This window comes from Pinus tabuliformis, chromosome 2_1 (assembly GCF_031772625.1).
Source record: "Pinus tabuliformis cultivar Carrire ecotype Pingquan chromosome 2_1, CPIR1, whole genome shotgun sequence".
Taxonomy (NCBI): domain Eukaryota; kingdom Viridiplantae; phylum Streptophyta; class Pinopsida; order Pinales; family Pinaceae; genus Pinus; species Pinus tabuliformis.
Genome location: NC_142299.1, coordinates 371,254,267 through 371,326,355, shown reverse-complemented (window position 1 = coordinate 371,326,355; position 72,089 = coordinate 371,254,267). Strand labels below are relative to the sequence as shown.

General features: G+C 36.0%; 1 protein-coding gene and 2 pseudogenes across 1 annotated transcript; 2 read left to right on the top strand and 1 right to left on the bottom strand.

The window, feature by feature from the left end:
* Positions 1-26,210: 26,210 nt before the first annotated feature.
* Positions 26,211-27,119, top strand: LOC149200416 (SUMO-activating enzyme subunit 1B-1-like; annotated as a pseudogene).
* Positions 27,120-31,702: 4,583 nt separating this feature from the next.
* On the top strand, positions 31,703-32,601 carry LOC149200415 (SUMO-activating enzyme subunit 1B-1-like; annotated as a pseudogene).
* Positions 32,602-44,848: 12,247 nt separating this feature from the next.
* Positions 44,849-48,222, bottom strand: LOC149200414 (uncharacterized). Its single transcript, XM_089399570.1, has one exon. It carries the CDS (start codon positions 48,023-48,025, stop codon positions 44,891-44,893), a length of 3,135 nt encoding a protein of 1,044 aa, XP_089255696.1. The 5' UTR covers positions 48,026-48,222; the 3' UTR covers positions 44,849-44,890.
* Between the last annotated feature and the right edge of the window lie 23,867 nt (positions 48,223-72,089).

Sequence of the window (72,089 nt, the reverse complement as noted above, 5' to 3'; positions counted from 1 at the left end):
TTGATCTTTAATATAAATTAATTAAACTTAATATTTAAAAAACAATAATAATAATCTAGTTAAAAATGAAATCTCTAATATTTATTCTTATGATAAAATTTAAATATATATATATATATATATATATATATATATATATATATATATATATATATATATATATATATATATATATATATATATATATATATATATATATATATATATATATATCTATATATATATATATTCTCTCACTTATCTAATATATTCATTTCAATAATGGTAATTTAATATGAGTTACTCATAAATATTGATAAAGTTTAATAAAAAGTCCAATTTTCTTTTTATTGAAGAAATTTGGTTCCTATACTTTAATTTTGTCAAATCAACACACTTATTTCTCTCCACTTATGTCAATTTAATGCACTCATTTAATAAACTCAAGTTAACATGAGCAACTCCCTCTCCCTCTCCATTCTAATAAAGTCAAGTAAATATGAGTAATTCACAAGCATTGATATAGTCTAATAAAAACATTAAAGTTGGAGAAAAATATAATTTTCATTTTGTTGAAGAAATTTCTCCCATTTTTTTTTGGTCCCTATGCCCCTATGTCAAGCTAATATATTTATTTTCATCCACTTATGTCAAATTAATATATTTAATTTCCTCCACTAATGTCAAGTCAATAGACTCGTTTGAATAAAATTAAGTCAATATGAGTCCCTCATCATCATTGATAAAGTCTAATAAAAGCATTAAAGTTGGAGAAAAATACAATTTTCACTCTGTTGAAAAAAATTCTCTAAAATATTTTTGTCTCTATGCTCCACTTATGTCAAGTTAATATATTTATTTTCCTCCACTTATGTCAAGTTAATATATTTATTTTACTCCACTTATGTCAAGCTAATATATTTAATTTCCTCCAACTATGTCAAGTCAATACACTCATTTGAATAAAATTTAGTCAATGTGATTCCCTCACAAGCACTGATAAAGTCTAATAAAAACATTAAAGCTAGTGAAAAATACATTTTTCACTTTGTTGAAAAAATTTCTCTCAAATTTTTTGGTCCCCAGGCTCCACTTATATCAAGTTAATATATGTATTTTCCTCCACTTATGTCAAGTTAATATATTTATTTTACACCACTTATTTCAAGTAAATACCCTCATTGCAATAAAATTAGGTCAATATGAGTCCCTCAAAAGCAATGCTAAAGTCTACTAAAAACATTAAAGTTGGATAAAAATGCATTTTGCACTCAATTGAAGAAATTTCCTGTGAATTTCTTGGGCCTTATACTTCACTTATGTCAAGTTAATATATTTATTTTCCTCCACTTATGTCCATTTAATATATTTATTTTCCTCCACTTACGTCCATTTAATATATTTATATCCCTCCATTTATGTTCATTCAATACATTCATTTCAATAAAGTCAAGTCAATATAAGACCACACAAGAATTGATAAAGTCTAATAAAAATATTAGAGTCCTAAAATTATATAATTTTCTCTTTACTGAAGAAAGTTCCTCCAAATTTCTTACCCCTATGCTTTATTTATATCAAACCAATACACTTATTTCCCTCCACTTACATCAACTCAATACACTCATTTTAATAAGTTAATATGAGCAACTCCCTCCCTTTCTCCATCCTAATAAGTCAAGTCTATATGAGTAACTCACAAGCATCAATATAGTCAAATAAAAACATTAAAGTTGGAGAAAAATGCAATTTTCACTTTGTTGAAGAAATTTATCATAATATTCTTGGTCCCTATGTTCCACATAAATTAAGTTAAGATATTTATTTTCCTTCACTTATGTCAAGTAAATACATTCATTTCAATAGAGTCAAGTCAATATGAGTCCATAAGCATTAATGAAGTGTAATAAAAAACATTAAAGTTGGTGAAAATTGAATTTTCACTTTGTTAAAGAAATTTATCCCAAATTTATTGGTCCTTATGCTTCATTTATGTGAGATTAACATATTTTTCCCCACTTTTATCAATTCAATATATTCATTTCAAAAGCATGAAATCAATGAGTCCCTCACAAGCATCGATAAATCTTAATACAAATATTAGACTCTGTTGACAGTGCTGGACCCGCCAACATTAAGGGGATCTCCCAGGTATGAAGTCCCAACTAGACCTCACACCGTTTGGCGTAGGAGTCCCATCCGGTATGATGGCCCGGTTGTCATTATCTTAAATATTTTCCTCAGCTCTTGCTTGTCAGCACGTGAGAGTAGTTTACTTTGTCTTCGAACAACGAGGTTCGCGTGCTTGGTGAGTGCTTAGTGCTGCTTGTGTCAGAGTTCTTTCACTACAGAGGGAGAGGGTGGAAGTGAGTCTCAGGTTGAAAGGGAATAGTCCCAACTCTGCTAGAGACACACAACACAATAGGACTTGTGTAGCTTCCGGCAGAGCTGTCCACATGGATGTGGCAGTCACAAACATAAGGTGAATAGATAGCACGTACAACACCCAGCGGAATAGTCCACACGAGTGCGGCGAGCGTTATAACAAGTTTACAAGAATGAATTTGTCGAGTGTCTAGAGGGATAACCCACATAAGTGAGACAACGTTAGCAATTGATACAACACATTTCCAATAGAATATGTACTAAAACAACCGAAATAGTTCAACTGTCTTAATACAGGTTAAAGCAACATGTATTACAAGTGTCCAAAGAATAGTCTTGTAAACAAATACAATACAAGTGTGAAAACATGTTGGCTTGTTAAAAGGCTTCTGAATTAAGAGAAATTTCCAAGACACATCCGTACACCATTACATTGTTAACCCTGATAGCGGGGCACTGGAGCCATTGCTCGCTCCTCAAAGAAAAGATTACAAACTCTCAAGGCTATGTGGGAGGAGCCAAGGTGAAAAGTCTTTTGCATGTACACATGAGGGGTATTTATAGCCAAGGGTAAAACTAGCCCTTGTGACTATTCAACATCCCTCATGACTATTTAACATGCATGACTCTTCAACTTTACATGACTCTTCAGATTTACATGTGGGTCTCTTGGACTTCCACGTTACATTACATTGATTACAATAGTATGGCCCACAATAGTGATGTGTCTGAGATGACTCATGACATGACTCGACATGACAAAGCTGGTATGTTCATGCTACTGCTGGTGTCCATGTTGAGCTGCAGTGTTGCTGAGAGATGGATGTGCTCTTGGAGTATCATAGCTTCACCTCTGCATGGAAAGGTGTGCGAAGTCTTCGATGGTCTTGGTGTTCACTTGTACTTGTCATGATCCATGTGTTCGTCCTTTCGCGAACAAGTCTCCTTGTGCTCCTTGTTCATCCCATTCCTCGTCACGCCATGTCTCATCCATGTACCTGTATCTGCAATCACTCATGACAAGATGACATCAAATCTAGAAATATCTTGGTATACCATTATGCATTGTTTCTTGCTTTCGGATGAAGGTGACTGGGAGAGAGGACAAGGCTCGGAAACTACAGAGCACATTTCAAGCTGAGATGCCGGCTCCAAGAATTATCCATGAAAATTGCGCAGAGGACACTGGGAGGCTAAGATAGGCAATCCGGATTGGCATTGAATGTCTATGGGATCTAGCTTGGCTGGAGGGTAGATCTGCGCAATTTTTCCAGGGAGAAAGTGCACACAGCATGGGGAGGCTGGCAGTGGGAACTGCACAATTTCTCTGTGGAGGCTGGCAGTGGGAACTGCGCAATTTCTCTGGGGAGGCTGGCAACGGGCTATGGGAGGCTGCTGGCCAAAACTACGCAGAGATGGGAGGCTAGCCAGCAAGACATCCCTGCGTAGTTTCTGGGCTGAGCAGGATGTTGGGTAGTTGGGAGACATCCCATGAAAACTGCGCATTTTTTAGGAGGAGCAGTAGGCTGGCTGAAAGGGTGACTGGGGGGAAAAACTTTGCAATTTTTGAGGGCAGTGTAGTGACAGGCAGCAAGTGTCTGTCCAACATGTCTACGCAATTTCTTCAATCAATGGAAGTGGGCATGCTTGGTATCTTCTGCCCAATTTTTTGGAGGTGTGAGGCTTGGGGTCACTGCCCGATCAAACTCTCTAGTTGACCAGCTAGAGGCTTGGTAGATTTTCTTGTGGGAAGCACAAATTGAGATGGCTTGCTGAGACTCTTCTACATTGTTTTGGGTGACAGTCAATCAGGTTGACTCCAAGATTGTACAGTGCAGACTTCCTAGGAGGCAGCCTCAAGCCCTACGCAATTTTGGGCAACAATACATGATCATGGAGGGCTGAGACTGCACAATGCAGCTCAACAGAGGTCTGGCTATTATGGGTGGTCCGGTTGACAGAGTTTTAGCAAAATGACAAAGTGTGTGAGTGAGTGAACTTCTGCATAAATGACCTTGCGAACACACACTCGACACGACTCGACGACAAGATACCTCGAACCAACAAGACAACATGCTCAGTGTGACTAACTGCGGGACTGTCAAATGGTGAAAGCGACAAATGCGGCACTTCGGATAGACATTTGGACGAGCGTGAGAACACTTGCATGACAATACTTAAAATATTGTGTGTGAGTGCAATAGATGTTTGCATAGCAAACACAACTCAAACACAACCTTCAACATCACCAGAACAAGGTTGTAAGCATGAAATAACAATAAACATGCCAAAGATGATAGTTGGTTAAACAAGTGAAAAGAAAGAAAGACATGTAGAAGAAACACATAAAATGACTTTTCGTGTTTGCGCACATGCATGTTACTGAGGATCAGATGATATGACAATGATAAGTAGTCTTGCAAACTCAACTAAGAGGTGTACCTCGAAAGGTGTTCTTTACTTACCATACTTACCCTCAAGATGATCATGCATCCGACGGAGTTTGCATGTGGTCCTGATCTTTTTCATTACTTGGTCCTTCTCCTCAACTCCTTGGAAGCGATTTCAGCATGTCACCTTTTCATGTGGTCACTGAGAGGTAGATCTACGCAATTTCAACAGATAGTGACTAATGTCGGAATGAGGCCCTGGGAGGCTTGTCTACGCAGTTTCTGCATGCAAGGCAATCAAGTCAGCTTGGACAACATTGCACAGTTTTGAGGCACATGACACTGTTGGGGGATCTGATTCATGGGAGGACACCTCTGCACAATTTCTGAGTGCAGTGCAGCTGGACTGCTCTGCGCATTTCTGGAGAGCAGTGTTGACTGCCTGATTGTTCTGCGCATTTTTGGAGAGCAGTGTTGGCTGGGGTTTCTACGGGTTGCAAGGTTTCAGCAGGCAAGGGAGGTTGGTGTCTCTACGCATTGCGAGGTTTTAGTAGGCAAGGGAGGAAGCTTGATGGTTGCAGAAGAAAAGCACACAGTTCCAGGAAGCTGGATGAGGCTAGGTTGCTCGGGAAAATTGTTAAGTGTGATATTACTTAAACATATGTAAACATTGATAGGACTTGACTTTGATTGCACACGGACACATGTGACACAACGTAGACCATATAGAGTGCATAAGACATGCTTTGCTTAATGAAACAACCTTCGTGACAAGAGTGCATGAAGTGAGAGTGAAACATGTCTATGTGATGAAAACCACTCATGCGCACATGCTTTCCCTTGAAGCAAAACAACATTCCCTTTGCATGACAAACAACAATCCCTATGCCAAAAAATGACACATTATGCATAAAGATGAGAACGCGAACAAATCTTAGGATCAAGGAGTGGAGCATGAAATCATCATCTTACCAATGAGTGACCAAGGATGATCGATCGCAGGATCTAAGGTAGGCTCTAAAATTCACATGCAAGCCAAAATTTTGGAGGGTGGTTATAGCCGCTTCAACACTTGGTGACACATTGGTAGAACTCCAGCTCTCTGTATGGAACTTGTTTCATGAAAAGCAAGTCTAACCCTTCCAGAAGTATTTTTTGATTCTTTGATCATCGTGGTTTCCACACTATCTTGATTGAAAGATGTAGCACCTACCATGCTCTTGATCAGCCAACACACATTCCAAGACAAGTCAACTCAGTTGTTTCGATTGGGGATGAGTGGTATATTGATGCACAATTAATATAAGTGTTAGAGTTTAAGTTTCATCTCTGGTGTTACTCCACTGCCAAGAGGCCTGGATAGTACCCCGATGGAGTCACACAAGAATAAAACCATTGCTCCACTTCCAGCGATCCTGGTTAGTACCCCGACAGAGTTAATTACATTGCCTCTCTGCGTAGGAAGCCTTTCTCTTCTTTCGCCTTTTTCATTTTTTTCAAAATTTTGATATTTTCATTTTTTTTATTTTTCAAAGAACTGTGCATAGGCACTTATTTATTTCAAAGGAGGAAGAGAGATCCCGACTTATTGCGAGTAGAAGAGGTTGTTCCTTCAGAGAAGTATGTTTTGTATACCTCTGACATACTTGTTAAGGTTTCCCCCCTCACCTTACTCTACTTGACTGAGCTGACAAGGGTTAACCCAAAACAATTGACTAAAGTAGGTGGTACTAGTTAGAGTGCAAGTGTTGTGTTTTCACCAAGACTCACTCTGAACATAACGTATTTTCCATCAAGGCATCATCGACTAAAGACAACAAGTTCTTCATAAAGAGAGAGGACAACAGATAACCAGATGTTGATAGTTGTACAAGTCCTCTTAGATTTTCCTAGCTTGTCTCGAGAGCCAAACACAGTTTCATGAGAGGCTATCCTATGGGTACAAGAAAGAAAAGACAACAAAAAGAAAAAAGCAAAAGTAAAGAGAGAGAAAAACAAGTAAGCAAAGTGAGCAAGGAAGAAAACCAAACCAAGTAAGCAAGCAAACAAACATGCAAACCAGAAAGCAAAGAAAAGCAAAGAAGCAAACACTACTCCTACTCCTACACTAAACAGTGCATGGGCCTAATCACATGAAGTGGTATTTCCAATGTAGCCACCGACGCATTGGCTGGCCCGTGTTGGTGAAGGCATGGCTAACAAGAAAGATATGCATGTAAACCAACGAACAAGAAATATAGATCAGTGAAGACCAACATGCTCCGAGTTATAAAACATCCACATAATAGAAAAGTGTGAATGCACAAAACAAGCATTCTGCAGATGTACCATGGTGTTGCGACGCACTCTGTCTAGACGATAAAGATACACACTCTTTGGATTGTGACATATGAGTGAACATGAAAAATCCCAACAGCTTATGCTTTGCAAGCGCGCTTGTTATGTAAGATTCCTCCAAAGCTTGAGCGATGGGATCATGTGATTCGAGTGGAGGAAGCGAAATCTGGGTGTTTGGTTGATCTTCAATGAGAAGCAGACAGTGATGAGGAGCCTTGGATGTTTTGAAAATTTTATGATTGGGAGTGGACTAACCTTAGGACAGCGAGGGCCTGACATAACCATCAACCCAGGCAGAAGTGGATCGACAGCCTGCAAGGTTTCCACTCCTTCAATAGGTATATCATTAGAGACCAGTGACTTAGACAGATTAACAGTGAGTGAATCAACATCATGATCAAATGAAGAAGTACAAAGATCACGACAACCAGAATCATAAAATTCGGGATGTTCGTCAACATCCTCATGATTTGATGAATCGTGCAGAGGGGTAGATGAGAAGCAAGAATGTTTACCCTCTGTGTCTTCAGAAATAATAGATGACAGATGGGATGGATTTTTAGAGGAAAATGTGTCCTCTCCGTAATGTACTGATAGACTGACATCTGGTGTGTCCTGTGAACAATCGGAAGTAGAAACATTTAGAAATGAGTTTTCACAGGGAGGATCAAAAGTGGCAGGATCACAAGGGATGCCATGATAGAGCGAGTGAGGTGCGAATGGAAGGGAGCCATCCTTCACCGCGAGTTCTTCTTTAGATTCTCACACACACTCATCATGAATGATAGCGCAGGTTGGTTGCACAACATCGACTCCGTCAACAACTTGATCCTTGTTCACAACAAGTGTGGAGTCTGGAACGGAAGAAAACAAGACAGAACAATCTGGAGTATTAGCAGAACATGGGGACGAAGGTTGAGGTAACATGTCCACATGACAACCAGTAGGCTTGTAAGCCAAATCTGTGCAAATATCAAGAGCAGGTGGGGTAGGAGGATGTGACAGTTCAATAGATGTGTGTGCACGCTCTCCCGCTTCACTCTGCAGGGGTGGAGCTGTTTGATGAGGGGAATGAGAACAGTCACTTGTGAAAATAATTGTGTCTGCTTGTGATTGCGCAGCTCCATCACCAAAGTATGCTGGTAGGGGTTCGAATGATTCTATGAGTTGCAGATTTTCAGATATGTAAAGAAGATGATTAAATATTCCATTGAGGAGTTCCCAATCAATTTCATCTTTAGGAAATCAATATGCAAGATTATGAAAATGCATGTAAAATTGTTCAATGAATTCATCAGGTGATTTTCATAATTTCAGAATTTCTTTATTGAGCGCTTTACGGTAAAAATGACTGAAAGCACGGTCTATCTCTACGATCAGATTATGAAAAGAGTGAATCGATTTTTCGGGTAGTGTGGCATACCAATGCAGTGGATGTCCTCAAAGTGTGTATGTGAACAATGCGCAGGTCATGTAATCTTCAAAGATTTCATGTCTTTCACAGGAGCCTGCAACGCCAACCACATGTCTAACCAAGGCTACTTGACCTCCACCATCGTATATTTTACGCGACAAGTTATTCTAGAGCTCTTCCGAGATTTCAAAGTTATTTCCATAAGACATACACTCCGGAAGAGAAATTCTGTGTTTATTCATGATAAGTATGCGAAGATTCAAAACAAATTGTGAGGACTCAACTTATCATATGGCCGTCCTTCTAGCACCATAAATGTTTATGGTGCTGGACCCTCCAACATTCAAGGGATCTCTCCGATATGAAGTCCCAACTGGACCTCACACCGTTTGGTGTAGGAGTCCCATGTGGTATGATGGCCTGGTTTCCATTATCTTAAATATTTTCCTTAGCTCTTACTTGTCAGCACGTGAGAGTGGTTTACTTTATCTTCGAACAACAAGGTTCGCGTGCCTGGCGAGTGCTTAGTGTCGCTTGTGTCAGATTTCTTTCACTATAGAGGGAGAGGGTGGAAGTGAGTCTCAGGTTGAAAGGGAATAGTCCCAACTCTTCTTTAGACACACAACACAATAGGACTTGTGCAGCTTCCAGCGGAGTAGGCCACATAGATGCAGCAGTCACAAACACAAGGTGAACAGATAACACCCAACGGAATAATCCACACGAGTGCGACGGGTGTTATAACAAGTTTACAAGAATGAATTTGTCGAGTGTCCAGAGGGATAGCCTACATGGGTGAGACAACGTTAGCAACTGATACAACACATTTCCAATAGCATATGTACTAAAACAATCGAAATAGTTCAACTGTCTTAATACAGGTTAAAGAAACATGCATTACAAGCATCCAAAGAATAGTCTTACAAACAAATACAATACATGTGTGAAACCGTGCTGGCCAGTTAACAGGCTTCTGAATTAAGCGAAAGTTCCAAGACACATCCGTACACCATTACATCACCAACTCGGATAGCGGGGTGTTGGAGCCATTGCTCGCTCCTCAAAGAAAATATTACATACTCTCAAGGCTATGAGGAGGAGCCAAGGTGAAAAGTATTTTTCATGTACAAATGAGGGGTATTTATAGCCAAGGGTAAAACTAGCCCTTGTGACTGTTTGACTTGCCTCATGACTATTTATCTTACATGACTCTTCAAATTTACATGTGGGTCTCTTGGAATTCCACGTTACATTACATTGATTACAATAGTATGGCCCAGAGTAGTGATGTGGCCAGGTTGACTCATGACATGACTCAACACGACAGAGCTGGTATGTTCATGCTGCTACTAATGTCCATGTTGAGCTGCAGTGTTGTTGAGTGATGGATATGCTCTTGGTGTATCCTAGCTTCACCTCCGCATGGCAAGGTGTGCAGAGTCTTCGATGTTCTTGGTGTTCACTTGATGTTGCATGTACATGTCTCTCCTTCGCTTGTACTTGTCATTCTCCATGTTTTCCTCCATTCGCAAACAAGTCTCCTTGCATGAACTCCTTTTTCATCTCGTTTGTCGTCGTGCCATGTTTCATCCACGTACATGTATCTCCAATCACTCATGACAAGGCGACATCAAATCTAGAAATATCCTAATCTACCATGATGCATTGTTTTTCGCTTTCGGATGCAAGTGTACGGGAGAGAGGATAATGCTCTAAAACTACACAAAGCACATTTCAAGCTGGTATGCGGGCTCCGGGCACTGTCCATGAAAATTACACAGAGGTCACTGGGAGGTTGAGATAGGAAATCCAGATCGACAGTGACTGTCTGTGGGATCTAGCTTGGTTGGAGGGCAGATTTGCACAATTTTTCCAGGGAGACAGTTCAGGAAGTAGGGGGAGGCTGGCAGTGGGAACTATGCAATTTCTCCGAGGAGGCTGGTAGCGGGTTGTGGGAGGCTGCTGCCCAAAACTACGCAGAGCTCAGAAGCTGGCCTGCAAGACATCCCTGCGCAATTTCTGAGCTGAGTGGGATGTTGGGCAGCTGGGAGACAGCCCATGAAAACTGCACATTTTTCAGGAGGAGCAGCAGCTTGGCTGATCCAGGTGGATGTTGGTGGCCACCCACCTATCCCACTTGGACCCCCACAATTGTCTCTTTCAGTTTTTTAGTTTCCGTAATTGTAGCACAATTTACTATTTTTAGCAGTTTTTCGGGTCCTGAACTTCCAGAGCCGTTTTGAGGCCCTAAACGATGTTTTTTGGGAAATCTGGGAGCAACATGGGTTCATGGACTGATGTTGCTCTTCCCAAAGTTGTAGTGCTTGGATAGATCTTTCTAACGAGCTATTATATGCGTCAAATGAAGATCGGGTGCCAAAGTTACGACCCTGGGAAGTTGATGTACCAATTTACCCAAAACGGGGCCCACAATTTGGCGTTTCATCTTCTAGGGTTAGGTTTTGGGATGTTAAGGGTTTTCCATTGTTTCTCAACAATAAATAGGCCTTCGAGCCTCATTGTAACATAGTTCAGAGGCATGTAGCCGCCACATCTCTTCTCAGCGATAAGCTACCATTGCCCTAGCTGTTTATTTCCATTTTCTATTTGTAAAAATTTCTCAGTATTTTACATTAATGAAATGAAGTATTATTTCCACTGCATCTTTGTGTTTATGGTTATCTCTGTAATTTGTTGTCTTCCTATTTAAATCTGGATCAGTGGTATTAGAGCGATCTGCTTTTTCTCTATTTTTCTTTGCATGTCCCCAACGAGGTCGGGATATAAGGAGTTAGGGATTGAACTAGTCGAACCTTTGCAAGACCAGCCTCACAAATCCCGATGGCCTCCCATGGAGGATGAAAAGAAAGACGAGGGGGCATGATATCCTATTAAAATCTTGCTCGAAGAAGCCCTCGAGCAAAAAAGGAACACGATGATGGACAACTTTGCCCAGATCCTTCAGCGGCTACCCAGAGGCGACGCATCGACTTACAACAGCTACTCTGGAAATGCCACACCCTTTAAGGTACAAGTTAATTTTGAAATCCCCATCTTCGAGGGTCAAATAGACGCAGATGCTGTAGATAAATGGTTAAATCTGCTAGATGGGTATTTTTCTGTTCATGAATTTTCAAGTCAGGAAAAGATTGTTTTCTCTCTTCTCAAAGCAGCCCCCCACGTCAAGGACTAGTGGGAAACCTACTGCGAGCAGAAGAATGAAAGTACGGGCTCACTATTTTCAGCCGCACCCACTTGGGATTCATTCCGGGATGCCATCAAGGAGCAGTACTACCCTGTCAAAAGCTATGAGGACAAATACATAAAGTGGACCACGCTGCGGCAGGGACAGGACCAAGATGTGCTGGAGTTCACAAACATTTTTCATACCCTTCCCACACAATTGGGTATCAAGGACTCTAAGTTGCATTTGGTACTCAAATACCACGGCTGCCTACACAGATACATCCAGGAAGAGATGGAGTTCCTGAACATCTCCTCGCTCGGCACGGCGTACCAATACGCTGTCAAAATCGAGCAAAAGTTCAAACAGAAGAAGCGAGACTTTGGATCTGCAAATCCAAAGACCAAAGGACAAAACCAAGGCGGGGTGACCCAAGACAACCCGTTGAAGCCGCAAGAAAATAACAACACCACGAAGTTGAATAAGGACACAGGAAAGTGGTGTGAGTTCCACAAGAGTCCCACTCATAACACAAGTGAGTGTCGGACCAAGCAGTCACTGGTGGCTGAGTTAAAGGCTTCAGAATCAGATGCATGTTCCGACCCTGAGTCAGAACCCAACAAGGGGAATGGCAAAGGGAAGCAAATCATTGATCCGGAGCCCAGCGTCACTGTTGCCACTGCCAAGATCCAGAAGAATGAGCCCAAAGATCCAAAGGAGGCGGAGCGCCTTTTCCACTCACAGATGTGGGTGAAGGGTTCACCGCTGCAATTCATTGTTGACAATGGGAGCCAAAAGAACCTCATTTCAGCAGAGGTCGTGAAGTGGTTGGGCCTACCGACTACACCACACCCACAGCCGTATAGTATCGAGTGGCTTCATGAAGGACGAGATCTCAAAGTTCGCCAATAGTGTCGCCTTCCCTACAACATCAAGCCCTTCACAGATGAGGTATTGTGTGATGTTACACCTCTGGATGTTTGTGATTTACTCTTAGGCTAGCCATACTTGTGGAGGTGACATGTTGTGTATGAGTCAAGGCCTCGTGCTGTCATTATTTCTTTGTGTAATTCATTATACAGGATACTGGAGGTAGCCCCACCTACTGCCACCTCTTTGACCACTGCTAAGAAAGGCAACAAGCTCATCTCACAGACTAGGAAATTTATTTTCTGTCTGGTTCGCTCCCAAAGTAAGGGGAAGATCGTTGCTACATCCATGACCCCCGTGAAGGGTTCCTCCATGCAGTAGCAACAGCAAAGGGATATGGTCATGACAAAACACAAGAACAACTTCTCCTCACCCACAGGGGTACCACACAAGTTTCAGGTGGGTGACAAAGTTTGGTTACATCTGCAGAAAGAACGCCTTACAAGAGCCCATCAGAAGCTCAGACCACTCCGACATGGTCCTTACAGCAGTACCAAGGCTGTGGGGAACAATGCTTTGGAGAACAACATTCCTCCATTCCTTCGCCTGCACCGAGTGTTCAATGTGGATTGTCGTCGACCATGCTTCCCACCATTACTGGACACATCAGAGATTGCAGAACAAGTTCAACAGATGGAGGAACTCAACGCAATGGTGACCATTACTTCCTAAGGGGGGAGGAATGATCCAGGTGGATGTTGGTGGCCACCCACCTATCCCACTTGGACCCCCACAACTATCTCTTTCAGTTTTTCAGTTTCCGTAATTATAGCACAATTTACTATTTTAGCAGTTTTTCGGGTCCTGAACTTCCAGATCCGTTTTGAGGCCCTAAACAACGTTTTTTGGGAAATCTGGGAGCAACATGGGTCCATGGACCATGTTTCTCTTTCCAAAGTTGTAGTGCTCAGATAGATCTTTCTAACGAGCTATTGTACGCATCAAACGAAGATCAGGTGCCAAAGTTACGACCTCGAGAAGTTGATGTACCAACTTACCCAAAACGAGGCCCACAATTTGGCGTTTCATCTTCTAGGGTTAGGTTTTGGGATATTAAGGGTTTTCCATTATTTCTCAACAATAAATAGGCCTTTGAGTCTCATTGTAACACAGTTCAGAGGCATGTAGCCGCCACATCTCTTCTCAAAGATAAGCTACCATCGCCCTAGCCGTTTATTTCCATTTTCTGTTTGTAAGAATTTCTTAGTATTTTACATTAATGAAATGAAGTATTATTTCCACTGCATCTTTGTATTTATGGTTATCTCTATAATTTGTTGTGTTCCTGTTTAAATCCGGATCATCTGCTGACAGGGTGACTGGTTGGAAAAACTGCGTAATTTTTTAGGGCAATACAGTGACAGGCAACAGGTGTCTATCCAAGATGTCTGCATAATTTATTCAGTCAATAGAAGCGGGCATGCTTGGCAGCTTCTGCACAATTTTTTGTAGGAGTGAGGCCCGGGGTCACTGCCCAGTCAAACTCTCCAGTTGACCAGTTAGAGGCTTGGTAAATTTTCTTGCGGGCAACATAGATTGAGATGACTTGTTGAGAAACTTTTGCATTGTTCTAGGTGACAGTCAGTCGAGTTGACTCCAAGATTGCGTAGTGCAGACTGCCTGGGAGGCAGCCTCAAGATTTGCGCAATTCTGGGCAACAGTACATGATCACTAGGGGTTGAGACTGCGTAGTGCAGCTCAGCGAAGGTCTGGCTGTTGGGGGTGGTCCAGTGGAAAATGTTTCACCAAAATGACAAAAGTGTGTGAGTGAGTGAACTTGTGCATAAACGACCTTGCTAACACACACGCAACACGACTCGACGATAAGATACCTCGAACCAACAAGACAACATGCTCAGTGTGACTAACTGCAGGACTGTCAAATGGTGAAAGCGACAAGTGCGACACTTCGGATAGACATTTGGATGACCGCGATGACACTTGCGCGACAATACTTACAATATTGTGTGTGAGTGCGATAGATGTTTACATAGAGAACACAACTCAAACACAACCTTCAACATCACCAGAATGAGGTCGTAAGCATGAAATAACAATAAACATGCCAAAGATGATAGTTGGTCGAACAAGTGAAAAGAAAGAAAGACATGTAGAAGAAACACATAAAATGACTTTTCGTGTTTGCGCACATGCATGTTACTGAGGACTGGATGATATGACAATGACAAGTAGTCTTGCAAACTCAACTAAGAGGTCTACCTCGAAAGGTGTTCTTTACATACCATAGTTAACCTCAAGATGATCATGCATCCGACAGAGTTTGCATGCGGTCCTGATCTTTTCCATTACTTGGTCCTTGTCCTCAACTCCTTGGAAGTGATTTCAGCATGTCACCTTTTCTTAATGTTATATATATGTGTGTTGTTTAATGATGAGTTTTAATGTTTTAATAAACAACACACACACACACACACACAGATATATATATATATATATATATATATATATATATATATATATATAACATTAATAATATACTATACCTTTACATATAATTCTGATTAATAAATTAAAACAGACTTAAATTAATCATTAAAATTAAGCAGTTATATTTATAAAAAAAAAAAAGAGAAGACGACAATAATATTATTATCAGTAAACTATTAACAATCAACTATTAATTGCTCCAACCATCCACGCTCTCCCTTCTCAAACTTGTAGTTTACAGCCCTGATGATGGACTTACTTAGTTAGTCTGAAACATTGGTTTTAAAACAACAACAGGTTCTTCCATGCTAAAGTTGTTGGTTTCCCTCCTTGCACTTTAGTAGTCATGCCCTTAATGGATTGTAGCAAGAAATGCGGAAAGTTGTAGTTTTCGTTAGGGTTTAAATGTGAAGAATACCTTATTTGACATAATGACTTGAAATGATAAACATTCATTATGTTATGCATTTTCTCACATGTAATTTGCGTAATTATGTGAAGGGAAACTTCATCCCATGGATCTGGAATGAAATTTTTTTTGACACCTTCCTTTCTATCTTCCATAGACTTACACATTAAGATGAAATCCTTCATGGCTTCTTTGGGCTGTAAATATATCATATTTTTCGTAGGGTTGTCCAATTGGTAATCCCATAAATATGGTGGTTGTATTTATGTCTACTCTAATTTCCATTCTTTTGGTCATAGCAACATACCCATAGGATTTCTCTCTCATGACATGTTTCTAAATCTTTGAGTAAATTTCATTGTAAGATCACCATTAAAGCCCTATAGTATATTACAATATTCAATCCATCCCATTTTTTGTTTAAATTATGCAACTTCAGAATTACTATACAAGAGCATTGTGTTTATCAATTACCTATGTTAAAATCCTCCCCTCATGATTATGTTGTATATTTTTTTCTTATTTATGGTTATTTATCTAATGCTCAATATGGGTGTATTGCCCCTACTTATAATTCAGAGCAATCATAACTCAACGCTCCTCTATTTTTGTTTTTCCATTCACACAATTCTACATAGAAAAAACTTTGCCTTTGATTCAAACCCTAGCTTCACCAACAAGATTACCTTTTCTTTGTGTTGTGCTTCAATAGCTTGAGCGTATCCAACACAATTTGAATGTGAAATGAGTTTGAAGTGATTCTTGGTGCATTCTAAATGAGTTTGAGATGGGTCCTTGTGGGGTGGTCATGTCATCTTTACTTGAATTCTAAGTTTACCACACCTCATAATGATCACTTCACTTATTGTTGGTGCACTTAATTCTTTTCATCAACCACCACTCCCTATTTGGATACTAATATTTTGTTATGTATTGACAATTATTCATATGTATTAATATTGTAACACCACCCTACACTCCACCCCCCACCACCCAACTTATATTCAAACAACCTTACTTGAAATATTAGAAAATGATAGTTTGTTTTGATATGAGGAAGATGGGATGTTGATAGCCATGGTGATGTTTAATTTTCCAAATAAATATATTGTATAAACATAGCATTCAAATAATGGGCGACTTAAATCTACATTGGAGGATACACAAAGAAGCATTAAGAGGACATTACAGATCCAATTTCTTTTGATCTTGGGAAGCCAAACAATGTTGAGGTATGTGATTCATATTCTATTATTAATAAACAATTGAGTTCCATCATTAATGGATAAGTTTTATTACAACATGATGATCATTTTAATCATAATTCACATGCATAGTTTTTTCATCCATGGATATCCTCAACTTGTACCCAATTTATGTATGAAAAAATAGCCCCGAGAGTGGCAGCAATTGTCGAAGGGGAGGGAGGGTGTTGGTGGGGGTAAGAGGGATAATTTCAAGGTTGCAATATGTTTGGGATAGAAATATGCTCAATAATTGATATATCACGACATTTTTCATCTTTCTAGAAGAGGGCATCAAACCTCGAACCATGAGTTGATTTATTTTTCCACATCTAAAATTTTGTGGCATGTTTCATATGGATGTTTGATAGAGGACAATGGAGAGGGGAATCAAGACTTATATATGTTTACCTTGGATCCACCTTTTAAAACCTTGTTACTATAGGCTATTATAGGTGAGATGCATGATATCTAAGGAAGATGATTGTTGGAGCATGTACAACATCCTTTGGAGAGACAATTTATAGTGAATAGAGGTGATTCCTAGCTTGGTGATGGGCTTCCCGAATTATATATTGGAGGTGATAATTATACAATCCCTGTCCAACACTAGATATAAAAATTAGGTAGTGGCACACATAAACCTTGTTGTGACCTTTATATTTTCTTTTGTCTTTAGGACCTCATCTTAGTTTTCATTTGTAGAATGATTAAGATTCAAGCCTATGCTTTTAGGATGTTTGATGTAGCCTCATTTAAGTTAGTTTCCAAACACAAGGGGAAATATTAAGATTGAGATGATGTGGTGGTTTCATGGCTCTTTTATTTCACTTATAATTTTCATATTCCTATTATAAAGTAGGGTAGAAAGAATAAGCTCAATGTTCACTAGTAAAGATTTTATTTATGCTCCACTAGGAATTTTGATTTCATTCCTTTATTTGTATTCCCATTGATAACAAGTAGTAAAATATGCATTCTCAATTTCTTGTAATGAATTGGATTTTAATACAATTGTGTACTATGTGGTAGGGATGTGAAATATTTAATCCATCCCATCATGGTGAGCCATCCCTTTGATTCACCTTGCAAGTACAATAGAGATTGTTGATTTCTCTTGCACTCCACTAGGGAGTGAAGTACTCATATGAAACTAGGCGCCACCCCTTGAAAATGCATGATTCATTTCACATTTTCATGGGCCTTTATTATCTTACCAACACAACATTTCCTTAGAGTTCAATGGTAATCATAGGTTGCAAGAAGAGACTTAGGATGTATTGATGGAGACTTTTCATGACATTTAACCATGAGGTTCCACTTGGGAACACTTGGCACTAATTTAGAGGCATGGTTTCATGGATTACTCTATCTCTTTTTGCATTATTAATGAGGATCATTATTTCTTAGTTACAACTAGGACACTAGACCATGTAGATGGAGGGTGAAAGTGAGAAATCAAACCTTAAAGCATGAAAACCTACCTAAATAGGTGCCAAATTTACGATTTTATGTAAAGCTAAGGACTATACATAACCCCAATAAAGGAATCTCTTATGTTACAAGGGGTTTAAGCAGAATTGTGGCAAGACAAAGCCAGAGGAGAAAAACACCCTACGTTGGAAGAATCCCATGGAATGATAAGTAGTAAAGAATGAAGATAAAGAATAAATTCCTTTCTTAGAATGATGACATGTGGTTATTATAGGGAAAAATAAGGGTTACTTGATGTGGAACATTCCAATCCAACAATAAAAAGAACATTTGATTTCTTGATCATGAATATACCCCCTTTAGAAAGGAAGTTAAGGCATTTCAAGCTTATTAAAGTGACTTCATGGATCTTTACACAATATATGAGTTTTATTCCACATATATGGAGGCATGTTTATCCGTTTGGGGAAGATTTAGGGGTAATGACACTTTAAATTTCATCCATTTTCACATATTTGAAGGCATATTTCATCTTTTGAGGTATTTGGGGGTAAATACATATTTGAGGATTTTTCTAGATAGTTGGAGGTGTGTTTCACCTTTGAGGGAGGCTTTAGGGTGAGAACACTTTGTTTGAGGCATTTTATAGATATTTAAAGGAAATATTTTTGCATGAGGAGATGTCATGTGGAATTATTTACATGGTCAAACACTCAAGTGAAAAATAAATGCATGTTTTAAAAGGTTCTCATGAAATAGAAAGATGACAAGTGGAAAAATGGACCTATTTAATTCTCTCAAAAGATAAAATGAAAGGAGAAATATAGGAGATTCTAAAAGGAAATATTATTTTATGAATTAGGGTTTGATTTGAAGGATATAAATATAGGAATGATTGACTCACTAAAGGCATGGTTGGTGCTGTGGAAGTTCCCATCCAAGCTCAGTTTAAGACCATTTGGGAGGATGATGTTAAGGGACAAGTTCAATGTGAGGTTTTCCATCTATTATTTTCTTTGTCATGGATGATTGGGGATTTCACAAGGATTGCCATTGCTTTTGTTGCTAAAACAATCTTTGAAGAAGGGAAATTATGTTTTTATGAGAGGATGTCAAGGTTGAAGTGAAACCCTCCATAAATATTAATATAACCTTCGATAGTTGAAGGAGTTTTCTAATCTAACTTTATGGTTAGGGTTATTTAATTAATGTTTAGTGATTGTTTTAGCTAAGGAAGAAGATGAAGTGGGGAATGTTATGCCTCTCTTAATCTCACTATCATATAAAATTTCAAGATAAGATGTATTGTTAGTTGTTTATTCATATGTAGTTTCATATGTGAATATTCCTTTATTATTCATGGTTGCACAATATTACTTGATTATAATTCTCAGTTGTGATGATGCATTTTGTACAAGCGGCCTTACTTATTTTTTTGTAATCTAAAATTCTATTTTGGATGAATTATTGCACTTTAGTGAATTACTTAATTACATCTTCTCCATAATATTGACTCTATCATACAATTGGATAAGAACTAATTTTGGAAATCCATCATTCCTTTCTTTCTAAAGAGTATAATAAATTTCTCTTTTGTGTTTTCTTCCTTATGCCAAAAAAAAATTGGCTTAAGTTTAAATGATGAATTGTTTTGATGACAATAATTTGGACAACCTTTTTAAGTGCCCTTGAGGTTTAACTTCATTCAAGGAATTGAATATCTTTTAACACAAGTCTACGAGGTAACAATAATTAAACAATCTTATCCATTGTAATTGATCTTGAGGTGTTTACTTTGGTGGTATATATACATTTCCAAATTGGGTATGTGATTAGATAAATGGCATAGCCTGGAGCATTCATCTCATTCTCTTCCATATTGTGAACAAAGCAAAGGCATTTGTGTCTTGGTTTCACACTTTATCTTCATCCATGACTAAAGGGAACATAACTCAGTGACATACATGCTTGCTAAAGAGGCTTGTGATTTTTTAGAAGATAATTTTGAACTTCTCAATCTTCATGAACATGAAAACAACTTTAGGAAAATATTTCCATTTCATAACTTTTTTGGATCATTATACATGTAGAACATGCATTTATGCTCAATCTTAAGTCATAATGTTTTCTTTAATTTGTCTTGGTATCTTTTTGAAAATATAATCACCCTCATAAATAGAATTTAGTTAGACAATAAAACAATCTTGCTTGACTTGTCATATATAAAAAATTATATATGTATTTTCTAAATCAAACTCAAAAGCTTAATAATGATAATCCAAACTTATGTATCATTTTAGATATAATTCTTAACCAGACAAAAACAAAAAAAAAAAATACTATAATATACACACATGTTTCGAAAAATCTATTTGAGAAAAAAAAAATTGAAACATAAAACTATATAAAGTTATATTAAATTAAATCTCATTTGTGTAGGAGTTTAGGTTACCTATCTCTCACATGTTGGTTTCTTTGATATTAAGTAAATTTTAAATATTATAGTGAATAAAAATGCTTGATAGTGTACTTTTTTAATATTATAATATTAAATTTATATTAACAATAAAGTTCATTTAATTTGTGTTAAATTTATCAACGTTTTAATAAAATTATCCGTTGTGATATAACTTAGTGTGTAACCATTCTAAGCCATTGTGATAGCATATAAACACGTGTTGTTGCGTAGATACCCTAAAGGGAGGCGTACAAGTTAAATACTAAGAAAAGACATCACTTATTATGAGGGGTGAAATTTTTCATTAAAATTGTATTATTGAAGAAAATAAAAATTGTATTTTTATTATATATATATATATATATATATATATATATATATATATATATATATAAAAAAGTGTTTTAATTAAAATTTATTAATATTTTTATATTATTTGATTTTATTAAAATAAGGTTATATATTTAATATAAATAAAATAAAATAAATATATTAAATTGGTATAGATTAAAATTAATAAATTTGGGAATTTTTCATATTTTAATATTTTTTTTATTAGATTTATCAATAAGAATGGTTCATATTAACATAACTTTATTAGAATGAGTGTATTGAAATGATATAAGTGAAGGGAAATAAGTGTATTGATTTGATATATAGATAAAGTATAGGAATAATAAATTTTGGGGATTTTTTCTTTAATAAAGAGAAAATTGGATTTTTCTAAGAGTCTGTTGTATCGGTTACAACTACTCTCCAAAATTTTGGTTCGCATGTGAATTTCAGAGCTTACCTTGGATCCTACGATCGATCATCCTTGGTCACTTATTGGTAAGATGATGATTTCAAGCTCCCCTCCTTGATCCTAAGAGTTGTTCGCGTTCTCATCTTTATGCAGCATGTGTCATTTTCGGGCATAGGGGTTGTTGTTTGTCATGCAAAGGGAATGTTGTTTTGCTTCAAGGGAAAGCATGTGCGCATGAGTGGTTGTCATCACATAGACATGTTTCACTCTCACTTCACACACTCTTGTCACGAAGGTTGTTGCATCAAGCAAAGTATGTCTTATGCATTCTGGATGGTCTACGTTGTGTCACTAAGTGTCCGTGTGCGATCACAGTCAAGTCCTATCAATGTTTACATATGTTTCACTGATCTCACACTTAGCCATTTTCCCGAGCAACCTAGCCTCATCCAGCTTCCCGAAACTATGTACTTTGCTTCTGCAACCATCAAGCTTCCTCCCTTGTCTGCTGAAACCTTGCAGTGCGCAGAGACACAAACCTCCCTTTCCTTCTGAAACCCCGCAGCCCATAGAGACCCCAGCCAGCACTACTCTCCAAAAATGCGTAGAATAGTCAAGTAGCCAACACTGCTCTCCAGAAATGCTTAGAGCAGTCCAACTGCAATGCACTCATAAATTTCATAGAGGTGTCCTCCCTGGATCCCCATCTTGCAACAGTATCCTATGCCTCAAAACTATGCAGTGTTGTCCAAGCTGCCTTGTCTGCCTTGCATGCAGAAACTATGTAGATGAGCCTCCCAGGGCCTTATTCCGGTAGCAGTCACTGTCCGCTGAAATTGCGCAAATCTACCTCTCAGTGACCACAGGAAAACGTGACATGCTAAAATCGCTTCCAAGGAGTTGAGGAGAAGGACCAAGGAACCAAGTAATGGAAAAGATCAGGACCGCATACAAACTCCGTCGGATGCTTGATCATCTTGAGGGTAAGTATGGTAAGTAAAGAACACCTTTAGAAGTACACCTCTTAGTTAAGTTTGCAAGACTGCTTGTCATTGTCATATCATCCGGTCCTCAGTAACATGCATGTGCGCAAACACGAAAAGTCATTTTATGTGTTTCTTCTATATGTCTTGCTTCCTTTTCACTTGTTCAACCAACTCTCGTCTTCGGCATGTTGATTACTATGTCATGCTTGCGACCTCATTCTGGTGATGTTGAAGGTTGTGTTTGAGTTTTGTTAGCTATGCAAACATCTATCGCACTCACACATGATGTTGTAAATATTGTCGCGCAAGTGTCGTCACGGTTGTCCTAATGTCTATCTGAAGTGTCACACTTGTTGCTTTCACCATTTGATAGTCCCGCAGTCAATCACACTGAGCATGTTTTCTTGTTGGTTCGAGGTGTCTTGTCATTGAGTCGTGTCGAGTGTGTGTTCGCAAGGTCGTTTATGCACAAGTTCATTCGCTCACACACTTTGTCATTTTGGTGAAACATTGTCGACTGGACCACTTTGTTTTAGTACATATGCTATTGGAAATGTGTTGTATTAGTTGCTAACGTTGTCTCACCCGTGTAGGCTATCCCTCTGGACACTCGACAAATTCATTCTTGTAAACTTGTTATAATGCCCGTCGCACTCGTCTGGATTATTCCGTTGGGTGTTATATGTTCACCTTATGTTTGTGACTGCTGCATTTGTGTGGCCTACTCCGCTGGAAGCTACACAAGTCCTATTGTCTTGTGTGTCTATAGAAGAGTTGGGAATATTCCCTTTCAACCTGAGACTCACTTCCACCCTCTCCCTCTACAGTGAAATAAATATGACACAAGCGGCACTAAGCACTCACGAGGCACACGAACCTCATTGTTCGAGTGCTGACAAGCAAGAGCTAAGGAAAATATTTAATATAATGGCAACCAGGCCACCATACTAGATGGGACTCCTACACCAAACGGTGTGAGGTCTAGTTGGGACTTCATATCAGGGAGATCCCTTGAATGTTGGCGGGTCCAACACCATAAACATTTATGGCGCTAGAAGGACGGCCATATGACAAGTTGAGTCCTCACAATTTGTTTTGAATCTTCGCATACTTATCATGACTAAACACAGAATTTCTCTTCCGGAGTGTATGTCTTATGGAAATAACTTTGAAATCTTGGAAGAGCTCTAGAATAACTTGTCACGTAAAACATACAATGGTGGAGATCAAGTAGCTTTGGTTAGACATGCGGTTGGCGTTGCAGGCTCCTGTGAAAGGCATGAAATCTTTGAAGATCACATGACCTGCGTATTGTTCACATACACGCTTTGAGGACATCCACTGCATTGGTATGCCACACTGCCCGAAAAACTGATTCACTCTTTCCATAATCTGATCGCAGAGATAGATCGTGCTTTCAATCATTTTGACCGTAAAGTGCTCAATAAAGAAATTCTGAAATTATGAAAAGCACCTGATGAATCCGTTAAACAATTTTACATGCACTTTCGTAATCTTGCGTATCAATTTCCTAAAGATGAAATTGATTGGGAACTCCTCAAAGGAAGATTTAATCATCTTCTTTACATATCTGAAAATTTGCAACTCTTAGAATCATTCGAACCCCTCCTAGCATACTTTGGTGATGGAGCTACGCAATCACAAGCGGACGCAATTGCTGTCACAAGTGACTGTTCGCCTTCCCCTCATCAAACAGCTCCACCCCTGCAGAGTGGAGTGGGAGAGCGTGCACACACATATGTTGAACTATCACATCCTCCTAGCCCACCTGCTCTTGATATCTGCGCAGATTTGGCTTACAAGCCTGCTGGTTGTCATGTGGACATGTTACCTCAACCTTCGTCCCCACTGTTAGTTCCAGTCTTCGCAGCCTGTCACCAGGGATCAACATGAGCTCTTACTAGGTTTGGTTTGGTTATATGTTTTGCACATCATCTTCAGTGCAAAACATGTCATAAACGTGTCCATCAGAAACATCTTCGAGAGAGCTTTCCAATGGTATATCACACTCCCAAAACCGGCTCCTAGATTAGAAGATATGGTCAAAATAAGATTACTACTCGTTTGATGGGACGACTGCTGTGAAGGAATAAAGGCAGTTGGCTCAACCATCCTAGCGGTTTGTAATGTTTCTGAAGTGGGTGGGTTAGCTGCACTATTTGAGTCTGGTCTGTAATTAGTTCAAAATATTTTTGCACTGTTTTGCCTTCATAAGTTAAGCAGTTTTGGGTAAGTCGGATATACCAAAAGGGTTATCCTTTTAAAAGTTAGACATCCTGTGGCGACAACCTGTTCTGTATCTCTGAACATATTTGTAACAGATACACAATATTCATGGTGGTCAAAGATAGCCTTCTGATTTCCACAATAAGCAGCTAATATATTTCAAAAAGTGGAAAAGATGCTAGTTGATAGGGAATTGTGTTCTAGTAAGAGGCAGAGAATTGAACAAATATGGACTCTTGATGTTTCTATCGTAAAGTCTGATTCATCAGAACTAGTTACTAATTGTAAAAGGCCAAAAATGGATTCAGAGTTATCAAATATGCGCATATCAGATGGCAAGACACATAAACTAAAGAGATGTAAATGAAAGAGATGCAACTAAGGACATGATGGATGCATCTTCTTTTTAAAAGGACAGGTACAAGGGAAGTAATGAAGCCTCTAGCGAATTGTTTCCTGAGCAAAATGAGAAGCTTGCCAGTACCCTGCTATCATTAAAGGGAATGGATGGCTCTGCACCCAAAATTGAGTCGTTTCCAAAGGTTAATCGTGACCAATTATTAGATTCTAAGGTTTGTGGGGCAGCTACTAATTGTTTAGACTGAGATATATGCAATGAAAAGGCCCTTGAGGTTAATGATTTGCATAATATTGAGCTGGAATTATTAGCCAAATTGAAAAAGAACAGAGAATTACACGGTAGAACCATAGAAGATGTCTGGAAAGTACAAGCTATAAGAGGAATACATCAGGCTGTGTTCGTGGACTTATAATTCCTTGGACCTGTATAAGCATGTACTACTTTGTGTACTTTATTCAGTTTTCATCCACTGTTTCATGGACCTAGTGGCAAAAGGTCACACTCAGGAAGCTTGTTCATTCTTTCAAATTTTCCAGGAAGACCATGAAGCCCTATAACTTCATGACTTGCAAAAGTTGGAAGGCGTTCTTTCACCCCAACACTTGGAGGAGATGGAATTTTCTCATTCTTTGAGACAAAACAAAGTCAACATCAAGATGTGTCAGTACTCCTATGAGCTTCTGCTACAATATTTGCTTAAGACAAAGTGTAAAATCATGCTTGAAATCGTCAATGAAAGGATACATTTCCAAGTCTCTCCTGGACAACCATGTGGTCCATATTCGAGTGAAGGAGAAGTCATAACATTAACAGGAAGTAGTCAAGAGGTTCTTGAACAGATAAATAAAAAAAAAAGATTTGTTGGGGGATACTAGAAGACTCTTTAGAAGAGAGACTTGAGAAGGAAATTTTAGATGCAGAGGCTGATAAAACTGAAGCCGAAGCCAAAGAAGGAGATGGAATCCAAGGATGAGAGCCAAAGGCCCAGCTCGACTCCCTTGCATCCATAACACACAAAAATCGAGCCAAGCCAACCGAAGGAGGTGGCACTGCACATAGCCCTATGGCGCTGCGCTCCTAGAACTGTGGCATTGCGCATAGGGCCATTCTAAGAAACAAAGTTCTGTAGGTGCCCGTAATTGAGAAGAAGGCCCTTACCTGGGAAAAAATACAACCAGATTCATTGGGACATGAGGAAATTGACATTGCGACATTTGTTGATTAGGGGGTGAACTATTTAAAATACGATAACCGGTTGTTGCCTTCAATATGAATGGAGAGGTATTGACTGACCAAGAAACTGCTGTCTATGATCATCAAATCCGTGTCTGGGGTGTTGATGCACAAAGTAGATTAAGCAAATCTCGTGTTTTGGTTATTGGAGTGACTGGAGTGGTTGCAGAGCTATGCAAGAAAATAGTTTTGGCAGGTATTGGTAATTTGACGTTGATGGATGATAGTCCAGTTACAGCAGAAGCTTCATCAGCAATTTTTTTTTTTAAATTCTTGCTGAGGTATCCAATCACAAGGGAAAATCGATTGCTGAAGTCTGTCGGGAGCTGAGGTATCCAATCACAAGGGAAAATCGATTGCTAAAGTTTGTCGGGAATCATTAAAAGATTTCAATTCTATGGTCCATGTCTCTGTTGAAAAAGGCAGTGTTAAAGATCTATCTGCTAATTTTCTCGACAATTTTGATGTTGTTGTTCCTGGGCGCGCCTCAGTTATTGTGAAAAAACAGGTTAATGAGATGTGCCGCAAAAGGACACAAATAATGGCATTTTATTCAATATATTGTAGAGGTAGTTGTGGAGAAATATTTGTTGAATTGCAAAACCACAAATACGCTCAGAAAAATAGGAAGATGTTGTTGCTTCTCAAATTTTCTTTCCAAGCTTAGAGGAGTCCATGTCAGTTCGCTGGAGTAGTCTTCCTAGAAAGAAAACTAAGCTCTATTTTGCTCTAAGAATTATAGAAGAGTTTGAGCAAGATGAGGGTCGACAACCAAGTCATGTCTCATCTACAGATTTGGAATCTGTGCTGAGCCTCCAGAAGAAAAAATCAAGGCAATGTCATGTAAAGGTGATCTGATTAAGAACTTTTTCTTCTTTGATGTAATGGACATGAAGGGGATAATAGAGGATATATCTAACCAAGACAAGAACTGAATCTATGAAATTCTCAGAGAAGTATATATCATAGAAATAATGTGCAGAACTGCACTTCAAGCAAATTGAGGAAAATGTGTGTATCTTTCTCTATGAATGAGAGATTTATGTCATCATTATATGCAAAGAGCATGGCAATGGTATTGAACAAGCATGCAGTTGCATTCAAGCAGAGTAGACCTCTATAGTAGATAAGCTTAACAGTAGGTAGTCACCAGTATGAATGGCAGAAAGAGAAAATCCAAGGAGGAACAAGAACAGCAGGTCGATCAAACAACTCCAAAATTCGTGCAGGCAGATGCAAGGTGGCATTCAAAAGGGAGATTTTGTGGAATATGGTTCCACACCTAAAGGAGAAGATATAGTAATATTAATCCACTTGGAAAACTTTCACATAATTTGGGTTTTCAAAAACTACTTCTCATGGTTCTCGAGATAGTTTGGGATTTTAGTTGCAAATTTGTTTATAATATTGTTTTATTATAGGATTTTATTATTAATTTTATTTTATTATTTCCTATTTCCTATGTTGAGGAAATAAAAATAGATTTGTAATTTAGTATATATAGGATTATTTTAAAATGATGTAAGGGTTCGATTTTGGCAGCAGAGAGGTTGCTTGGCTCTATGTAAAATTTTCCTGAATATCATTTTAATGAAGTAGTTTTCTGCTCTTTGGACCTGGGATCCATCATGGTGTTAGTGTTTACTATGTTTTTCCTGTAATTCACTTACATATTTTGTTTTTTCTACCTTGTTACAGCATTATCTAAGAGATATGTTAGGAATCCATCCCTTATGATGCTCTTTTCATGATGATTTTGTTGTTAGATGTAGTGGTTGTCTTTGCAGAATTCATCCTTGGTTAGATGCTCTGTTGAGAAACCCTTTGTTTCTTGTTCGTCTAAAGCTACTACTGCAGACCCATCCCCTGTTTGATGCCTGCAGGGTAGCAAGCTTTCTCCCCTATTCTTCTCACATTTGCAAATCTCCTATCTGGCTGAACATGGCACTTAATTTTCCCCAAGTTTGCCGGCAGAACTGGAATCGCCTCCATAGCCCAATCATCCTTTCTCTCGACCCAAAACCTTTCAAACAAATCCCGCACCCCATAGCTAGCCTAAAATTTCATTTCTTGCAGCCACATCTTGTTGGCAAAGAGAGAGCCCACTCTGGTCTAGCAGGGCTAGATGCTAGACCTAAAGCTTGGTTTGTGGTTACCTCAAAGTTGCCTTTTCTCAGCCTTGAGGTTCATTCTGAGTGCTAACATATTGGCGCCGTTGCTAAGGACGAGGTGACAGATCTTCTTCAGGAAAGATCGTTCAAGTTGCAGATCTGATTGCTGATGGTGGACAGTAGTCAGACACATATGAAGGCTGAAACATCCGCCTGGCGACTCCACTGTTCGAAATCCCGAGTTTCAAAGTATTGATGGTGCCTTCACTACCTAAATGAAGGACTCAGATGTCGCTTATATTTGTTCAAGGTATTCATGTATCGATTTTTCTAATCTTCCTAGTTTTCTTAATCAATTACCAAAGGATGCATACATTTTGAGTAATGGCCCTAAATTCAATGGGGAAGATCTAACTTTGACTCTAGAACATATGGAAAATTTTAAAACATTTGTGGAAATTCTTAGAGTTAAAAAGGAAGATGTCTTCATCAGATTGTTTTTTGATTCGTTTCAAGGCAAATGTAGAAAATGGATTGAAAGTTTTCCTATCAGATCTATTAAGTCATTTGCAGATTTTTGGCATATCTTTCTTGAAACATGGATGGAGAAAGAGGAAGAATTCAAAATAGAGGTGGCCTCTATTCAAGGCTTTAGAGAATGAGAAGATATGTGCACGGATGATGAGGTAGATGAGAACTTTGCTTCATCTCTTTCTTCTTATTTGAAGTCCTGTTGATGTAGCCATGAAGTTAAGCTTAATTTTTTGCAAGAGTTGGCCATCAAAATTGAAGGAGATCTAACTAAATTGGAGACCCAAATACAGTACCAGGATCTGGACTGTCGAGTCCCGTTCTCTGGGGACCTTTTTCAGCAGAAGAAAGAGAAGGTAAGGCTACCCATGGATATTAACATTGATAGTTTGCAGCTGGAATCATGTATTCAGGAGTTAGGGCAGCAAACAGAGTCTGGTTTCTTTGATCCTATTGCAGCGTACCTGGAATTTTTTTTCAGTTTAAAGGATAGGTCAGATTGTCTTTTACACAACCAAACTCCTTATGTGCATGTATGGCTATCAGCCTTTCCAGTTTTGTCTTGGTTGAAGCACTTCCAAGCAGCATCCTTGTCATAGTTACTTGATTGGTTGATCTGGCATTACAACATCACTTGATCTATTGATTTTGATGCAAAGTAGAGTAGGTTTGTGTATAAATAAGCTGCCCAAGGCAGCATTTCAGTTTCCAGTATTTGTTTATGTACAGGTTATAGTTTGTGTATGTTTTATGGATTGGTATGAGTTGTTTTGAGTTTGCAGCTGTTTGACCATATTGCCTAATGGATGAGGCACTTGGTCTACAGTGTTCTTAACACCTCCAAGGAGCTTCCATCCCCAATAAGGCCGATGTTAGTTCCAGTCTTCACAACCTGTCATCAGGGATCAACATGAGCTCTTACTAGGTTTGGTTTGGTTAGATGTTTTTCAAATGATCTTCAGTACAAAACATGTCATAAACGTGTCCATCAGAAACATCTCGGAAAGTGATTTCCAACGGTATATCACACTCCCAAAATCGGCTCCTAGATTAGAAGATATGGTCAAAAGAAGATTGCTGCTCGTTTGATGGGACGACTGCTGTGAAGGAATAAAGGCAGTTGGCTCAACCATCCAAGTGGTTTGTAATGTTTCTGAAGTGGGTGGGTTAGCTGCACTATTTGAGTCTAGTCTGTAATTATTTCAAAATATTTCTGCATTGTTTTTCCTTCATAAGTTAAAGAAGTTTTGGGTAAGTCGGATATACCAAAAGGGTTATCCTTTTAAAAGTTAGACATCCTGTGGCGACAACCTGTTCTATATCTCTGAATATATTTGTAGCAGATACACAATATTCTTGGTGGTCAAAGATAGCCTTCTGATTGCCACAATAAGCAGCTAATATATTTCAAAAAGTGGAAAAGATGCCAGTTGATAGGGAATTGTGTTCTAGTAAGAGGCAGAGAATTGAACAGATAGGGACTCTTGATGTTTCTATCGTAAACTCTGATTCATCAGAACCGGTTACTAATTGTAAAAGGCCAAAGATGGATTTAGAGTTATCAAATATGTGCATATCAGATGGCAAGACACATAACTAAAGAGATGCAAATGAAAGAGATACAACTAAGGACATGATGGATGCATCTTCTTTTTAAAAGGACAGGTACAAGGGAAGTAATGAAGCCTCTAGCGAATTGTTTCCTGAGCAAGATGAGAAGCTTGCCAGTACCCTGCTATCATTAAAGGGAATGGATGGCTCTGCACCCAAAATTGAGTCATTTCCAAAGGCTGATCATGACCAATTATTAGATTCTAAGGTTTGTGGGGCAGCTACTAATTGTTTAGACTCGGATATATGCAATGAAAAGGCCCTTGAGGTTAATGAATTGCATAATATTGAGCTGGAATTATTAGCCAAATTGAAAAAGAACAAAGAATTACATGGTGGAACCATAGAAGATGGCTGGAAAGTACAAGCAACAAGAGGAATACAACAAGTTGCGTTCGTGGACTTATAATTCCTTGGACCTGTATAAGCATGTACTACTCCATGTACTTTATTTAGTTTTCATCCACTGTTTCATGGACCTAGTGGCGAAAGGTCACACTCAGGAAGCTTGTTCATTCTTTCAAAGTTTCCGGCAAGACCATGAAGCCCTATATCTTCATGACTTGCAAAAGTTGGAAGGCGTTCTTTCACCCCAACACTTGGAGGAGATGGAATTTTCTCATTCTTTGAGACAAAACAAAGTCAACATCAAGATGTGTCAGTACTCCTATGAGCTTCTGCTACAATATTTGCTTAAGACAGAGTGTAAAATCATGCTTGAAATCGTCAATGAAAGGATAAATTTCCAATTCTCTCTTGGACAACCATGTGGTCCATATTCGAGTGAAGGAGAAGTCATAACATTAACAGGAAGTAGTCAAGACACTGTTGAACAAATAAATAAATAAAAAGATTTGTTGGGGGATACTGGAAGACTCTTTAGAAGAGAGACTTGAGAAGGAAATTGTAGCTACAGAGGCTGATAAAACTGAAGCCAAAGCCAAAGAAGGAGATGGAATCCAAGGATGAGAGCCGAAGGCCCAGCTCAGCTCCCCTGCAACTGTAACACACAAAAATCGAGCCAAGCCAATCGAAGGAGGTGGTGCTGCGCGTAGCCCTATGGCGCTGCGCTCCTAGAAGTGTGGCGTTGCACGTAGGGCCATTCTAAAAAAAAAAAATTCTGTAGGTTCCCGTAATTGAGCAGAGGCCCTTACCTGGGCAAAAAGACAACCAGATTCATTGGGACATGAGGAAATCGACATTGCGACATTTGCTGATTGGGGGGTGAACTATTTAAAATATGATAACCAGTTGTTGCCTTCAATATGAATGGAGAGGTATTGACTAACTAGGAAACTACTGTCTATGATCATCAAATCCATGTCTGGGGTGTTGATGCACAAAGAAGATTAAGCAAATCTCGTGTTTTGGTTATTGGAATGACTGGAGTGGTTGCAGAGCTATGCAAGAAACATAGTTTTGGCAGGTATTGGTAATTTGATGTTGATGGTTGATAGTCCAGTTACAGCAGAAGCTTCATCAGCAATTTTTTTTTTTAATTCTTGTTGTGGTATCCAATCACAAGGGAAAATCAATTGCTGAAGTCTGCCGGGAGCTGAGGTATCCAATCATAAGGGAAAATTGATTGCTGAAGTCTGCCAAGAATCATTAAAATATTTCAATTCTATGGTCCATGTCTCTGTTGAAAAAGGCAGTGTGAAAGATCTATCTGCTAATTTTCTCAACAATTTTGATGTTGTTGTTCTTGGGCGCGCCTCAGTTATTGTGAAAAAATAGGTTAATGAGATGTGCCACAAAAGGCCACAAATAATGGCATTTTATTCAGTAGCTTGTAGAGGTAGTTGTGCAGAAATATTTGTTGAATTGCAAAACCACACATACACTCAGCAAAACAGGAAGATGTTGTTGCTTCTCAAATTTTCTTTCCAAGCTTAGAGGAGTCCATGTCAGTTTGCTGGAGTAGTCTTCCTAGAAAGACAACTAAGCTCTATTTTGCTCTAAGAATTATAGAAGAGTTTTAGCAAGCTGAGGGTCGACAACCAGGTCATGTCTCATCTGCAAATTTGGAATATGTGCTGAGCCTTCAGAAGAAAACATCAAGGCAATGTCATGTAAAGGTGATCCGATTAAGAACTTTTTCTTCTTTGATGTAATGGATAGGAAGGGGATAATAGAGGATATATCTAACCAAGACAAAAATTGAATCTCTGAAATTCTCAGAGAAGTATATATCATAGAAATCATGTGTAGAACTGCACTTCATGCAAATTGAGGAAAATGTGTGTATCTTTCTCTGTGAACGAGATGATTTGTGTCATCATTATATGCAAAGAGCATGGCAATGGTATTGAACAGGCATGCAGTTTCATTCAAGCAGAGTAGACCTCTATAGTAGATAAGATTAGTAGCAGGTGGTCACTCGTACGAATGGCAGAAAGAGAAAATCCAAGGAGGAACAAGAACATCAAGTCGATCAAACAACTCCAAAATTCGTGCAGGCAGGTGCAAGGTGGCAGTCAAAAGGGAGATTTTGTGGAATATGGTTCTACACCTGAAGGAGAAGATATAGTAATATTAATCCACTTGGCAAACTTTAACATAATTTTGGTTTTCAAAAACTACTTCTCATGGTTCTCGAGATAGTTTGGGATTTTAGTTGCAAATTTGTTTATAATATTGTTTTATTATAGGATTTTATTATTTATTTTATTTTATTACTTCCTATTTCCTATGTTGAAGAAATAAAAATAGATTTGTAATTTAGTATATATAGGATTATTTTTAAAAGATGTAAGGGTTCGATTTTGGTAGCAGAGAGGTTGCTTGGCACTGTGTAAAATTTTCCTAAATATCATTTTAATAAAGTAGTTTTCTACCCTTTGGACCTGGGATCCATCACGGTGTTAGTGTTTAGTATGTTTTTCCTGTAATTCACTTACATATTTTGTTTTTTCTACCTTGTTACAACATTATCTAAGGGATATGTTAGGAATCCATCCCTTATGATGCTCCTTTCATGATGATTTTGTTGTTTGATGTAGTGGTTGTCTTTGTAGAATTCATCCTTGGTTAGATGCTCTGTTGAGCAACCCTGTGTTTCTCATTTGTCTAAAGCTGCTACTATAGATCCATCCCCTGTTTGATGCCTGCAGGGCAGCGGGCTTTCTCCCCTATTCTTCTCACATTTGCAATCTTCTATCTGGCTGAACATGGAACTTAATTTGCCCCAAGTTTGCCGGCAAAAACTGGCATAGCCTCCATAGCCCAATCGTCCTTTCTCTCGACCCAAAACCTTTCAAACAAATCCCGCACTCCATAGCTAGCCTAAAATTTCATTTATTGCAGCCACATCTTGTTGGCAAAGAGAGAGCCCTCTCTCGTCTGGCAGGGCTAGATGCCAGACCTAAAGTTTGGTCTGTGGTTACCTCAGAGTTGCCTTTTCTCGGCCTTGAGGTTCATTCTGAGTGCTAACACCCACGTTCTGCTGATCCTCCAGATTGTATTGTCTTGTGTTCTTCTGTTACGAACTCCACACTTGTTGTGAACAAGGATCAAGTTGTTGACGGAGTCGATGTTGTGCAACCAACCTACGCTATCATTCATGATGAGTGTGTGTGAGAATCTAAAGAAGAACTTGCGGTGAAGGATGACTCCCTTCCATTCACACCTCACTCGCTCTATCATGGCATCCCTTGTGATCCTGCCACTTTTGATACTCCCTATGAAAACTCATTTCTAAATGTTTCTACTTCCGATTGTTCACAGGACACACCAGATGTCAGTCTGTCAATACATTACGGAGAGGACACATCTTCCTCTAAAAATCCGTCCCATCTGTTATCTATCATTTCTGAAAACACAAAGGGTGAACATCCTTGCTTCTCATCTACCCCTCTGCACGATTCATCAAATCATGAGGATGCTGACGAACATCCCGAATTTTATGATTGTGGTTGTCGTGATATTTGTACTTCTTCATTTAATCATGATGTTGATTCACTCACTGTTAATCTGTCTAAGCCACTGGTCTCTGATGATATACCTATTGACGGAGTGGAAACCTTGCAGGCTGTCGAGCCACTTCAGCCTGGGCTGATGGTTATGTCAGACCCTCGTTGTCCTGAGGTTAGTTCCACTCCCAATCATAAAATTTTCAAAACACCCAAGGCTCCTCATCACTGTCTGCTTCTCATTCAAGATCAACCAAACACCCAGATTTCGCTTCCTCCACTCGAATCACATGATCCCATCGCTCAAGCTTTGGAGGAATCTTACACAACAAGCATGCTTGCGAAGCATAAGCTGTTGGGATTTTTCATGTTCGCTCATATGTCACAATCCAAAGAGTGTGTATCTTTATCATCTAGATGCAGTGCGTTGCAACACCATGGTACGTTTTCAGAATGCTTGTTTTGTGCATTCACACTTTTCTATTATGTGGATGTTTTAGAACTCGGATCGTGTTGGTCTTCGCTGATCTATATTTCTTATTCGTTGGTTTACATGCATATCTTTCTTGTTAACCATGCCTTCACCAACATGGGCCAGCCAATGCGTCGGTGGCTGCATTGGAAATATCACTTCACGTGAGTAGGCCCATGCACTGTTTAGCGTAGGAGTAGGAGTAGTGTTTGCTTCTTTTCTTTTCTTTGCTTTCTGGTTTGCATGTTTGTTTTCTTGCTTACTTGGTTTGGTTTTCTTGCTTGCTTGCTTTGCTTACTTGTTTTTCTCTCTCTTTACTTCTGCTTTTTTCTTTTTGTTTTCTTTTCTTTCTTGTACCCATAGGTTAGCCTCTCGTGAAACCGTGTTTGGCTCTCGAGACAAGCTGGGAAAATCTAAGAGGACTTGTACAACTATCAACATCTGGTTATCTATTGTCCTCTCTCTTTATGAAGAACTTGTTGTCTTTAGTCGATGATGCCTTGATGGAAAATACGTTTTGTTTAGAGTGAGTCTTGGTGAAAACACAATGCTTGCGCTCTAACTAGTACCACCTACTCTAGTCGATTGTTTTGGGTTAACCCTTGTCAGCTCAGTCAAGTAGAGTAAGGTGAGGGGGGAAACCTTAACAAGTATGTCAGAGGTATACATAACATACTTCTCTGAAGGAACAACCTCTTCTGCTCGCAATAAGTCGGGATCTTTCTTCCTCCTCTCAAATAAATAAGTTCCTATGCACAGTTCTTTGAAAAATTAAAAAATGAAAATATCAAAATTTTGAAAAAAATGAATAGGCAAAAGAAGAGAAAGGCTTCCTACGCAGAGAGGTGATGCAATTAACTCTGTCAGGGTACTAACTAGGATCGATGGAAGCAGAGCAATGGTTTTATTCTTGTGTGACTCCATCGAGGTACTATCCAGGCCTATTGGCAGCAGAGCAACACCAGAGATGAAACTTAAACTCTGACAGTTATATTAATTGTGCATCAATATACCACTCATCCCCAATCGAAACAACTGAGTTGACTTGTCTTGGAATGTGTGCTGGCTGATCAAGAGCATGGTAGGTGATACATCTTTCAATCAAGCTAGTGTGGAAACCACGATGATCAAAGAATCAAACAATACTTACGGAAGGGTTAGACTTGCTTTTCATGAAACAAGTTCCATACAGAGAGCTGGAGTTCTACCAGTGTGTCACCAAGTGTTGAAGCGGCTATAACCACCCTCCAAAATTTTGGCTTCCATGCGAATTTCAGAGCCTACCTTGGATCCTGCGATCGATCATCCTTGGTCACTCATTGGTAAGATGATGATTTCATGCTCCACTCCTTGATCCTAAGAGTTGTTCGCATTCTCGTCTTTATGCATAATGTGTCATTTTCTGGCATAGGGGTTGTTGTTTGTCATGCAAAGGGAATGTTGTTTTGCTTCAAGGGAAAGCATGTGCGCATGAGTGGTTGTCATCACATAGACATGTTTCACTCTCACTTCATGCACTCTTGTCACGAAGGTTGTTGCATCAAGCAAAGCATGTCTTATGCATTCTGGATGGTCTATGTTGTGTCACATGTGTCCGTGTGCGATCATAGTCAAGTCCTATCAATGTTTACATATGTTTCACTAATATCACACTTAACAATTTTCCCGAGCAACCTAGCCTCATCCAGCTTCCTGGAACTGTGCGCTTTTCTTCTGCAACCATCAAGCTTCCTCCCTTGCCTACTAAAACCCCGCAATGTGTAGAGACACCAACCTCCCTTGCCTGCTGAAACCTCGCAGCCCGTAGAAACCCTAGCCAGCATTGCTCTCCAAAAATGCGCAGAACAGTCAGGCAGTCAACACTGCTCTCCAGAAATGCGCAGAATAGTCCAGCTACACTGCACTTAGAAATTGTGCAGAGGTGTCCTTCCATGAACCGCATCCCCTAGCAGTGTCATGTGCCTCAAAATTGTGCAGTGTTGTCCAAGCTTCCCTGACTGCCTTGCGTGCAGAAACTGCGCAGACAAGCCTCCCAGGGCCTCATTCTGGCATCAGTCACTATCTGTTGAAATTGCCCAGATCTACCTCTCAGTGACCACACGAAAAGGTGACATGCTGAAATCGCTTCCAAGGAGTTGAGGAGAAGGACCAAGTAATGGAAAAGATCAGGACCGCATGCAAACTCCATCGGATGCATGATCATCTTGAGGGTAAGTATGGTAAGTAAAGAACACCTTTCGAGGTACACCTCTTAGTTGAGTTTGCAAGACTACTTGTCATTGTCATATCATCCGGTCCTCAGTAACATGCATGTGCGCAAACACGAAAAGTCATTTTATGTGTTTCTTCTACATGTATTTCTTTCTTTTCACTTGTTTGACCAACTATCATCTTTGGCATGTTTATTGTTATTTCATGCTTGCGACCTCATTCTGGTGATGTTGAAGGTCGTGTTTGAGTTGTGTTTGCTATGCAAACATCTATCTCACTCACACACAATATTGTAAGTATTGTAGCGCAAGTGTCGTCACGGTCGTCCAAATGTCTATCCGAAGTGTCGCACTTGTCGCTTTCACCATTTGACAATCCCGCAGTTAGTCACACTGAGCATGTTGTCTTGTTAGTTCGAGGTATCTTGTCGTTGAGTCGTGTCGAGTGTGTGTTCGCAAGGTCGTTTATGCACAAGTTCACTCACTCACACACTTTGTCATTTTGCTAAAACTCTGTCGACCGAACCACCCCCAATAGCCAGACCTCTGTTGAGCTGCACTGCACAGTCTCAGCCCTCAGTGATCATTTACTATCGCCCAAAATTGCGTAGGGCTTGAGGCTACCTCCCAGGAAGTCTGCACTGCGCAATCTTGAAGTCAACCCTGCTGACTATCACCCAGAACAATGCCAAAGTTTCTCAGAAAGCCATCTCAATCTATGCTACCCACAAGAAAATCTACCAAGCCTCCAGTTGGTCAACTAGAGAGTTTGACTGGGAAGTGACCCCAGGCCTCACTCCTCCAAAAAATTGCGCAGAAGATACCAAGCATACCTGCTTCTGCTGACTAAAGAAATTGCATAGACATGTCAGATAGACACTTAATGCCTGTCACTACACTACCCTCAAAAAGTTGCAAATTTTTTCCACCCAGTCACCCTTTCAGCCAGCCTACTGCTCCTCCTGAAAAATGTGCAGTTTTCATGGGATGTCTCCCAACTGCCCAACATCTCGCTCAGCCCAGAAACTATGCAAGGATGTCTTGCAAACCATCCTCCCATCTCCCCGTAGTTTTGGCCAGCAGCCTCCCATATCCCGCTACCAGCCTCCCCGAAGAAATTACGCAGTTCCCACTGCCAGCCTCCCCTTGCTGCCTGCACTATCTCCCTGGAAAAATTGCGCAGATCTACCCTCCAGCTGAGCGAGATCCCACAAACATTCACTGCCAATCCGGATTGCCTATCTTAGCCTCCCAGTGACCTCTGCGCAGTTTTCATGGATAGTGCTTGGAGCCTGCATCCCAGCTTGAAATGTGCTCTGCAGTTTCATAGCCTTGTCCTCTCTCCCAATCACCATCCGAAAGCGAAAAACAATGCATAATGGTAGACCAGGAGATTTCTGGATTTGATGTCGTCTCGTCATGAGTGATTGCAGATACAGGTACATGAATGAGATGTGGCGCGACGATGAACGAGATGAACAAGAAGCGTAAGGAGACTTGTTTGTGAAAGGACGAACACATGGATCATGACAAGTACAAGCGAAGGAGAAACATGCATGTGCAACATCAAGCGAACACCAAGACCATCGAAGACTTCACACACCTTTCCATGTGGAGGTGAAGCTATGATACACCAAGAGCACATCCGTCTCTCAGCAACACTGTAGCTCAACATGGACATCATCAGCAACATGAACATACCAACTTTGTCATGTCGAGTCATGTCATGAGTCATCTCGGACACATCACTACTGTGGGCCACACTATTGTAATCAATGTAATGTAACGTGGAAGTCCAAGAGACCCACATGTAAATCTGAAGAGTCATGTAAATTTGAAGAGTCATGTATGTTAAACAGTCATGAGGGAAGTCGAATAGTCACAAGGGCCAGTTTTACCCTTGGCTATAAATAACCCTCATGTGTACATGCAAAAGACTTTTCACCTTGGCTCCTCCCACATAGCCTTGAGAGTTTGTAATCTTTTCTTTGAGGAGCGAGCAATGGCTCTAATGCCCCGCTATCGGGGTTAGTGATGTAATGGTGTACGGATGTGTCTTGGAACTTTCTCTTAATTCAGAAGCCTTTTAACAAGCCAACATGTTTTCACACTTGTATTGTATTTGTTTGCAAGACTATTCTTTGGACGCTTGTAATACATGTTGCTTTAACTTGTATTAAGACAGTTGAACTATTTCGGTTGTTTTAGTACATATGCTATTTGAAATGTGTTGTATCAACTGCTAACGTTGTCTCACCCGTGTGGGTTATCCCTCTAGACACTCGACAAATTCATTCTTGTAAACTTGTTATAACGCTCGTCGCACTCGTGTGGACTATTCCGCTAGGTGTTGTACGTCCTATCTGTTCACCTTGTGTTTGTGACTGTTGCATCCATGTGGACTACTTCGTCAAAAGCTACGCAAGTCCTGTTGTGTTGTGTGTCTCTAGCAGAGTTGGGACTATTCCCTTTCAACCTGAGACTCACTTCCACCCTCTCCCTCTGCAGTGAAAGAAATCTGACACAAGCGGCACTAAGCACTCACCAAGTACGCGAACCTCGTTGTTCGAAGACAAAGTAAACTACTCTCACGTGCTGACAAGCAAGAGCTGAGGAAAATATTTAAGATAATGACAACCGGGCCATCATACCGGATGGGACTCCTACACCAAACAGTGCGAGGTCTAGTTGGGACTTCATACCGGGGAGATCCCCTTAATGTTGGCGGGTCCAGCATCGTCAACAGAGTCTAATATTTGTATTAAGATTTATGGATGCTTGTAAGGGACTCATTGATTTCATGCTTTTGAAATTAATATATTGAATTGATAAAAGTGGGGAAAAATATGTTAATCTCACATAAATGAAGCATAAGGACCAATAAATTTGGGATAAATTTCTTTAACAAAGTGAAAATTCAATTTTCACCAACTTTAATGTTTTTATTACACTTAATTAATGCTTATGGACTCATATTGACTTGACTCTATTGAAATGAATGTATTTAATTGACATAAGTGAAGGAAAATAAATATGTTAATTTATGTGGAACATAGGGACCAAGAATATTATGATAAATTTCTTCAACAAAGTGAAAATTGCATTTTTCTCCAACTTTAATGTTTTTATTTGACTATATTGATGCCCGTGAGTTACTCATATAGACTTGACTTATTAGGATGGAGAAAGGGAGGGAGTTGCTCATATTAACTTATTAAAATGAGTGTATTGAGTTGATGTAAGTGGAGGGAAATAAGTGTATTGGTTTGATATAAATAAAGCATAGGGGTAAGAAATTTGGAGGAACTTTCTTCATTAAAGAGAAAATTATATAATTTTAGGACTCTAATATTTTTATTAGACTTTATCAATTCTTGCGCGGTCTTATTGAATGAATGTATTGACTGGACATAAATGGAGGAAAATAAATATATTAAATGGACATAAGTGGAGGAAAATAAATATATTAAATGGACATAAGTGGAGGAAAATAAATATATTAACTTGACATAAGTGAAGTATAAGGCCCAAGAAATTCATAGGAAATTTCTTCAATTGAGTGAAAAATGCATTTTTCTCCAACTTTAATGTTTTTAGTAGACTTTATCATTGCTTGTGAGGGACTCATATTGACCTATTTTTATTGAATTGGGGGTATTTACTTGACATAAGTGGAGTGAAATAAATATATTAACTTGATATAAGTGGAGCGTGGGGACCAAAAAATTTGAGAGATATTTTTTCAACAAAGTGAAAATTGTATTTTTCTCTAGCTTTAATGTTTTTATTAGACTTTATCAGTGCTTGTGAGGGAATCACATTGACTAAATTTTATTCAAACGAGTGTATTGACTCGACATAAGTGGAGGAAATTAAATATATTAGCTTGACATAAGTGGAGTAAAATAAATATATTAACTTGACATAAGTGGAGGAAAATAAATATATTAACTTGACATAAGTGGAGCATAGAGACAAAAATATTTTAGAGAATTTTTTCAACAAAGTGAAAATTGTATTTTTCTCCAACTTTAATGCTTTTATTAGACTTTATCAATGATGATCAGGGACTCATATTGACTTAATTTTATTCAAACGAGTCTATTGACTTGACATTAGTGGAGGAAATTAAATATATTAATTTGACATAAGTGGATGAAAATAAATATATTAGCTTGACATAGGGGCATAGGGACCAAAAAAAAATGGGAGAAATTTCTTCAACAAAATGAAAATTATATTTTTCTCCAACTTTAATGTTTTTATTAGACTATATCAATGCTTGTGAATTACTCATATTTACTTGACTTTATTAGAATGGAGAGGGAGAGGGAGTTGCTCATGTTGAGTTTATTAAATGAGTGCATTAAATTAACATAAGTGGAGAGAAATAAGTGTGTTGATTTGACAAAATTAAAGTATAGGAACCAAATTTCTTCAATAAAAAGAAAATTGGACTTTTTATTAAACTTTATCAATATTTATGAGTAACTCATATTAAATTACCATTATTGAAATGAATATATTAACTAAATGAGAGAAAGTAAAATATATATATATATATATATATATATATATATATAATCATAAGAATAAATATTAGAGATTTCATTTTTAACTAAATTATTATTATTGTTTTTTAAATTTTAAATTTAATTAATTTATATTAAAGATCAATTAATTTAATTAGTTAATTTATATTAAAGATTAATTAATTTAATTGACATAATTGGAGGGAAATAATTGTATTGATTTGACATAAATAAAGTATAAGGGTAAGAAATTTAAAAGAAAATTCTTTAATAAAAAGAAAATTGGTTTTTTTTAATGGGACTCTAATATTTTTATTAGACTTTATCAATTCTTGTGAGGGATCTATATTAACTTGACTTTATTAAAATGAATGTATTGACTTGACATAAGTGTGTGTATATATATATATATCTCCACTTATATCAAGTCAATACATTCATTTTAATTAATATATAATTTGATATAAGTGGGGCATAGAGACCAAAAAATTTTGGGGAAATTTCTTCAACGAAGTGAAAATTGTATTTTTTAGAATTTTATTATTTTGATTCAATTATATCATTGTTAGGTGCTCATATTGAATTCAACTTTATTAGAATAGAGAAAAGTAGGGAGTTGATTATATTAATTTGATTTTATTAAAATGAGTGCATTGAATTGACATAAGTGGAGGGAAAGTATATTGATTTGACATAAATAAGGTATGAGGGTAAGAAAAAAATTCTTCAATAAAGAGAAAAATGGATTTTTATGGACCAATATTTTTATTAGACTCTATCAATGCTTGTGAGGGGCCCATATTAACTTGACTTTATTGAAATGAATGTATTGAGTAAGTTGTGAGGGCCCCATATTAACTTGACTTTATTGAAATGAATGTATTGAGTAAGTGGAGTAAAATAAATACATTAATGTGAAATAAGTGGAGTATAAGGGCCAAGAAATTTGGAGGAAATTTCTTAACAAAGGGAAAATTGCATTTTTCTCCAACTTTAATGTTTTTATTAGACTATACTTGTTAGTTACTCATATTGACTTGACTATATTGGGATGAAGAAAGGGAGGGTGTTTCTCATATTAACTTGACTTCATTAAAATGAGTATATTGATTTGACATAAGTAAAGTATAAGGTTAAGAAATTTTGGGATATTTTTTCAATAAAAAGAAAACTAATTTTTTTTGGGACTAAAATATTTTTATTAGACTTGTGAGGAACCCATATTAACTTGACTTTATTGAAATGAATGTATTGACTTGACATAAATAGAGGAAAATAAATTATTAACTTGACATAAATGGAGTGTAGTGGCTAAGAAAAGCAAAGTGAAAATTGTATTTTTCTCCAACTTTCATGTTTTTATTAGACTATAAGGATAAGAAATTTGGGGATGATTTGTTCAACTAAATGAAAATTAGATTTTTTGGTACTTTAATATTTTTATTAGCCTTTATCAATGCTTGTGAGAGGCTCAAGCAATTTGATCCCTCTAGGAGCTTAGTAGATCCCGAGTTAAGATGAATCTAAGTTGATTTAATTTTCCACTTTAAATGAGCTATATTCCACATAAATGTCATGAGTAAATGCCATGGGTTGTCATAAACCTAAAGCTCAAAAACCAGTGGTAACTTGACCAAGTCAAGTCTACCTTAACTACTCAACAAAAATTAAGAAATGAAATTAATAAAATAATGTAGAATTTTTATTATTATTATTTTATTTTGAAGTTATTTTTATTTTAACTTAAGGTTATTTTTATTTTTATTTTATTTTATTTTGACCAAATCAAAATGTTTATGAGACATTACATTACAACATCTCTACCATAATGGGCTACTCGTTTTTTTTTTATATTTGTTATAAAAATCAATATTAGAGATTTCATTTCTACTAAATTATTATTGTTAATTTTTAAATATTAAACTTAGTTAACTTATATTAAATATCAAATATTACATATTTAATGATTACACCAATTCAAGGAGGAATCAAATCTATGGAGATACACACCTCTTTTAAAATGTAAAGGGATTTGATCTCTCTCATCACTTGGTAAATCTAGAGTTAAGATGGATCTAGATACAAACATCTTTTACAATGAAAAAATATTTGGTAAATCCGAAATTAAGATGGATCTAGGTTGACCTTCATTAATAATTATATATATAACTATTAATTTTATATTTTATATTATATTTTCATTTTTATATAATTGCACCTAATTAATTTTTTTTATCCATAATTATAATTATTAATTATTTTCTTTTCTTTTATTTTTAAAACTTAAGGTTTACAAGATATTAGATTATAACATCTATATCATTATGGGTTAGAGAGCATCTCTTGTCACAAAAAAAAAATGTTAATTTGATATTTATTTTTAGTTAAAAATTAAAAACTTAAAGCTAGACAAAAGTGGAAATTTATTTTTTTATTGTAAATTTCTTCAACAAAATAAAAATTACAAAAGACTATATTAATGACAGTGAGTTATTGATTTGAACTTTATCAAGATGGAAAAAAGGAAGGAGTTGCTCGAATTAACATGAATTTATCAAAATGTGTGGATTGAATTAACATAAGTGGGGAAATACATGTATCTATTTGATATAAATATATATATATATATATATATATATATATATATATATATATATATATATATGGATAAGAAATTTGGAGGAAATTTCTTCAATAAAGAAAAAATTGAATTTTTATGGGACTGAAATATTTTTGTTAGATTTTATCAATTCTCCTGAGGGGTCCATATTAACTTGAATTTATTAAAATGAATATATTGAGCGGACATAAGTGGAGCATAGGGGCCAAGGAATTTTGGGGAAATTTCTTTAACAAAGTGAAAATTGCAATTTTTCTTCCAATTTTTTCCTCCAATTAACGTGCCATCACCAATGTTAATGCCAAATGCAATCCTTCTACTTCTCCTTTGAGAGCGAGAGGAATTGTTCGTGTTTCTACGTGGTAAAAATTTATTAGACGAAGGAGAGGAAAATCCAAAGATTTCACTGGCCAAATTTACCTAGCCAAACCTATAATAGGAACACCTTCCATGTAAATATAAAATAATTTAATTTTAATGAATCAAAGTTTAAAAAAATGTATTTGAAATTTTAGGAAAAGACAACTCATACCATAATAATAAGACATGCACTAATATATTGAGGCCTCTCACACGTCCTTGTGATATATTTTAGGAATATGTAAATTCCAAAAAAACATGTATTTGAAATTTTAGGAAAAGAAAACTCATACAATAATAATAAGACATACAATATTACATTGAGTTATATGGACAAAGCCTTGTGACCTATTTTGGGAATCGGTAAACTCCATAAAATGGCTTTGGTGTGTTGGAGGACATGCCCATTACCCAACATCTTGCTTTGTCCCAAATGATGAACATAGCAACGACTCCACCAAATCCGATCCCTAATCCCAATGACAATGCTAACAAGGACACTTTTTCATTGGCATAGCTCAGCAATCCCCTTTTAGCATTACTATTATTGCTATTGCCTCCAACAATTGTTCTATCATTTTGCTTGCATGTTGGTAGAGGAAGCCCACATAAGCATTCATTCTTGTCAAAAGATGTTACATTGAAAGTGGAAAATTGTGTCCCTGTCGGAATTGGGCCACAAAGGTGGTTATATGAAACATCAAAAGAAGCCAACATTGATAACTTAGAGAGAACTTCAGGAATAAGTCCACTCAAATTATTTTTTGACAAGTCCAATTGCTCCAAAGAAGGTATCTTGCTGAGAGATGCAGGGATCTGTCCTTCCAGTTGATTTCCTGATAAATTTAGTAGGCGTAAGCTACTCATGCTTCCTATATTTTTAGGGATTTGTCCTGTAAGATTATTACAAGACAAATCCAATATAGTGTTTTCAGGCAATAGATATGACACATTATACTCAATTCCTTTGATGTCAATAATTAATTCCACAGCTAATTCATCATTATTTGACACATTTGCAAAGCCAGTGAGCCTCTCAAGATGTGTTGGTATCCTTCCACTCAATTTGTTGTTGGATAAATCCAACACATGCAACTTGGGAAGATTTGTGATGTGTTGAGGAATACAACCATGCAGATTATTATAACCAAGGATTAAAGCTTCCAAGTGCTGAAAAGATGTGAAGTATTGAGGAAGCTCCCCCGTCAATTCATTTTTCCTTAAATCCAAGAGCCAAAGCTGCGTACAATTGGCCAAAGATGCAGGCAATGTCCCAGTGAAGTTATTAGAGTGAGCAGAGAATATTGTCAGCCCAGTACAATTGCCAATGCCATTAGGAATCGGTCCCTCCAAGTTGTTTTCTGATAAATCTAATGTGTCTAATGAAATCAAACCATTAATACTCTCAGGTATACTCCCTGAGAGACTGTTATTATATATGGTTAGTACATAGAGAGAACTTAAATGGCCTATGCTATATGGAATATGTCCAGTTAACTTGTTTGAATGCAAACTTAAGGATTCCAAGAAATGAAATTTTCCTATGGCTTTGGGAATTGTCCCTATCAAATTGTTGTTTGAGAGATCAAGAGATCGAAGATTCCTTAAATTGGTAATGGCTTCGGGGATGCTACCATTGAGTGCATTTGAATGCAAACGTAAGGATTCCAAGAAATGAAATTTTCCTATGGCTTTGGGAATTGTCCCTATCAAATTGTTGTTTGAGAGATCAAGAGATCGAAGATTCCTTAAATTGGTAATGACTTCGGGGATGCTACCATTGAGTGCATTATTCCAGGGATATAGTCGAACCAATTGACTCAAATTGTTAATGTCACCAATAAGCATGTTTGAAGAAAGATCTAGCATTTCTAACTTGGTCAAATTAAAGATAGCTTCAGGTATATTGTTAGCGAGTCTATTGTAAGCGACCTCCAAAGACGTCAACCTGTTAAACTTGGCAATGCATTCAGGGATGTCGGTGAGTTCGTTGCCAGTGAGACGTAAGGTGGTCAATTTGGTCAAATTTGCAATGGATTCAGGGATATAAGTGAGTTCATTGTAAGTGAGATCTAAGATGGTCAATTTGGTCAAATTGGCAATTTCTACAGGGATGTGAGTGAGTCCACATCCGTAAAGTGATAAGTCGGTCAGTGTGGTCAAGTTGCCAATGGCTTTAGGTAGGCTGCTTCTTGTGAGGTTAAGACTAAGAGATAGATAAGAGAGGGGAAGCGTGAATATTCTGGGAGGAATAGGAGGAGAAATATTGAAGCCAGAAATCGATAGTTGTTTAAGTTTCGTCAAATTACCTAACTGATGCGGTATATTGCCTGAAAATTCATTGCCTTCCAGAAGCAGTTTCTCTAGTTTCCGCAGCAGGCCCAAGTCCGCTGGAATAGAACCGTTGAGTGCATTGTCAGTGAGGTCAAGTACTCGCAAAGCTTTAAGCTGGCCCAACTCAGCTGGAATAGGACCATTCATGTAACTGAAGCTCAAGTCAAGTACTCGCAAAGCTTTAAGCTGGCCCAACTCAGCTGGAATAGGACCATTCATCCTGTAATTGAAGCTCAAGTCAAGTACTCGCAAAGCTTTAAGCTGGCCCAACTCAGCTGGAATAGGACCATTCATCCTGTAATTGAAGCTCAAGTCAAGTACTCGCAAAGCTTTAAGCTGGCCCAACTCAGCTGGAATAGGACCATTCATCCTGTAATTGAAGCTCAAGTCAAGTACTCGCAAAGCTTTAAGCCGGCCCAACTCAACTGGAATAGGACCCTTCACCCTCTGATTGTCGCCCAGGTCAAGTAGTCGCAACGCTTTAAGATGGCCCATCTGTGGTGGAATTCCTCCTTCCAGAGAGTTTGCAGAAAGATTGAGGGCGCGGAGTTTGTGCAGCAGGCCCAATTCGGCTGGAATAGACCCGTTGAGCGCATTCCAGCTGAGGTCAAGTACTCGCAATGATTTAAGCTGGCCCAACTCGGGAGGAATTCTTCCCGATAAATTCTGACCAGAAACATTTAATGTGTGCAGTAAAGAGAGATTGCCGATTGACACAGAAAGGGTACCTGAAAACGAGGCGGTACCAGTGGGCAATGCATACCAAGAGAGGTCAATGTGGACGACTCTGCGAGTTTTGTGCCGACAGCGAATGCCATACCAAGAACACATGTTCTGCGAGTTGTGTGCCGTCCAGTTGGAAAGCACACCTGATGGATCCGCTGTGATGGAGTTTCGGAAGGACAAGAGAGCATGGAGGTCCCTTTTCTCGTGGGCGTCCATTGATGATGACTCAACCATTCGTTCAGACTCAGAGTGACGTTGGAGCCCACTAAATCCACGGGGCATGTGGAAGCCCCTTCCCTGAGCATGAGCATGAAAGTGGGAATACAAAGACTGATGATGATTCCACGGTGGGTGATTGATAGACGTTGCTGCAGGCATATAGGCAGCAGCGATGCAGAGAAGCAGTAATTTGAGAACCTCCATTTTTTCCTTTCCAATTACGGATCCTTTCAGAACCTCAAATTAAAAAGCCTTTCAGAACCTCGGATTACAGAAATTCAGAACCTCAAATTACAGAGCCTCTCAAAGTGTGTGAGTACTTGCGTGTGCTTCTGCCTATCTACGCGCATATATAAAAGAAAGTCGTGTTGGAGACGCGCAGCGATTTTTTTGGCGAGGAATTGGTCGGTGGGGCACACAGACGAAAGGAAGGCGTTGGGAAATCATTGAGACGGAGCACCTTCCGCGTTATCTCTTTGGTGGGGGGCCGTATTTCACGGGAAAGAAAAGTTAAAAAAAAAAAAAAAAAACTCTTTTATCGGTGTGTTTCTACCGGTTAAACCTTTAAAACTTCTATAATATATCATGATAAAATTTCTTGTAATGTGAAACTTTAATTTTTTATTATATTGGAGTTTGGAAATTCATTTTTATTATATTATAGTATATTTATTTATGTGTCTAATAAATGATTGAGTTGGATTTTAAAATAAATATAAAATATTATGTAAGGTTAAAAATCGTCAGTGTATTGGATACGACCAAATGAAAAAATACTATATAAAGCAATCTTCACTTTACTAACTATTTACTAACTATTTATAAATTATACAACTTAAAAAATAAATTATAACTCATATGTTTACTCATATCATATATTAATTAATTAAAATTTATCATTTTTAAGTATTTTAGTTATATATATATTTTAAATATCTTTTACAAATTTAAAAAATAATATATTATCCTTTTTATTTTTGATCTCATATATCATTATAATTAAAAAATAATTTCAAATGATTTCTAAATGTTACTTTTATTTTTAATTTTATTTTAAATAATATATATATATATATATATATATATATATATATATATATATATATAAAATATTATTTATGTTTTTTAATTTAAAATTGTTTAATTATTAGACATTTTAGAATTTTTTTGTTAAGTTTTTTTGTTTTTTTTTGTTTTTTTTTAATGTGTTTTTGATTATATATAGATTCAAGTACTCTGGAAAATTCTAGAGGTAGTAGATTTTGTAGAGTTCACAACTCAAACTTATAATTCCAACAAATCCTTCCTAAATTATGATCAACTTTGATAAAAAAATATACCTAAAACACTCTAAACTATATAGCTTCTAATACTTTTTATTTTATTTTAATATTTTACACTATCTTTCATGGTTTAAATTTTCATTAAGGAAATTCAACATAAAGCTATATCATTAAATTTTATTTTTTATTTGTATATATTAATGTAAAAGAAAAATATTCTATTTATATATTTTAAAAACATGTTTATTTTTATTTTGTTATTTAATATTAAATAAATATAATTTAAAAATATATAATTTTTAATTGAATTTAGTACTTAAACAACAACAATTATAATAATATCATTGTCATAAAAAAAAATATCTAACATTTATTTTTATAATTAATTAATTATATTTTATTTTAAGGCACTCTTGATGTGAAGTCATCTGTTCAATTCTTCAGCCCTGCCAGGGTGATATTTTGGACATGATAAAGATGTAGTCCCACCAAGCTTACAAAAATAATCTACCTTGCAAATCCAAGAATTTTGCATTAGTTTGAATAGAAATTTAAATTTTCACTTTCCAAATACAATGTAGATCTTTAAGTTTTTAAATTTTAATTAAAAATAAATAATTTTAGCATCGATATTTCCTTAATTGAACTTGATGTTTTCCAAGCTCCCTAAGCCCAACCTTTCTAGAGATAAATATAATTCCCTTTTTTTTAATGTCTTTCATTAATTCAACTCCAACCCCAATATAATCAATCTTAAAATTGATAAAATCAATGTGTCTATTGTTATGAATTCCTCTTATTAAAGGACAATTCAATCCAACCCCAATATTATCAATCTTAAAGCTGATAAAAGCAATGTGTCTATTGTCATGAATTCATCTTATTAAAGGACAATTCAATAATTACAATACACAGTTATGTTGAAGTTTACATCAACAATAAAAATACATATTTTTTTAATAAGTAAACAGAGATTTAAAATTAAACAACAACTTTATATTTTATTTTTAATATATATATATATATATGTATGTATGTATGTATGTATGTATGGTAAGCTTGGCAGGATTATATCTTCATTATGTTCAATATATCATTTCGATGTGTGAAATCGGTGACTTCACATCAAGAAGTGCCTTAACACAACACTGGATCACCGTGTATCCAAGACCCGTTAGACATAATTAAATATATATAATTAAAATGGAATGGTTTTGATAATGAAATTTTGTAATCATTAAACGTGTAATATTTCATCTTTAATATAAGTTAATCCAGATTAATATTTAAAAAGTAATAACAATAATTTAGTGGAAATGAAATCTCTAATATTTATTCTTATAACAAAAATAAAAAATAAAAAATCTATACTTATTTGTTTTCTTCTACTCATGTCAAGTCAATATATTTATTTTAATAAAAGCAAGTCAATATGAATCCCTCAAAAGCATTGATAAAGATTAATGCAACTATTGAAGTCTCAAAAAAATCCAATTTCTTTTTATTAAATAAATTATCCCCAAATTTCTTATCTTTATGCTTCATTTATGTCAAATCAATATACTTATTTTTCATCACTATCAAATCAATATACTTATTTCTCATCACTTATGTCAATTTAGTACACTCATTTTAATACAAGCAAGTCAATATGAGAGATTCTTTCCCTTTCTCTATCATAATATGGTCAACTCAATATGAGTAACTAATAAGTATTGATGTAATCTAATAAAACCATGAAAGTTAGAGGAAAATGCAAATTTCAATTTGCTAAAGAAATTTTCCCCAAATTTCTTGGCCCCTATGCTCCACTTATGTCTCGTCAATACATTCATTTCAATAAATTCAAGTTAATATGGACCCCTCACAAGAATTGATAAAGTCTAATAAAAATATTTCAATCCCATAAAAATTCAATTTTCTCTTTATTAAGAAATTTCCTTCAAATTTCTTACCCATAAATTTTATTTATGTCAAATAAATACATGTATTTCCCTCCACTTATGTCAATTCAATCTACATATTTTAATAAATTCATGTTAATACGAGCAACTCGCTCCTTTTCTCCATCTTAATAAAGTTGAAATTAATAACTCACCAACATTGATATAGTCTAATAAATACATTAAAATTAGAGAAATTTGCAATTTTTATTTTGTTGACGAAATTTACCACAATGAAAATTTAAGTTTCCGCTTTTGTCTAGCTTTAAGTTTTTATTTTTTGAATACAAGTAAATAAATGTTTTTCTTTTATACTTTTATAAAGTAAACATAGATTCAAAATTAAACAATAATTTTATTTTTTTAAAAGTTTATATATTAATAGATATGTGAAAAATAATATATATAATTAAAATACATCATTTCTTATATTTTAATTTTTTAATATCAAACAAATAATTGTTTTTGTGCTGAGAGGTGCTCTTTAACCTAGAATGATAAAAATGTTATAATGCAATATCCTATAAACCTTAAGTTAAAAAAAAATAATAACAATAATTCTAATAATCAATAAAAAATTGATTAGATGCAACTACATAAAAATAAAAATAAAATAAAATATAAAAGTAATAGTCATCTATATATATATAATTATTAATGAAGACCAACCTAGATCCATATTAATTTCTAATTTACCAAATATTTTTCATTTTAAAATATCTTTGTATATAGATCCATCTTAATTCTAGATTTACCAAGTGCCGAGGGGATCAAATCTCTTCTCATTTTAAAAGAGGTTTGTATCTCCATAGATATGATTCCTCCTTGGATTGGCGTAATCATTAAATATGTAATATTTGGTCTTTAATATAAGTTAACTAAGTTTAATATTTAAAAATTAACAATAATAATTTAGTAGAAATGAAATCTCTAATATTGATTTTTATAACAAATATAAAAAAATAAATGAGTAGTCCATTATGGTAGAGATGTTGTAATGTAATGTCCTGTAAACATTTTGATTTTGTCAAAATAAAATAAAATAAAAATAAAAATAACCTTATGTTAAAATAAAAATAATTCCAAAATAAAATAATAATAAAAAATTTCTACATTATTTTATTAATTACATTTCTTAATTTTTGTTGAGTAGTTAAGGTAGATTTGACTTGGTCAAGTTACCAGTGATTTTTGAGCTCTAGGTTTATGACAACCCATGGCATTTACTCATGGCATTCATATGGAATTTAGCTTATTTAAAGTGGAAAAATTAAATCAATGCAGATCCATCTTAACTTCGGATCTACTAAGCCCCTAGAGGGATCAAATTGCTTGAGCCTCTCAAAAGCATTGATAAAGGTTAATAAAAATATTAAAGTACCAAAAAATTCTAATTTTCATTTTGCTAAACAAATCATCCTCAAATTGTTTATCCTTATATTCTAATAAAAACATGAAAGTTGGAGAAAAATGCAATTTTCACTTTGCTAAAGAAATTTCCCCAAAATTTCTTGGCCCCTACACTCCTCTTATGTCAAGTTAATGTATTTATTTTCCTCTACTTGTGTCAAGTCAATACATTCATTTCAATAAAGTCAAGTTAATATGGGTTCTTCACAAGTCTAATAAAAATATTTTAGTCCCAAAAAAAATTAGTTTTCTTTTTATTGAAGAAATATCCTAAAATTTCTTATCCTTAAAATCAATATAGTCATTTTAATAAAGTCAAGTTAATATGAGAAACACCCTCCCTTTCTTCATCCCAATATAGTCAAGTCAATATGAGTAACTAACAAGTAATGATATAGTCTAATAAAAACATTAAAGTTAGAGAGAAATGCAATTTTCCCTTTGTTAAGAAATTTCCTCCAAATTTCTTGGTCCCTATACTCTACTTATGTCACATTAATGCATTTATTTTACTCCATTTATGTCAAGTCAATATATTCATTTCAATAAAGTCAAGTTAATATGGACCCCTCACAAGCATTGATAAAGTCTAATAAAAATATTAGTCTTTAAAAATCCAATTTTCTTTTTCTGGAAGAAGTTTCCTCCTAATTTCTTACCCCATACCTTATTTGTGTCAAATCAATACACTTGTTTCCCTCCACTTATGTCAATTCAATACACTCATTTTAATATAATCAATTCCCTACATTTCTCCATTCTAATAAAGTTAAATTCAATATGAAACCAATATAATTGAACAAAAACAATAAAGCTCTAGAAAAATGCAATTTTCATTTTGTTGAAGAAATTTCCCCAAATCTTTTTTGGTCTCTATGCCCCACTTATGTCAAATTAATATATATATTTTCCTCCACTTATATCAAGTCAACACATTTATTTTAATAAAATCAAGTTAATATAGATCCCTCACAAGAATTGATAAAATCTAATAAAAATATTAGAGTCCCATGAAAAACCAATTTTCTCTTTATTAAAGAAATTTCTTCCAAATTTCTTACCTTTATACTTTATTTATGTTAAATCACTTATTTCCCTCCGATTATGTCAATTAAACTTAATATAAATGAATTAATTAAAATAATTAATCTTTAATATAAATTAATTGATCTTTAATATAAATTAATTAAACTTAATATTTAAAAAACAATAACAATAATTTAGTTAAAAATGAAATCTCTAATATTTATTCTTATGATAAAATTTATAATATATATATATATATATATATGAAGTAAAATTTAAAAAGATATATATTTTAAAATTTTATTTTATTTTATTTTCTCTCACTTAGTTAATATATTCATTTCAATAAAGTTAATTTAATATGAGTCACTCATAAATATTGATAAAGTCTAATAAAAAGGCCATTTTTTTCTTTATTGAAGAAATTTGGTTCCTATGCTTTAATTTTGTTAAATCAATACATTTATTTCTCTTCATTTATGTCAATTCAATGCACTTATTTAATAAATTCAAGCTAATATGAGCAACTCCCTCTCCCTCTTCATTCTAATAAAGTCAAGCCAATATGAGTAATTCACAAGCATTGATATAGTCTAATAAAAACATTAAAGTTGGAGAAAAATATAATTTTCATTTTGTTGAAGAAAATTTCTCCATTTTTTTGTCCATATGCCCTAGTTATGACAAGTTAATATATTTATTTTCATCCACTTATGTCAAGTTAATATATTTAATTTCCTCCACTAATGTCAAGTCAATACACTCATTTGAATAAAATTAAGTCAATATGAGTCATTCATCATCATTAATAAAGTCTAATAAAAGCATTAAAGTTTGAGAAAAATACAATTTTCACTTTGTTTAAAAAAATCTCTAAAATATTTTGGTCTCTATGCTCCACTTATGTCAAGTTAATATATTTATTTTACTCCACTTATGTCAAGCTAATATATTTAATTTTCTCCACTTATGTCAAGTCAATACACTCATTTGAATAAAATTTAGTCAATGTGATTCCCTCACAAGCACTGATAAAGTCTAATAAAAACATTAAAGCTAGAGAAAAATACAATTTTCACTTTGTTGAAAAAATTTCTCTCAATTTTTTTGGTCTCCACCCTCCACTTATATCAAATTAATATATGTATTTTCCTCCACTTATGTCAAGTTAATATATTTATTTTACTCCACTTATGTCAAGTAAATAACCTCATTGCAATAAATTAGGTCAATATGAGTGCCTCACAAGCAATGATAAAGTCTAATAAAAACATTAAAGTTAAAGAAAAATGCATTTTTCACTCAATTGAAGAAATTTCCTATGAATTTCTTGGACCCTATACTTCGTTTATGTCAAGTTAATATATTTATTTTTCTCCACCTCTGTGAAATTAATAGATTTATTTTTCCTCCACTTATGTCCATTTAATATATTTATTTTCCTCCACTTATGTCAATTTAATATATTTATTTTCCTCCATTTATGTCCAGTCAATACATTCATTTCAATAAAGTCAAGTCAATATAAGGCTCCACAAGAATTGATAAAGTCTAATAAAAATATTAGAGTCCCAAAATAATATAATTTTCTCTTTACTGAAGAAAGTTCCTCCAAATTTCTTACCCCTATGTTTTATTTAAACCAATACACTTATTTCCCTCCACTTACATCAACTCAATACACTCATTTTAATAAGTTAATATGAGCAACTCCCTCCCTTTCTCCATCCTAATAAGTCAAGTCTATATGAGTAACTCCCTAGCATTAATATAGTCAAATAAAAACATTAAAGTTGGAGAAAAATACAATTTTCACTTTGTTGAAGAAATTTATCATAAATTTCTTAAAAAATTCACATATATTAAGTTAATATATTTATTTTCCTTCACTTATGTCAAATAAATGCATTCATTTCAATAGAATCAAATCAATATGAATCCATAAACATGACTGAAGTGTAATAAAAACATTAAAATTAGTGAAAATTGCAATTTTCACTTTGTTAGAGAAATTTATACCAAATTTATTGGCCCTTATGCTTCATTTATTTGAGAATAACATACTTATTTGCTCAACTTTATTGAGCAGTTAGACCCTTCCGTGTTATCGCTTTGGTGAGGGGCGGTGTTTCACGAGCAGGAAAAGTTAAAAAAACAAAAAAACTCTTTTTCGAGTGTGTTTCTACCGGTTATACCTTTAAAACTTATATAATATATCATGATTAAACTAATTTATGAAAAAAAAATTGTGATCTGAAACATTAATTTTTTATTATATCGAAGTTTGCAAATTCATTTTTATTATAGAATAATAAATTATAGTATATTTATTTATCTGGTAAATGATTTAGGTGAATTTTAGAATAAAGATAAAATGTTATGTAAGGCTATAGTTCGTTTATGTCATTAGATACGGGCAAAACAAAAGGATACCACTTTTAATACAATCTGCATTTTATTAACTATTTATAAATGAAAAAATATTATGAATCATTTGTTTCCGCGTATCATATATTATTTAAATAAAATTTATCATTTCAGATTATTATATCTATGCTTAAAATAAATTAGTTATATTTTTTTTTATGTTATTTTAAAATATTATTTATAAATTTAAAAAATAAAAAATATTATTTATATTATTTTTTATCTCATATATTATTTAGTTTAAAAGTCATAATTTCAAACTATCATAATTGTGTTTTTAAATATATTTGTTTTATTTTAAACTTTAAATTATATTTAATTAAAAAAATATAATTTTTAATTATTATAATTATATATTTTTAAATAATATTATTTTATTTATCATAATTGTGTTTTTAAATATATTTGTTTTATTTTAAACTTTAAATTATATTTAATTAAAAAAATATAATTTTTAATTATTATAATTATATATTTTTAAATAATATTATTTTATTTAGTGTGGTTTAATTATTATATATTTTCAAATTTTTGAAAGGGAAAATATTTTTTAATTAAATTTTATTGTTGTTTAAAATGTTTTTTTAACTATATATAAATTTAACACCTTAAAAAATTACTAATGTATTTAAATTAAACTAAAACTATATATGTAAATATTACAACATTTCATTTCAATTTATTTTAAGATTTAGATTTTCTTGCGGTAATATTTTGGATTACTTTTCCTACAAGTTTAGATTTCCCATTAACAAATTCAACATAAAATTTTATCAATAAACTTTATTCTTTTAAATTTTAATATATTGAATTTTTTTATCAATAAACTTTATTCTTTTAAATTTTAATATATTGAATTTTTTTATGGTTAAATATTAAATAAATAAATAAAATTAATTTAAAATTATATTAAAAAATTTAATTTAAAACTCTATAATTTTTAATTTAAAAATATGTAATTCTTAATTTTTAATATAATTTAATTAAATTTAAATATTAAATATTTATCTTTATATTAGAATTTAGGCTTTTTTTATCCATATTTAGGTCACTAAGATTTTTTTTAATTTTCACACTTATTTTTTCTTGTTCATATGTTTTGCATTAATTTTGATGAAAAATTGTCCATAGGGGTAGAGTAGAATAGACACTGATGGGGTACTCTTAAGTCACTTCCTGATGTGAAGGTCACTATTTCGAAACTCTGTGGGCAAAAATCCAGTCATGTTAACGGTTGGTGTTCTAGTCATGTTAAGGGTTGGTGTGGCCCAAGCCAGGTTTGATCCCTAGGAGATTTTGATGGCTTAGATGCCCCTAGGTAGTGACTTCTCAAGCCACAGGGGAAGCTAGATAATATCTAATGACATGAGCTCAGACCACTTAATGAAGAAGCAATCTATCTCATGGGCTATCTTTAGCCTAGTGGATGTTAAAATAATTTGTTTCTTCATTATATATATATATATATATATAGTCTAACTTATATACAAAAGGATCTTTTTCACTGAAATCTCGACAATACAATTTCAAGCAAATTTGTGGTTTTTTGTGGTTTAAAATGCATTTTTGAATACAATACCATACCATGAAAAACCCCTGAGGCACTAAAATTCTACAGTTTGAACAACTTAAACTTGAGTTTCTAAAAATATCTACCAAATTTTCGTTAAAATTAACTAAAACAAAAAGTTGAAAAAAGTTATATATATATATAGATAGATAGATATATATATATATATAATATTTGCCACATTTTTATAATTTTTTTATGTGAAATAAATAAAATTCTATAATCACTAAATGTGTAATATTTAAACTTAAATATAAGTTAATTTTTTTTTCGTACGCTGTGGTGTTGCTCTACTTTTCCTATTACTTCAAATCAAAAGATACATAGCATGAGTAAGGTTGCTTTCAACTCGCCCTCTTGGGGAAACTGAGTATTTCAGCCACCTAAAGTTTTTAATAGCCAACCAAAAATAAAAGATCCATAGTCTGATTGTCCAGGCTAAATACACTAAACAGTCTTGCAGATTTCTAATTCTACTTGCATGCCTATATCGATTTTCTTCTTCTAATACTTGAAGCAAACTTAAATTATCTATACTATGCAGCTTCATCCAAAAAAATACATATCTATATTTAATCAGCTTCTGTCTCTGGTCGCTGGTTGGTCTCCTTGTTTGCATTCTGTTGTCCTTCTCTTATCATTTGCTGAATCTCCTCGAGCTTCTTTTCCTGCATCTCCAGTGTAATCTGAATGATCCTCAGCTCCCTCCTTAGGTTGGGGACTCCTTGCGCCAGTTCTGCCATCTCTTTTGCAGCTTGTTCCAAAGCTTTAGCCAACAATCTCTTCATTACCCAGTAGATATGTAGGGATTGTTTAAATAAAGACATTCTACCCCTAGTGTTGCCCGGGTCGCGAAGTAAGAATTCCCAATCTTCCATCTCTGAGTCAGACTGAGCTTGCAACGCGTCTTCCTCCATGTTCTGGATAATTCTCCTGATTCTTGGGTTCGTGTTCTGATTATACGCCTTTTCTGCTTGTTGAATTTTCTTGTCCATCGACCGGCTTGTCCATTTACCCTGTCTCCCTCTCTGCCCCTGTCGTCCTCGCCTCCCTCCTCCGTATCTGTTCGTTCCTCTGCCTCTCCTGCTGTTCGGTTCCGACCCTCTACCCACGCCTCTTCTTCCTCTCTGTCTGCCGCGCTGCCTTGCCTTTCCCTCCTGCTGTCCAAGCTGCTCGTCACTGGTTTGCTGGGTATCCCAGTCTTCTGCTTTTCCACCTCTTTCCTTACCTTGCCTACCCTGATCTTGCCAGTCCTCCTCTTCCTCAGATTCATCGTATATTTCATATATCTCCTCCACAGTCTCTTCCTTTGCTACTGCCTTGCCCTTTCTGTCCCTGTCTCTGCGCTCCTCGGCTTCCAGTTCCTCTACTGCCCTGACTCTCTTCCTAGTTTCCATAGCGTCCTCCGTGGGTTTTCACCGTAACCTCGCTCTGTGCCAGCTCTCCACCACCTTTCCTCCCCTCGCTCTCTGGGTTCCTAAACAGTTTCCTCGTTGTCGATTCTTTCGTTGCCTCCCGTTTATAGTCTCCCTTGTCCTAATCTGCCTTCCTGTCAACTTGTCCTTCCACTGCCACCTGTTACTTTTCCCTCTGTCTGTCCGATCAATTATCCTTCTGCCCTCATTTCCATTTATGGATCCTGACATACCGTTTTTTCCTCCTCTCCGATCACTAGCGTTTATTATCTTGATGTATGGTGGTTTTTTCTTACCTGTCGTCGCACACTTCTACTGTATTGTAGCTTTCCTGCCCATTATATCATTCCCTCGCCTTGACTGACACTCATTAAATTCCTGGGATTGCCAATCCATCTCACCTGTCCGTCGCACGAATGCTGTGATTCTCGCTTGCTGCTTGCCCATTATTTTTATTCGTTGCTTGTTCATGGTCATTATTAATAATACCTGCCAACTCCTCCCATTCTCTATTCGACCGCAGCGTTCCCCACTGATTGTCTATTTTAATGTTTTGACCTTTGCAACCCCAATTCGCAAGGAGATCTGCCGCTTGGTTTCCATTCCTTTTCACATGATTAAAGATTTTGTATTCGATTCTTTTTAGTAGGTCCGCTATTTCTTGAACAATCCCAGCCGTTCGCCAGCTATTGGTGATCTGCTCCCAGTTCTTCCCGTTGTTAAATTTCTTTAGTATTTCAATTGCTATCTGAGAGTCTCCTTCTATCTCCAGGTTTTTATAGCCATTCCTAATCGTGATTCTCAAGCCTTGGTGAATCGCCCATAACTCGGCCTCATTATTTGTCATCTCCCTGCCCCACTCTGCATAAATCCATCTGGTGTTTCTCTGACTGTCTCGGAATATACCTCCAAATCCGGCATTACCTGGGTTCCCCTTCGATGCCCCGTCAAAGTTTAACTTCATAAAATTATCTTTGGGATATGTAAACTTGTCATAGCTTTGAGGTCTCGTGCCATTTCCGCCTATTTTTTTGGTATGCACCATTTCAAATTTCAAATTAAGATTCTCTAAGATTTTCTCTTCTCCCTGATCTACTTTCCAATCGTCCGCATCCCATTTCTCCACCAGGATTGATTCTCTAGTTAGGTTCACTACCCTGTTCCATATTGTTTCTGTGTTTTTAGCTTTGTCTTGGAATACTCTGCGATTCCTTTCTTTCCATAACATCCAAATCACAAAACCCGCAATGAGATCCCAGGCCTTTCGGACTACTTTACATTGGAATTTTTCCTTCTGCCACTGAAAAATCACTTCATTTATTTCTCTTGGTGACCTCTCAAGTTTCTGGAAAAGTTTTATGGTTTCGATCCATAGTTTCCTGGCATATATACACTTGATTAACAGATGATCTTGAGTTTCAGCTTCCTTATTGCATAGGTAACATTTTGAGGGTCCACTAAAACCTTTCTTTTAGAGTTTATCCCACGTCAGGATCTTGCCCTTAGCTACTAGCCATGCAAATAAGGTAATTTTCGGCCACCAGCTGTTACCCCAGATGACCTTCCATTCTTGGTTTTCTTCGTTGGTCCCCTGTTGGTCTACCAGATAATATGCCTCCTTGACTGTGAAGGATCCTTTCATTTAATTCCCCCATCTGAGGATATCCCTACCCATTCGAGCTTTTATCTTCCTAGACTCTACCTCTTCCCAAAACGCTTCCTGTTGTTCTTGATCTATCTCGATACCCCATTCCTCTGGTGTTATCCATTTCCGCCAGATTCCATCCAATTCGTCCTCTTTCCAGTAATCCTTGACATATATACAGTTATCCCCTATTTTTTCATGTATGCTTTGGATTCTTTGTATTCTGCTCATTTTCCCTCTTTGCTGCCATTTCTCATCCCAGAATCTGGCTTCCCCTCCTCCTCGAATTTCCTAAAAGGCATTCTTTTCTACTATATCACGATTTTGCCGAGCTAGATCCCAGATTGTCGAGCCTTTCAGGGTTTCCTGCATCCGGTAAATATCCTCCGTAGTGTTTGGCATATTGTACTTGTGCCTCCATAGTGCCTTCCATAGGTCATTGCCCCCTCTTAGCCATCGCCACCAAAGTTTTGCACCAAGCACCTTGTTGAGTCTATCCGGATCGCGCAGACCCAAGCCTCCTTCCTCCTTTCGTTTTGTCAGGTGTTTCCATGATACTAGGGCCCACTTCTTCTGTTGGGTCGATCCTCCCCAAATGAACTTCCTCAAAATTTCTCTGATCTTGGTGCAGACTCCTTGTGGTACCGCCATAATCGATAGCGGATATATGGGGATTGCCTGCAACACTGATTTCACTAAAACAATCCTTCCAGCAATATTTAAAGTTCTGAAGGCCCAGTTAGCCACTCTGTTTTTTAATTTCTCTAAGACTCCTTGCCAATTTTTCTGTCTTTTGGCGTTAAAATCCAATAAGTTTCCCAAGTATTTAGTTGGGAGATCCCCTTGCTTAAAACCTAGCATCCTGGTCAAGTGGATTTTGACTGCCTCTATGGTATTGAATATAAAGGTGCATGACTTGTCCTTATTGATCTCCAACCCAGATGCATTCACAAATAAGTCCAAAACCTTTTTCAGATTTCTCACTTCTTTTACGGTTGGCTCCCCAAATAACATGATATCATCAACGAATTGCTGATGGGTTATAGGCAATTCATTACCCCATAGTCTTAGCCCTCTGATTTTATTAGCTGCTCTTTCTTTTTTAAGATACCTGCCCAGACCCTCTGCTGCTAGTATAAATAGGAAAGGAGATAAGGGATCACCCTGTCTTATTCCTCTAGATGCCTTAAAGGTTTTCGATGGAGTTCCATTGACTAATATTGAAAAATTAGGGGTTGATATGAGACTATGAACCCACTTTATCCACCTGCTACCAAAACCGAAACTTCCCAAGATTTCTTCCAAGTATTGCCAGTTGATTCTATCATAAGATTTCGACAAGTCCAGTTTAATCATCATTCCTTTTTGCTTCTTTGCCTTCAGTGAATGAATTACTTCCTGAGTGACCACTAAACCATCTAGGATTTGTCTACCTTCTACGAAACCAGTTTGCTCAGGGGATATTAATCTATCTAATAGGGGTTTCAGTCTTTTGGCCATCAGCGAAGCAATTATTTTGTAGATAACATTACATAGGGCAATGGGTCTAAATCCCTTAGCATCCTCAGAATTGTCATTTTTTGGAATCAAAGTGAAAAAAGTAAAGTTAATAGCTGGCCATACCTTTTGATTTATACGGGATTCTTCTACCAGGTCCAGAATCTCCCTTCCCATAAAGTGCCAACCTGCTTGATAAAAATCAACCGTAAAACCGTCCGGTCCTGGCGCTGTACCCTTCTTCATGCTCATCACCACTTCTTCCACCTCTTCCAAACTAGCTGCTCTCATTAGGGCTCTATTCTGGTCTTCAGTTACTATCCTAGGAATGGCCTTGCAAACTTCTTTTATAGCTTCAGACCTGTCCATGTGGGGTTCAGTCAATATTCCCTTGTGGTATTCCATCAGCACTTCTTCAATTCCTTCCTGTTCAACAACCCTCTCTCCACTCTCATTCTTGATAGATAGAATCCTATTCTTTTGCCTGTGTTGTATCATTATTTGATGAAAAAATCTAGTGTTCCTTTCCCCTTCCCTAAGCCACTTTATTCTAGACTTCTGTCTCCATAAAATTTCTTCCTGCTTTCTTCTCTCCTCCAGTTTTCCTAGAATTATCCCTTCCTCTTTGCAGGTTTCCTCTGTCCTACCTTCATTTATTATTCTTTGTTGCAGGGCTTCCATTTCTTCTTCCAACTTTTGTTTTTCCTCCATGATGTTTCCGAATTCTTCCTTGTTCCATTTCTTTATCCTTCCTTTTAGCTCTTTAAGTTTAAGTTGGAAGGTATGCATTTTTCCTTTTCCCTGAACTGTGCTTTGCTTCCACCATTCTTCCATTTTTTTTATGAATTCTGGGTCTCTAAGCCAAAAAGCTTCAAATCTGAAGGGCTTCTTGCCAGGGTTATTCTTAATATCCACTTCCAATCTAATTGGCCAGTGATCTGAGCCAAGGGATGGCATGATCTTTGCTTCTATGAATACATCTCTGTTCATAATTGTTTCTGATACTAAGAACCTATCTAATCTGGATGCTATCTGATTCCTTCCCCCTCTCCTGTTATTCCATGTATAGACTCCGTTGATAGTTTGTAGGTCTACCAGCCTTAGACCATCTATCATGTCATTGAACATCTCCATATATTGGTCTGTTTTCCTTATACCTCCCTTTTTCTGTTCTAGAGACTGGATTAAATTGAAATCTCCTCCTACAATCCATGCTGTCTCCGGATGTAATCTTCGATTTGCTTGCATATTTTTAATGAAATTTTCTCTGTCTCCCGGAGTATGAGGACCATAAACCCCTGAGATAATAACCCTTTCCTTCGTCCCCGCTACTCTTCCTGTGCCTGTAAGGATTCTGGTCATGCTGGTCCAACTCTCAAAAATTATCTCGTTTGGGTTCCACAATATTGCAATGCCACCTGCTGATCCGATTGCATCTTGTCCCATGACTTCATATTAGAGTTTGTTGTTTTTTATTATTCTTTCCATCTGCTGCATGGTGATCTTTGTCTCTTGTAGGATCATAATACTTGGTCTGTCTTTTTTAAGTTTCTCTTTCATATATCTCTACTTACCCTTACTATTCAGACCCCTAATATTCCAACTGATAATAATCATTTTAAACTTTTGGAGGAGTGGAAAAATACCTCTGATAGAGGTATCACTTTACCTGAGTTTATCAATACTTCGCCAACTGTTTGGATCGTTTCACTCATCGTTTTCCTCCCTCTTTTCCTACTGCTTTTGCCAGCACCGCCAATTCCCATCTGACCTCTTTCCTGTTCTCCTCATGTGATATCCAGCTTATCCATATTCTCCCCTTTTTTATATTTGTATTTTTGCAATGCCTCCTTATATAATTGTTTTTGACTGTCTGGTATGAATCTTTAGTCCAAGTTTTTCCATTCCTGAATTAGTTGTCTCATAATCCTTTCTTCCTCTGCCTCGTTTTCCTTCTGGCTGTCCGTATCCATTTGGGTTTGGTTAGTATTTATTTCTATCTTTTCAGCAGCTTCCTCTTCATTCCTTACTCTTGCTCCTATGTCTTTCTCTCTGGTTTCCTTGACTATTTCCATGGGTTCGTTCTCTGGATCTTCTTCCTCTTCCACTTTGTCCTCACCCTCTTCGCTATTTTCCTGGAGGATTTTGAACTTGTTTTGACTTTCGATGCTCAATGATTTCGCTTGTGTCTGTGTTTTTAATCCTTCTTTACCAGCTTTTTTCTTTCTGGTAACCTGTGAAAACTCTTCTCTGTCTCCTCGGTTCTCTCTGCTTCCCTTTGCTGTTCTTCTTTCTTCCTTATGTATTCTTCCTCCTTGTTTAATGGGCATTGTTTGTATAGGTGTCCATACTCATGGCATCTTCTGCATCTGAAGGGGATATGCTCATAATCTAATGGTTGTTGCCATACTTCATCATGATATTCAAGTTCTATGTATTCCGGCAGAGGTTCGGCTATATTCATGTATACACATAATCTTGCATATGATGTGTACTTGCCTTTTTTCGTTGCTTCCGCTACCTTGACAAAAGCCCCAATCGTGTTTCCTATCCCCTCCATAATCTCAGGATCCCAAAATTCCACTAGTAACCCAGATTGGGGCTTCCAGCATCTTTTTGTTATCCGGGTTATATCTTTCTTCCCAGTACTTCATGAACAGTCCTGCATTGTTCATGAAATATGGCCCTTCCTCGAAAACCCTTTCTTTATCCCCCAGATTCGCAAATATAGCTGTAAAAAACCCTTTTGCTCCTAGTTTCAGCTCAATGTGCCCTTTTGGCCTCTATCTTTGGTAAATCCACCTGTGTAGCTCTTTTTCAGTAGGCCAATACCCTACGAACTTGCAAATCAGTGCATGATCTTTCATGTAGCTGTTGTACTCCTCCAGCTTGTTGTTGGGTATTACGTATCTAGGTTTTTTCTGAGCCCTTGGTAAGAACTTTCCTCCAGTTTTCATTTGCCACAAATTGCCCATCACTGGTGCTTCTTTATTATTCTCCCTGGCATTGTTCTGGTTACCGCTGCCGCTTGCTTCTCCTGCAACGATATTCTTGTAGGAGGGGATCTCTCCCCTCCCTTGCCGATTTTCCATTTTTGCCCTCAGCACAAACTAACTTATGAGCTTCCGCTCCTGTGCTGAGGTTTCTTACTAACCCTTTTGCTCCAACCCGGCTACCCCTGCTAGTTCCTCCTGCGCGCATTTCTTCCAGCCCTCCCTGCTATTTCGCCTGCAAACCCTAGCCCTCCGATTGCTGCCGACTCTCCTTCATCCGCGATCGATCCAAGATATTCATCGTGTATCCTCCTTAAATATAAGTTAATTAAACTTAATATTTAAAATATAATAACAATACTTTGGTGAAAACGAAATCTTTACTATTAATTCTTATGACAAAAATAAAATATTTTTAATTATTTATTTTCCTCCATTATATGAAATGAATATATCTATTTCAATAAAATCAATTCAATATAAATTCCTTTGGAGTATTAAGTCTAATAAAAATATTAAAGTTCCAAGAAAACCCAATTTTCTCTTTATTGAAAATTTTTGGATCGTCTATTTTATTTATGTCAAATCAATACACTTATTTCCCTCCTCTTATATAATTTCAATATACTCATTTTAATAAAATCAAGTTAATATGAGTGACTCCCTCTCCTTCTCCATCCTAATAAAGTCAAGTCAACATGAGTAACTCACAAGCATTAGTATAGTCTAATAAAAACATTAAAGTTGGAGAAAAATGCAAATTTTCACTTTAGCTAAGAAATTTCCCCCAAAAATTTTGGTAATGCAGGAAAATCCTACTTTTCCTGCATCTTCAAACTACTTCAAATCACATAGTTTTTGGCCACGATGGCCACAAAATCATGCTAGAATTTCTCACCATCACCAATGCTCATTACTCAAGTTCAATTCCACCATTAACAGATATGCTATACTCCAATGCACTCCAAATGCGTGTTTTTCCCATCTCATGCAAATATAATCTGACATGCCTTCACACATGCATCTAGCTTGGCACTTACAATGCTCACATCAACAATTCGAACCTCGCCTTCTAGCACATTCAAGTCGAGATCAAAATCATTTTCATTCTCCAGTTTCAAATACAATGTTGTTGAAGTTTCTTCGAAGGATAAACTTACAAATTCCACCTTCTCCAAATCAGCACTAAGTTTGAAAGGTGCAAGAATCTCTCCCTCATAAGGTAGAGAGAGAGAGTTAATTGTATTCTACGTCATTCTATATGCATCCTTTGACAATATTTTGCAAATTAAATTCATGATTAGACATGCGTTGAATCCTCTTCACGGGATTCTACTACAATATGTACAAAATACTTCACCGGGTTCACTTCATTCAAATTGTCTTAATCCTTGTACTAGATTTCTTTTAAAAATGATAGATTAATCAACAAATCTATCATTAGTTTCAGACTCCACACATATATTGAAACTCTTCGAGTTTAACATCATATTGCACATAGACTCTAAATTTATATTAATTCTAAATTTTACACAAAGACTAGAATCCTTATATATTCAAACAAAGGTAATTCATGAACATAATTACATGAAATTCTATTTCATTTCACAAATGTGTACATAAAGTTCTACTCGGAAATATGTGTTCCTCTTTATAGTTTGATTTCACATTCATTTGGCCATCCTCTTTTCCTCACACTTACTCTATTTTTTTTTTGTCAATAGGCTTACAATAGATATAATTTAGAAACATCACAGATTTTTCCAAATTTTAAAATCACTCCATAAATCATATTTTCCTAACTCCTACAATCACTCAATCTATCCTTAGAATCACTCCATAAATCACCCTTAAATCTCTCGTGCTTTTTATGATAATTAAAGAAACTAAAATTATTTATAATAAGGAATTATAATTCCTTCTCCATGTCAAACCCCCTTTGAAGCTTTGTCTCCAAAAGGATTTGATAGTTTTGGGAGTGAGAATGCTCCCGATTCCCAAAGTAGAAAAATTTATGACCTCCTAGATATAAGCCTTTGAAGTAACAATCCCCATGGATCCCACATCTTGTTCTGTAGTTTTCCATGCATTTTGACTTCAAAATATTTCAGATTCAACTAGATGTTATTGTTGATTGTTTGCTTCGTTCACTCTATCTTCTTTTTGGATTCGTCTTCATAAGTTCCCATAGCTCATTTATTTCTATATCCAACTCATCCATTTGTGGTTGGATCTTCTCTTTCATATGATTATCATAATTCTTATCCCACTTTGCTTCGACATACATCTTCCAACAAATTCTTAAGAAATTTATATGTCTTCTCCACTGCTGCTCTACAATAGATTCATTGTTGTCTTCTTCAAAATTCTCCATTTTGATTTCATATTTCATCTCAACAATACTTTGTTGCACTTCCTCTTCATTTATGCCACTATTTTATTGCACTTTGAGTTTCTCCTCAAAATCAGCGAAGCCTGCAAATTGTATGTAGTCCTCACTACATGTATCCTTTTTCTTCCATTCCTCTAATAACCTTATTTCTTTCTCAAAATATCTAAACATTTTCTTTGAATGTTGTACTTGAGACTCGATTTCATCTTAAGTGTATGCTTCCTCTACATCTTCAACATGTTCTTCCTCTTCTTCAATAATTGGTTGATTAGAACAATTGATGAATCCTATCTGCTTTATTTTGATAGGTAGATCCTCATCAACTTTCACAATGTAGTCAACTATCATGTGTAGTATTTTATTATAACACTTGTACCCTTTGCTTCTCTAGAGTACCCTAAGAAGATTCCCTCATCTACCCTAACATCAAACTTTCCCAATTTCTTGTCGTTATTTTTAATATAACACTTAATGTTGAACACTTTCAAGTGTTTATTGATGTTGGTTTTCAACATCATAACTTAGAGGGTGTCTTGTCATAATTAGGCCTGAGATGTGCTTTGTTTAGTATGTGAATTGTTGTGTGAATAGATTTAGCTCAATAGGTCCGTGGTATGTTTCTTTCCTGCATCATAGCTCTAGCCATTTGTTGTACTGACCAATTCTTCCTTTCCACAACTCCATTTTGTTAGGAGTGTATGCAGTAGTATATTGTCTCCTTATTCTATGTTCATGACAAAAATCTGCAAATTTATTTGATGTGAAATCTCCTCCTCTCTCTAATCATATGTGCTTTAACTCATAGCATGTTTGGTTCTTTGCTAGTGCTTTGAATAACTTGAATTTATCAATGCTGCTTATCTATATATCAAGAAGGATACCTATGTTAGTCTGGAAAATTAGTGAATCGCTAACATGAAGTAATACTCACCTCCAAGTTATTTTGTTATAGAAGGTCCACATAGGTCCATATGTACTAGCTGAAAAGGCTTGCTAGTTGCTAGTTGATCTTTAATCTTGAAAGAAACATGAACTTGTTTCTCCATTTGACATGAATTGTAGATACAATTTTGGGCAAGTCTCCTACAGCTCTCGTTTTGTTGAGTCTAATGATATGGTTGAGGTTTAAATGCCCTTTTCTTCCATGCCACAACCAACACTCATCTTGTTTCCCCGAAATACATTCTTTACTATATTCCTTCAGAACATATCCAATGGTTTCTATTCAGATTCCATTGCCTAGTATCTTTCATGTTTTAGTTGACTCTATTTCACATTCCCGAGCCTTAAAGATGAAATCATATCCTCTGCTGCACATCTGGCTCACACTCAGCAATTTATGTTTCAGTTCAACCACAAATAAAAAATCATGTTCTTTGCCTCTGCCATTATTCAAGCTTACTCTACCTTTTCCCATTATTTTCCCTAGTGCATCATTATCAAAGGTGACATTGCCAAATTTGTTTCCATTTAGAGTCATAAACTTTCTTTTGTCTCTAGTCATATGTTTGGAGTAACCATTGTTCACATATTGCTAATTGTTCTAGTTATGAACATCAAGAGCTAGACTACACTTATTGGTTTCCTTCTCTTCCTTTTTATTTTTCCACAACATGGATTCCTCTATCCTATGATTGTCCTAAGACTATGGTTTGAAGTTTATGAGTTGACATTCATAATACTTATGTCCAAAATTGTGGCAACAAGAATATTTAGTGACATCAAAAAGTAGGGAAAATGGATTATTGTTCTTACTTGTATTTGTCCTCGCATTTACAAATTCATCGCTGACTTCATTTATTTTCTAACTTCTTGTTTCATTCCTTCTAATATATGCTCTGTAGTTCACAACATTATGGCCAATTTTTTTGCACAAAAAACAATATCCATAGAAGAAATTTTCATACTTGGGAAAAGATGGTTCTTGTGAATATGATCTCTTTGACATCTTATAGTTTTGTCTTTTGAAAAAATAAGGCTGCTAGTAACATATTGCTAGCTTGTTAAATATTCTTGTGTGTTGTAGCTGAGTAAGATTTTTCATTTTTTGCTCATGAGTGGGATTTATCTTTTGTTATTGTTGAGTAGTGTTGTTCCTTTTTTCTTGTTGAGGTGCATTGTTTCCATGTTATTTTTGAGGTGTGTTGTTGAAATCATTATACTTTAGGTGCTAATTGTTGTCATTATTTCCTATGAATACTTTAGTGAAGTTGACGGTGTTTTTATCCTTTATCTTTTGCTTAGTGGTTTCTCCTTCATAGCCCAAACTAGATTTCATACGCGAAAATATTTGAGTATTCAATATCTCATCCAACTTTTTAGACCCCCCAATGTGTTTAAAGTTCATATTTAACTCAACTTGTTCTTTCTCTAACTTCTTTCTCGTAACAATTATTTCTTCTTCCAGTTTCTCACATTCTTTCCCTTTCTCTTTTATTTGTTGTAGTAGGATGTCTTCAACCTTTTTTTTCTCTTGTAACTCAACCTTTAATTGGAGAATCTCTCATACTTAGGCTCTTCTTTAACATATTTAATCAAAATTTCCTTTTGTTTTCTATTCTTTTGTTTGAGTTTGTCAATTTTTTCTAAAGAATTATTTAGCTCTTCTTCAAGGTAAACTTCACCCTCTTATTCTTCACTCAACTCACAATCATTAAATTTTTTAGATTAAGATTTTAGAGCCACAAGCATAAATTCACTAATTCCTTCTTCATCAGAAGATTCATTTATACCACCAGAGGAATTGTTATCTTCTTGTGTATACAATATTTCTTTTTAATTCTTTTCTCATTCTTTATTCTATTATATTTGTTCTTTTATTTACCTTTTGATTTATTTCTTCCTTCTTAAAAGGACATTTTGAGGCGTAATTACCTACTCTTCCACAATTAAAGCACTTAAAAGGAAGCTTGTATTTATACTTACCAGTCCCTTTCTTCAGCCTTCTCACAAATTTTTCTTCTTCTTCATCTGAGTCTGAACATGAGCACTCCTAGACTTCTGTAGATTTATTATTTGTTTTGAATGTTTCATCCCTTATGGTTGATTTTCCTTTTGTGATCATCATTTCGTAGGATGTTAGAGAGCCAAGCAATTCATCCATTGTTAGGGTTTTAATGTTAAAAATTTCTTCAATCGTTGATAGTTTGGGATTTAACTTCGCAGGGAGTGATCTCAACACTTTTTGGACTATGGTGGATTCCTTAATGGTTTCATTGAGACCTCTCGTAACATTTACTATTTCAAAAGGACTTAAACTGCATTTTGTAACTTGAAATTTAGCCATTTTTACTTACCATCTCCTTCATGAATGTTTTTCAGTTTATCCCACATTTTTTTAGCAGTCTTACAGTGCATTACTTTTACAAATTCTAATTTAGCTAGTCCACTTAGGATATCATTCACAGCTTTGGTATTGCATGAAAATTCCAATTTATCATCATTATTAACAATGATGGGTGGTTTCTAGTACCCATACTCTATTGCACCTGGAACATCTACTCAAAGGGACATCAAATATGTCTGCATTCTAACTTTCCAAAAAGTATAATTAGTACCAGTAAACAAAGGATCTTTTCTTATAGAACACCCTTTATCCCTAGCCACTACTATGAGTTATATCTTCCTTTCAGATGTTAGGTTGATGCAAAAGGAATTGGCTCTGATACCAATTGTTGAAAACTAGGAAATTACTAAGGGGGGTGAATAAGTAATTATGTCTTTTATATGAGAATTTTCAAATTATTTTAATAGCCTTTTAGCCTTTTCTTTTATAATTAGTAGAATTATATCAGTGTTCAACAATTAACTAGGAATTCATAAGTAAACACACAAGAAAGACATTTAGCACATGTAGACACTAGATATAAGTGGAAACCCATAATGGGAGAAAACCACATCTTTTTGTTGTGATGTAAAGGAAAGCACCAACTCCCTCTTTTACATTAATTTTGTAGGCTTCTACCTATAGGAGGCTTCAACCTTTATTTTCTTTTGCAAGCTACAACTTGTTGGGAGAACCCACTCCCTCTTCTACAAACTCCAACTTGCTCTTTTTCAGGCTATTACCTGAGAGGAGACACCAATCCCTTGAAAAGATTAAATATTTACTTTGTTGATTTATTTGGTCTTTGAATTATGAGTTCCTCCTTATCTCTATTATGTACTTTGTTTATGCTCCTTTACAGATGCCTATCTCTTTCTCTTTCTCTTCAATTTTGGTTCACTACTGCTCTTCTTCCTCTTCTTTCTTTTTCAAGCAATTCATGAACTAGGTCTCACAAAGTTCAATCAACTAACAATTCTTCCATCCAAAAATGCATCTTTTTATAGAAATAACTCTCGCTGACTGTTTGTACAGGGATTTGAAGAGGTTTAGTTTGTCTTACCATCTACAAATAGTTCGTTCATTTCAAATCCTTATCAACGTTGTTGTCCCTTACTCATTATTAAATCGACATTTGAAGTGGAAATAATAAATATTATCAAATGATGTGTAACTTCTAGATTGCCTGCCAATACTTTGCCTTCATCACTAGTTGGTCAAGGTGTTTTCACTCCTGTAGGTCAGTATAATGACTCATTTTATCCAGCACTCCAATATAAACATATTCTTCTCACCTCGGGTTTAGTTTGAAAAGGGAGGTTTGGATTGCTCTAAATTCGGG

Bases quoted from the DNA above. Each gene is read 5' to 3' on its own strand.
- LOC149200414 (XM_089399570.1), bottom strand. From the start codon at position 48,025: ATGGAGGTTCTCAAATTACTGCTTCTCTGCATCGCTGCTGCCTATATG.